The 72,089-nt window shown below is 41.9% G+C and overlaps 4 protein-coding genes and 1 long non-coding RNA gene across 5 annotated transcripts in view; 3 read left to right on the top strand and 2 right to left on the bottom strand.

Moving 5' to 3' along the window:
• Positions 1 to 571, top strand: part of LOC103457329 (beta-1,4-galactosyltransferase 1-like) — a 2,965-nt gene extending 2,394 nt beyond the window's left edge. Inside the window, exon 2 of the mRNA XM_008397369.3 lies at positions 1 to 571. This exon is cut by the window's left edge and continues 231 nt beyond it. Within this exon, the coding sequence (XP_008395591.2) occupies positions 1 to 438 (438 nt within the window). The 3' untranslated portion in view covers positions 439 to 571.
• A 21,904-nt stretch (positions 572 to 22,475) lies between these two features.
• On the bottom strand, positions 22,476 to 31,224 carry LOC103457330 (4-galactosyl-N-acetylglucosaminide 3-alpha-L-fucosyltransferase 9-like). Its single transcript, XM_008397370.2, has 3 exons — positions 31,129 to 31,224; positions 24,395 to 24,570; positions 22,476 to 24,205 (listed from the first exon to the last, which is right to left on the bottom strand). Exons 2-3 carry the CDS (start codon positions 24,405 to 24,407, stop codon positions 23,127 to 23,129), a joined length of 1,092 nt encoding a protein of 363 aa, XP_008395592.2. The 5' UTR covers positions 24,408 to 24,570; positions 31,129 to 31,224; the 3' UTR covers positions 22,476 to 23,126.
• Positions 24,578 to 28,495, bottom strand: LOC145554647 (4-galactosyl-N-acetylglucosaminide 3-alpha-L-fucosyltransferase 9-like). Its single transcript, XM_081614826.1, has one exon. The coding sequence runs from the start codon at positions 28,406 to 28,408 to the stop codon at positions 27,521 to 27,523; it is 888 nt and encodes a 295-aa protein (XP_081470952.1). The 5' UTR covers positions 28,409 to 28,495; the 3' UTR covers positions 24,578 to 27,520.
• An 8,192-nt stretch (positions 31,225 to 39,416) lies between the features above and the next one.
• Positions 39,417 to 49,653, top strand: LOC103457332 (uncharacterized). Its single transcript, XR_014090625.1, has 3 exons — positions 39,417 to 39,686; positions 41,371 to 41,448; positions 49,115 to 49,653. It is a non-coding gene; the product is annotated as an uncharacterized LOC103457332 (long non-coding RNA).
• Positions 49,654 to 51,429: 1,776 nt separating this feature from the next.
• On the top strand, positions 51,430 to 53,010 carry LOC145547549 (uncharacterized). The gene has a single exon (XM_081614827.1). It carries the CDS (start codon positions 51,436 to 51,438, stop codon positions 52,213 to 52,215), a length of 780 nt encoding a protein of 259 aa, XP_081470953.1. The 5' UTR covers positions 51,430 to 51,435; the 3' UTR covers positions 52,216 to 53,010.
• Positions 53,011 to 72,089: the final 19,079 nt, after the last annotated feature.

The following is a 72,089-nucleotide window of genomic DNA, read 5'->3' as shown; positions in this document are numbered from 1 at the left end:
GATGATAGGAACCTCTACAGATGTTCTGACCATCCCAGACATTTGTCCATTGCTGTGGACAAGTTTGACTTCATCCTGCCCTACGCCACCCTCTTCGGCGGAGTCTCAGCGTTGTCCAAACAGCAGTTCCTTAAAGTCAACGGCTTTTCAAACGCGTTCTGGGGCTGGGGGGGTGAAGACGACGACATGTCGCAGCGGCTCTCTTACAGAGGGATGGTCATCTCCAGACCAGACTCTGTCACTGGAAGGTACAAGATGATCAAACATAGGAGAGATTCTCACAACGATCCAAACCCAAAAAATGTTCAGAAACTGACAGAAACGCACCTTAATATGGACACAGATGGGATTAATTCTCTGAATTATTCCGTCAGGGAGATTAGGAAGGATTTATTGTACACTTTTTTTACAGTGGATGTTGGGGCTCCAGCAGGCTGATGTGGATCCAGATGTTTCTGTCTCAGGAATCCATCAAAGCAAAAGTCAACTTAAAACCAGGAGAACAAATAACTTAGTCCAACTGGTCAGTCCTGCAGTACAAACATTTTATAACGCTCAACTCAGTCCAAACTGAAAACGATGCAGCAAGCATGTGGCGACAGTGGACAGAACAACCTGCATTAAACGGGTTGAAGCCTCCAGCAGAACCGGCAGGTGGATCAGAAAGACGGATCCACTTTATGAGCCGACAGAACTGGATCTACAACCAAACATTCTTCATGTTCAGACCAAAGTAAAACTGTTTTTATTTGATTCTCCTAAATTCAGCCACGTTGTTTGATTTATGTCTGATTGAGACTTTGATCATTAAAACCTGGTTTTTAATCTAAATCATTCAGATTTTTATATCCTGTAAACAGGGGAATAACTTTACTAAATAAACAATGAGGGGTGATATGTAATGAAATGATTCATAATTATAAAGTCTTATAAAATGACTTTGGTTACTAAGGTTATTTATCATGTAAAAATAAATCTTATGGAAGGAAAAACCTCATAAACATGATTTGAGTCTTTATTCTCATCTAGTCTCAAATGTTTTCAGTCAAATTATTTGAATATCTTTGGTAGTTTCTGTAGTTTCCTCATGAAGTGGAGAACAGAGGAAGTGAGCTGGACTGTTGTAACTTTAAAAATAAAATTTATTCTCCTAAACAAAACGCTGTTGGCCTCGTCCAGAACGTGACGACTCCGTCTGTTAGAGAGGCAGCGCTGAATGAAACCACAGGCTGTCTGGGATGTTATAAACTTATTTAAAGATATTATTAATGTAGAGAATATCTTGTCTGCTAAAAATGTGCAAAGATAATTAAATTAAACAATCTGGTCAGAAAACGTTATAATTAAAGCTAAATTGGACTTAAAATCATAATATTTCAATAGTAAGGCGTAGAGATAGAAACATGTTCAGAGGAACATGTGCAGATCAGCAGTTTCCTGGATCATGTGAACAAGGATCAGTTCATTCCACCTGGAAGTAAAATCCTGGTTTAGAACAATGTGAGGAATTTGAATGAATGATCATGAAGAGACTTTTCACCGTCAGGCGGACTGAAGGTCCAGACGAGTCTGTCAGAGTAAAGGAGAGGCTGGTTGGACCCGGAGAAATGTTGAGGTTCTGATCTGACAACTAACTGAAAATAACTGAACCTGAACCGCCTCTTCATGTCAGTGGAAAAACCCGGTGGAGTTGGTTCTGTTAAGCACTGAGTCAGCAGGAAGTTTTCCAGAACTGGGTCGTCCAGACCGGTTAACAGAAACCAGTAGGTCCAGTAAACGGCGACGCTGCTGTCAGGGAAATAAACATCGGGCTGATTTATATCTGGGTCTGAAATGAGCAGGAAGAACTTTAAGACACTTCAGTCACTTCTTAAAGGCAACGAATCCAGAATTAAAATTAGTTCCTACTTTTCATTTTGACCTGTTTTGTAATTTTCTTACTTTTATGAAAATAAATTATTTTGTCTTTGAAATACTAAACTCTCCACAACTTTGTGTGACATTTAGAAATATTAAATCGGACATTCTGATCAGTTACTCAGCACGAGAAGCATTTTTACCAAATATTTTTAAAGACTTATTAATGCCCTGGATTACTTATGGAAGTAGATCTACTCTCCACCTCTGATCCTATAAGGTGTTTTTCAAAGCATTGTGTGTTTTAAATGTTGACCTTGATTGTATTTTTATTCTGAATGTGTCCAAACCCAATGAATTCAAACTGATCCTCTGAACCAGTTATATTTTCTAATTAAATTTCTATTAGATTAATAATCTAATTTAATTTCTGCTTCTTAAATATGTTTAAAGTTGTACTTTTTTTGAAAAAGTACAACTTTTCCAGTTCATATGTTCAAACGGGAAACGATGGCATCCAGTCGTGGACTTTGCAGAGAGCATGTGGCGACAGTGGGCAGGGCCCACCTCCTTCAAACAGGCTGAAGCAGAACCGCTTCGGTGGTTCTGGTGGATCAGAAAGGCGGATCCACTTCATGAGAACTGGATCTTCCATCAAACTCTCTTCATGTTCAGACCAACGTAGGTCCGTTTTATTTGATTCGCCAACATTCAAGTGAACCACAATAAGGTGATGGATTTTGAAGAATTAAATAAATTCTTAAAAATGTATTTAATTTTAAAATAAACAATAAATATGATGGAAAAAAGGAGATTTCAGTAATTTAATATTTTTCATTATCTTATGTTTCTAAGGATGTTTTTTCTGTGTAATCTGACACTTAATTTTGGTTGCAGCAATTTCCCCAAAAAACTCAAATTTAGTACCTTTGTAAACAATGTCTAAAAACATATTCTGTCTGGTTTTTAAAACAAATGTGTAAGAAAAAGTAATTAAAGTGTTTATTATGAAAGTCATTTGTTAAAATAAACCCTATTCAGGAACTTGCAGCTCAAACCAGCAGTTTCTTCATGTAATTTGGTTTATGTGACCTTTGACCCCTCTGGTGGAAACTGAAGAATAAAAAAACATTTTTTTTCCTGTTTATCGCCGAGTAAAATATTTGATTATTCTTGACGTTAGAAGTTTTGAACTTGAGATGTTAAATGTGGTCCAGATTCTGTAGTAAGATGTAAAAAATCTAATGTTTTTGATTCCTGGAGAACATTTTCAGTTCGTGTCCCATGACATTAAAGTCCCAGAGAGGACTGATGGACAAATTTGGACAGAGATGCAGGATTTCCAAATCTGTTGTTCTTCATAAATAAGCAATAATTCACACATTAAACTTAAAATTAGATTGTATTTTTGTCTTCTGACCATCTGGATGTGGAAATGACACAATGAAAATATTCATTTAGACAAAGATGATTTATGTTTTTCTTTTCCCAGAGTTCATTAACAGAGGAGCCAGAAAGAAGATGAATTCATCATTTTTAAAATAATTCAAAGAAGAAATTCATATTCATCTGGATTCACTTATTGGACTTTCAAAGGAAAACAGAAATGCCTAAAAGCAAATACAAACATGGAAACAGGTTCTCATGGTTCTGTTGCTGCAACCAGACAGCAAGACTGAGACACATAATGATGCTTATGATACACATTAAAACTAAATTCCTCAAACTTGTTTGGATAGAGAATCATCTTCTCAGTCAGAAATAAACTGACTTGGTGCTGCTCTTGTTTTCACCAACATGAAGGAGGAAGACTTCCAGCCTGGAAGGAAAAACAGGAAATATAGCAGAAACATTAGGATAATAAATAAATATTTTAAAGAGAAGTGTGAACAAAACTAATCAGACTCACCTGTGTGTGTGTGTGTGTGTGTGTGTGTGTGTGTGTGTGTGTGTGTCGCCGTCATATTCATTCACATTACTCTGCCCACCTGGTTTACAAGACAAAGCATAAAAAAGTCAGAAATAATTACTAAAGAAATGAGTCAGCTTATAGAAACATTTTGAACAGCATTAAAAGTCGTGCCAACCTGTCTGAAGAAATGTGTTGAAGTCTTTATAACAGGCTTCAGTCACCAACACGACACACTGACAAAGAAAAAACATTTTGGCAGTTTTTAGATGAGCCACAGGTTAAAACACCAGTCAAATGGCCTCATTGTGTAGATTTGTTCTCCAGAGTCCAGCTAATCACCTAATTATTGCATTCAGGTGGTGCAGCAGCGGCACGTCTAACTGTTACAGGACAGACAGTTTCCCTCCAGGACTGGAGTTTGACACCTGTGGCTTAGATCAAATTCAAAGCATATTACCGTAGTGCGTAGAAATGCTCTAGCTAGTTTGCCATTTGTTGCCAAGTGACTGATGATGACGTTGGTGACTAGCTTTACCCAGAATGCACCTGGAGGAAATAAGGACGATTCATTTGTAGTTTTGTGTGTCATAAAGTTAAATATAAGAGTGAAAATAAAGCCAGTCATGTGGCACAACATTTTATTCAATATTTTACACCCACTATGTCACTAAAATCAGTCAGTTTGGTAAGGTTTTAAGCCACCATGAGTCAACAATGGGAATTTGCTGTGTAGCCAGTAGGTTAACACACTGCATTCCTATCCCTGACAGAAGTGGAACGTAATAAAGTGAATTAATTAATCTGGAGCATTATTGTATGTTTTGAAATGAGTCAAGAAAGGGCCCCCATGTTTTTTCAAATTTACTGGTTGAGCGTTGAGAGCATCTGATTCTTTCCCGTTTCAAAGGCGACATAAGGTCATGTGACCACTGCCTGAGTCGGAGGAGCAGCGCCTTCCACCTGGTCAGAACCGCGCGCCTCGCTAACAGAGAACAAAATGCCAGTGCTGCCGGCCGGTAAAGGCAACAGAGCCAACAGAGGGCTGGGTGTTACTGCCAGCCTGGACATCGTACGGAAAACATCTGTCCAGAACTGACCCAGAGCGGGGCAGGACCAGTACATAGGAACCAGTGTGGCCACAGCAGTTTTGCATTTGTCGCAGTTTGGGGTGATTTCTGGATAGAAACGAGATAGTTTGCTTTTTAGAGATGGACTCTATGTGCTATTTGAACTGAATGAGACAATGGCGTGCACACAGAGATTCACCGGTTTGAGTATAGAGGCCCATGTCTCATCCAGTACAGCCATATTCAAGTCCTCTTCCCATGAGGTTCTAGGTTTAGATGAGGTCTCTTTCATAGTCAACATTTTATTACAAAGCCATGAAATCAGCCCTTTACGAGTCGGGTTCAATAATAGGATGGTTTTCAACAGTGAGAAACTGAGCCTGAAAGGTGAGACTGAAGAAAGTTTCTGGCCTGCAAATACATAAAAAATGGGATTCAGGTAAACTATATTTATTACCAAGTTCCTCAAAGGATGCCAAATGAGTAAGCCCCTCCGGTGCCACGCTAGGGACACCCCATCCTGAACAGATGGTTTAAAAAGGTGGTTAAGGACTTAAGAGAGAAAAATCGTGGAGTTTAAAGCATTTCCTAAACTGACCCCATATTTTCAGTGAGTGTTTCACTACAGGGTTTAAAACAGGCTTAGCTGAAGCGAGCGAGAGGGGAGCAAAGCTCAGCCGGGATGATATGTTGTTACCACTGCGTAGCTCCACAGCCGCCAGGGCAGGGCAGCCACCCAGGCTATGGTAAAAATACCAGAACACTAAGCATCCAAGGTTGGTGGCCCAATAATAAAGCCGGAAATTGGGAAAGGCAAACCCCCTCTGCTGTTTAGGTTTTTGGAGTTGTAATTTATTAAGCCTTGGGCGTTTACCCTGCCAAATGAAGGATGAGAAAATCGAGTCCAGTTCATTAAAGTATTAGGAATAAAGATAGGTAATGCCTGGAAGAGGTATAGAAATTTGGGTAGTATATTCATTTTAATTGAATTGATACGTCCCACAAGGGACGTGGAAAAGGGCGTCCACTTTGTGAGGGATCCCTTCACTTGGTCCAACAGTTGGATCAAATTCTCTTTGAACAGGTTTTTATGTTTTTTAGTCACTGTGATACCAAGGTATGTGAATTTTTGTATTTCAATCTGGAAAGACTCAGGCAGACAAAAAGGGGAACAATTAAAAGATTTAATGACAGGAATGAATAACAGTTCTTTGGCGCTCGGACCCCGGCAGCTAATTTGAGCTGAGATTTGATGTGAACTCGATGAACATCCCGATAACTGATTAGGGATGCTCTCCCCCGGGGCCCGACACTGGTGGTGGTGGTCGGGAAAGGGTGCCATCCTAGAGCCGAAGGATGTGGGTGGAGAAGGGGAGGTGGTGGGTTGAACGCAGCTGGGAAGCGGCTGACGGCTTGGGTGTGGATCCTTTATGCAGAGCCTGATTGATGATTGAACGTGCCGGGTGAAGACCAACGCTGAGGTCGGACATGAGCATGACTTCGATGGGCGAACGGAGGGGGCGGAGTCTTCCAGTCTGAACTTCCGCTTTAGCTCCATTTCAATTCTGAGTGGCAAGTTAGCAAAATCTGACAAATTAGCTTTATTGCCTATGGGGAAAAGCTCACTTCTGGTAAGGTTTAACTTATATCCAGAAATCTGACCGAATTGGCTAAATATATTGAGAGCAAAAGGCAGTGAGGTTGATGGTTTGGAAATAAAAAGTAAAAAGTCATGTGCATAAAGCGACACTTTATGTTCCATGTCATTCCTCCAGATGCCGGATATCTCTTTACTGGTCTAGAGTGCATGGCGAGGGGCTCTATGGTCAGATCAAACAGCAGGGGGCCAAGAGGACAGCCCTGACGGGTGCCTCTTTGTAGTTTAAATGGTTTTGAAGTCTGAAAATTGCTACGAACCGTGGCAGATGGTTTCTGGTATAATAATTTAATCCATGAAATGAAGTTTCCTCCAAAGCCAAATCAACCAATGACTGCAAAAAGATAGTCAAATTCAACCCGGTCAAAGGCTTTTTCAGCGTCCAAAGAGACAATGAACCTTTTCCCCCCTAAACCGCACCCCTGCTCACGTTGCACAGACAGGCAGGAAGAAAAAAAATTCTGTGGAAAAAAAAATTCTCCTTGGGCTGCCACCTTATCGTGGTGGAGGGGTTTGAGTGTCCCAATGATCCTAGGAGCTATGCTGTCTGGGGCTTTATGCCCCAGGTAGGGTCACCCAAGGCAGACAGGTCCTAGGTGAGGAACCAGACAAAGCGCAACCCAAAGACCCCTTATGATGAGTAATAACTTTCCCTCGCACCGACGCGGGTCACCGGGGCCCCACTCTGGAGCCAGGCCTGGAGGAGGGGCATGATGGCGAGCGCCTGGTGGCCTGGCTTTTACCCACGGAGCCTGGCCGGGCTCAGCCCAAAGAGGAGACGTGGGTCCCCCTTCCAATGGGCTCACCACCTGTCGGAGGGGCCAAAGGGGTCGGGTGCATTGTGTAACGGGCGGCAGCCAAGGGAGGGGACCCTGGCGGTCTGATCCTCGGCTGCAGAAGCTCTTGGGACGTGGAACGTCACCTCTCTGGTGGGGAAGGAACCGGAGCTAGTGTGCAAAGCTGAGAGATTCTGGCTAGAAATAGTCGGCCTCACCTCGACACATGGCTCTGGTTCTGGAACCAGTCTCCTTGAGAGGGGCTGGATGTACTTGCACTCTGGAGTTTCCCACAGTGAGAGGCGCAGAGGAGTGGGCAACAAGTATGCCCACTCCTCCAAGTCACTTAAATCATACTAATTGAATCAGCGCCTCCTACGTACAATTTATAAAGTGAGAATAGAAAACACAAAAAAGTTGGAGGCATTGCTTCAATATTTAAGAATACAATAAACTGTAGTAAAATCTCTTTGGGTAATTTTTTGTCTTTTGAGTATCTTGGAATCGAGGTAAAAGGCAAAAAACGAACTTTGACACTAACTCTATACAAAACACCAACATATGTGGAAAATTTATTTTCAGACTTGAATGAGCTTCTATCTTTCAAATGCATTGATTATGATTGTTTGATAATTGTCGGTGATTTCAACATTCATGTTGACAACCTGAAGACCTGCTGGCAAAAAAGCTCTTTAATATATTAGAGAGTTTTGGTTTAACACAACATGTCAAACAAGCAACACACACTCAGGGACACACACTGGACCTGGTTATCAGTAAGGGTGTGAATATTTCCAATGTCTCTGTAACTGATGTCGCCCTGTCGGACCATTTTGCTGTTTTCTTTGACAGTTTTTATCCGTTAACCCACTTGGACAAACAGCTACTATCACAAAACATTCTCTCACAGAAAACACAGTAGAAACATTTAATCAAATCTACTCTTCTTCCTCACTCTTAAGTTATAGTGACGTAAATAAGTTGGTGGATGATTTTCAGTGCAAACTTTCAGATATCATTGATTACATTGCCCCCACTAAAGTAAAGGTTGTGACTGGTAGGAAGAAATCTCCATGGAGAAATGCATAAGCTGTTCAATCTGCAAAACAACTCTGCCGCAGGGCCGAACAGAAATGGCATAAAGCTCAACTGCACGTTTATTATGACATCTACAAAGAAAGACTACGTAACTATCACACAACACTAAAACATGCCAGAGAGGCTTTCTTTGCAGATCTCATAAACAAAACCATTAACAATGCTCGAGCTTTATTTGCCACTGTTGACAGGCTCACAAATCCTCCAATGACGTTACCACCTGAACTTCAATCTAATGCTGCCTGCAACAAGTTTTCAAGTTTCTTTTCAGAGAAAATTCAAAAGATCAGAGGATTAATCTGCACATCCACTCCAAAGACAGTACCAATGCTGTGCCCAAACAAAACAAATGCAGGAAAAATGACCCAATTTCTACTACTAAATTATAAAACCATAGAAGAAATTATAAGTCAATTCAGCTCCAGTTCCTGCTGTCTGGATGTCCGACCCACACATTTCTTTAAGAAAGTCCTGCCTGTCTAATGATCTGATCCAGATAGTAACTCATCGCTCTCATCAGGTGTTTTCCCCCAGGCTTTGAAAACAGCAGTTATCAAACCACTGATATAAAAGAACAATCTGGACAAATCACTACTGCAGAATTACAGGCCGACCTCTGACCTCTGACCTCCCATTCATCAGCGAAATTATTGAAAAAGCAGTTTTTAAACAATTAAATAACTTCCTAACAATAATGAATCATTTTGACTCCTTCCAGTCTGGTTTTCGTGCTCACCACAGCATGGAGACGGCCTAGTCAAAGTGTTCACTGACATCCATATAAATACAGACTGTGGGAGAACCACAGTGCTGGTTCTGTTGGACCTCAGTGTTGACCACGACATTTTACTGAATCGACTGGAGAGTCGGGTCGGACTCTCCGGTCCAGTGCTCAACTGGTTTGAATCTTACATAAAGAACAGGGATTTCTTTGTTTCAGTTGGAAACTTCTCATCAGAGAGGTCAAAGGTCACATGTGGGGTACCCCAAGGTTCAATCCTAGGACCCCTTTTCTTCAATATCTATATGCTCCCACTGGCTCAGGTTATAACAGGAAATAAGATCAGCTACCATAACTATGCGGATGATACACAGCTCTACATCACGATGTCACCAGGTGACCTTTGACTCCATCCAATCACTGAATAGATGCTTAGAACAGATCAATGTGTGGATGAGCCAAAACTTTCTCCAGCTGAACAGAAACAAAACTGAAGTTATTATCTTTGGACCTAAAGAGGAGCGAACTAGAATCAATGCACAGCTTCAGTTATTACAACTAAAAACCAGCGATCAGCCCGAAACCTGGGAGTAGTGATGACCTCTGACCTGAACCTTCAGAGCCACATTAAGACAGTCACAAAGTCGGCCTTCTATCACCTGAAGAACATCTCCAGGATTAGAGGACTGATGTCTCAGATCTAGAGAAACTCATCCATGTGTTTATCTTTAGCCGCATTGATTCCTGCAACAGCGTCTTCACAGGTCTGACTAATAAATCAATCAAACAGCTGCAGCTGATCCAGAAGCTGCTGCTGCTGTTCTGACTAAAACCAGGAAGATAGAGACATAACACCAGTTTTAAAGTCCCTCCTCTGGCTCCCTGTAGCTCAGAGAATAGACTTTAAAATTAAAGATTACATTAAAGATCTGTTATTGTTGTACCAACCGTCTGGACCCCTCAGGTTCTGGTTCTGCTCTGCATCCAGAACCAGAACCAAACAAGGAGAAGCAGCATTCAGTTTCTATGCACCACAGATTTGGAACAAACTTCCAGAAAACTGTAAAACAGCTGAAACACTGAGAGCCTTTAAATCACAACTTAAAACCAGCTGGTTAGATTTGATTATGGCTAAATTAGGGTTAGAGTGGGTTTTGATGTCTTTGATGTTTTTATCTTTACTTTTCATCTATTTATTAATGTCGCATACTGTTTTTATTTTTTTCTTTAATTATGTAAAGCACTTTGAAATGCCTTGCTGCTGAAATGTGCTATACAAATAAAATTTGATTGATTGATTGATTGATTGATTGATTGATTGATTGATTGATTGATTGCCCCCCATCTCGGCACCTGTACGTTGGGGTTTACCCCGGTGAACGAGAGGGTAGCCTCCCTCCGCCTACGGGTGGGGGGACGGGTTCTGACTGTTGTTTGTGCTTACGGGCCGAACAGCAGTTCAGATTACCCACCCTTCTTGGAGTCCTTAGAGGGGGTACTGGAGAGTGCCCCTCCTGGGGACTCACTTGTTCTACTGGGGGACTTCAACGCTCACGTGGGCAATGACAGTGAGACCTGGAGAGGCGTGGTTGGGAGGAACGGCCCCCCGATCTGAACCCAAGCGGTGTTCTGTTGTTGGACTTCTGTGCTCGTCACGGATTGTCCATCACGAACACCATGTTCAGGCATAAGGGCGTCCATATGTTCACTTGGCACCGGGACACCCTAGGCCGCAGTTTGATGATCGATTTTGTCATCGTTTCATCGGATCTGCGACCGTATGTCTTGGACACTCGGGTGAAGAGAGGTGCGGAGCTGTCCACTGACCACTACCTGGTGGTGAGTTGGCTCCGGTGGTGGGGGAGGAAGCCGGTCAGACCTGGCAGGCCCAAATGTGTAGTGAGGGTCTGCTGGGAACGTCTGGCGGAGTCCCCTGTGAGACGGAGCTTCAACTCTCATCTCCGGCAGAACTTCGATCTGCGGCAACCCTCGAACCCGTTGGTGGACACCTTTGCTGAGGGATGCTGTCAAGCCGAAGAAGGAGTCCTATCTGGCCTTTTTGGCCTGTGGGACTCCAGAAGCAGCCAATGGGTACCGCTGTGCAAAGCGGCATGTGGCTTGGGTGGTTGCTGAGGCAAAAACTCGGGCGTGGGAGGAGCTTGGAGAGGCCATGGAGACAGACTTCCGTACGGCTTCGAGGCGATTCTGGTCCACCATCCAGCGTCTCAGGAGGGGGAAGCAGTGCAGCACCAACACTGTTTATAGTGGGGATGGTGCGCTGCTGACCTCAACTCGGGACGTTGTGGGCCGGTGGGCGGAATACTTCGAAGACCTCCTCAATCCCACCAACATGCCTTCTGTTGAGGAAGCTGAGCCTGGGGAGTCTGGGCCAGCCTCTTCAATCTCTGGGGACGAGGTAGCCGAGGTGGTCAAAAAGCTCCTCGGTGGCAGGGCCCCGGGGGTGGATGAGATCCGCCCGGAGTTCCTTAAGGCTCTGGATGTTGTAGGGTTGTGTTGGCTCACGCGACTCTGCAATATCGCATGGATATTGGGGGCAGTTCCCCTGGATTGGCAGACTGGGGTGGTGGTCCCCTTTTTGAACAGGGGGACCGGAGGGTGTGCTCCAATTACAGGGGGATCACACTCTTAAGCCTCCCTGGTAAGGTCTATTCAGGGGTCCTGGAGAGGAGGGTCTGTCGGATAGTTGAACCTCGGATTCAGGAAGAGCAGTGTGGTTTTCATCCTGGTCGTGGAACACTGGACCAGCTCTACACCCTCAGCGGGGTCTTGGAGGGTTCTGGGAGTTCGCCCAACCAGTCTACATGTGTTTTGTGGACTTGGAAAAGGCGTTCGACCGTGTCCCTCGGGGGGCCCTTTGATACGGGCTGTCAGGTCCCTGTATGACCGGTGTCAGAGTCTGGTCCGCATTGCCGGCAGTAAGTTGGGCTCGTTTCCGGTGAGAGTTGGACTCACTGCCCTTTGTCACCGATTCTGTTCATTACCTTCATGGACAGAATCTCTGACCAGCCGAGGTGTTGAGGAGATCCGTTTTGGTGGCCTTAGCATCACATCTCTGTTTTTTGCGGATGATGTGGTCCTGTTGGCTTCATCAGATCGTGATCTGCAGCTCTCACTGGAGCGGTTCGCAACCGAGTGTGAAGCAGCCGGGATGAGGCTCAGTGCCTCCAAATCCGAGGCCATGGTCTTGAGCTGGAAAAGGGTAGAGTGCCTTCTCCGGGTCAGGGGGGTCGTCCTGCCTCAAGTGGAGGAGTTTAAGTATCTGGGGATCTTGTTCACAAATGAGGGAAGAAGGGAGCGGGAGATCGACAGGCGGATTGGGGCAGCGTCTGCCGTGAAGCAGGCGCTGTACCGGCCTATCGTGGTGAAGAGAGAGCTGAGTCAAAAAGCAAAGCTCTCGATTTACCGGTCGATCTACGTTCCCACCCTCATCTATGGTCATGAGCTTTGGGTCATGACCGAAAGAACGAGATCACGGGTACAAGCGGCCGAAATGGGTTTCCTCCTCCGCAGGGTGGCTGGGCTCTCCCTTAGAGAGAGAAGCTCGGTCATCCGGGAGGGACTCAGGGTAGAGCCGCTGCTCCTCCACGTCGAGAGGAGCCAGTTGAGGCCTTGGGGTTCCTGGAGGAGCTGGAAGAAGTGGCTGGGGAGAGGGAAGTCTGGGCCTCTCTTCTGAAGCTGCTACCCCTGCGACCCGACCCCGGATAAGATGAAGGAAATGGATGCATGGATGGATGGAAAAAAAATCAATTTCTTGGAAGGATGACTCCATGCAGAAGTATTGACAACCCTTCCAACCTGAAGACATTCTTGTGTGTTGGTCGAATGCACACAATGAATGAAGTAACCAGAGCATCTACGACTTTCTATTTCTGCTAGCTATATTGCCAGAAGTTGCAACAGGCTTTTTAAGTACAAGGTGCTGCTTACAGTAAGTCGTCTTGTTAGGTCCTATAAAGTAGTGTTAGGAGACAGTTGCGTAAAAAAGTATTTTGAAGAGATTTTTTATGTTACTTAGCATAAACAATATAATGTCTTGATTTACAGTCATGGCCAAAGGCTTTGAGAATGATTCAAATGTTTATATTTACAACGTCTATTGCTTCAGTTTTTATAATGGCAATTTGCATAAACTCCAGAATGTTATAAAGAGTGATCATCTTAACAGCAATTAATTGCAAAGTCAATATTTGCCTAGAAAATGAACTTTATCCACCAAAACACATTTCAACTTCATTGCAGCCTTAAAGGACCAGCTAACATGGTTTCAGCTCCATTAACACAGGTGTGGGTGTTGATGAGGACAGGGCTGGAGATCAGTCTGTCATGATTAAGTAAGAATGACACCACTGGACCCTTTAAAGAGGCTGGTGGTGGCATCATGGTTTCTCTCTGTGAACCATGGTTACCTCTAAAGAAACATCATCATTGCACTGCACAAAAATGGCCTAACAGGAAAGAGCAGCTGGAAAGATTCCCCTCAGTCAACAATCTATGGCATCATCAAGAACTTCAAGGAGAGAGGTTCCATTTGTGGTGGGATGGTGTTCCACCCTCCCCCACTCCGTGCACCGGGCACCGTTGATTGGTGGGCGGGGCGAATGCCTTTATAGTTGGGCGGGCTGCTGCAGGGTGCGTGTGTCTTTGTTTCTCCCACTGTTGCTACAGTCGGCGGCTACATGTTGGCTTGTGGGTTTGATCGACTCGTCTGCGATCGTAAGTGGCACTTTTGCTATCTGTGGCTGAGATCATGGTTGGTTTTTGGGTGCTACACCTGTCGTGCGTTTCTGCAGTGTTGCTCTGATGGCGTTGCCGGCTGCAGCTGGGGGTTGCTGTGGCGTGCGGCTTCCATCTGGTCCTCACCTGCTGACCCGCTTCCTCGCGGGTTAGGCTGTGTTTCCACCCCTGGGTTAGCTACCTGCTATTCAGCTTTTGATTTCTTTTATCTGGATCCACTGTTAATGGGTTTTTTGTTTCAGGCAACTGACTGTTTGGAGCTGCAGCGCTTTGGACGCTCTGCTGTCTTGTCTTCCTGTTGTTTGTTTGGGCCGTTCTCAACTAAACCTGTTGCGGATTGGGCCGGTTGTGTGGGCGGGGCATTACTCCTCTGGCCCCATAGAAGGGCATTTGGAACTTAATGACGACAACGATTTGTTCTATTGTTTGAAGTATTTTCTTTTACCGTTTTATTGTTGAAGTACTAATTTGTTTTCTTTTTGTTTGATTTACTCATTTCTTTTGCATTGCATGTTTTGTTTTATTTCTTTTGGAGTAATTGAACTTGTCTGTCCTTTTTCCTTTTGTTCCAGGGACCGAGTAGTAGGCCTGAAGCCTCGTTTTTAAAAAGAAGAAATGTTTTAAAGAATTGTTTAATAAAATATTGTGCACTGATAAGTCTGTGTTCGGGTGCATCTAGTCACTTTTAAAAAGATCTCCACCTGCTGGTCACACAGTGTTGCCAAAAAGGCTCCAGGGCGCCCAAGAAAGACCAGCAAGCACCAGGACCGTCTCTTAAAAGTGTTTCAGCTGCGGGATGGATCGGGCTACCAGCAGTGCAGAGCTTGCTCAGAAATGGCGGCAGGCAGGTGTGAGTGCATCTGCACGCACTGTGAGGCGGAGACTCTTGGAGGAAGGCCTGGTCTCAAGGAGGGCAGCAAAGAAGCCACTTCTCTCCAGGAAAAACATGAGGGACAGACTGATACTCTGCAAAAGGTACAGGGAGTGGACTGCTGAGGACTGGGGTGAAGTCATTTTCTCTGATGGATCCTCTTTCCGATTGTTTGGGACATCTGGAAAACAGCTTGTTGGGAGAAGACGAGGTGAGCGCCACCACCAGTCTGGTCTCATGCCAGCTGTAAAACATCCTGAAACCATTCATGTTGCTTCTCAGCCCAGGGAGTCGGCTCTCTCACAGTCTGGCCTAAAAACACAGCCATGAATAAAGAATGGTACCAGAATGTCCTCCGAGAGAGAGAAACTTCTCCAAACCGTCTGTAACAGTCGTAATTGTGTAGTATCTCTTTAAGACAGTCTAGTATCTCTGATAACGTCACATGCATGCGCTGCTGCTTGTCTGTAGAGAGCTTGGGAGAAACGTGCTACAGTTGGATACCTGGACTGGACTGAGACGGACATGTAGCTCTTTTAAGTTTGGTGACGTTACGGGTTGTTTTGGACTCTCCTTATTTCATGTGTGAATGTATAGTGTTGTTGCGCAACACCTCCCCCCCCTTCTCTCTCTCTCTACTTCCCCTTCTCAGAGGAGGGAGATGTGCAGCCAGCTCTCCATCTAACGGGTAAATTGAGTTTTCTAAATCTGATGGGATTTTACCCTGTTCAGAACTGAGTAAACTCTGTTTAAGCATCGAGAAAGACTAGCCTGGTTTCTAACGACCTCCCCCTCCAGATGTCCCACCTTCTTCACCCTGTGAATTAGCCAGATTGAGCAGCCTGCAACCAGCTAGCTTCACAGAGCTTCACCTGTTAACGGTCGCTCTTTCTCTTTTTTACAACTTGCACTTGTTACTGAACCAGGTTGGTTTTAGTGACTCGTGCGAGTCCCAAGGGTGTTTTAGTTTTGGCTAAAAGCAACCTATAAAACATTTCTACTTTTTCCTCCCAGAATCAAACTTCATAGCTATTTTACAACCATCAAAGAACTTTAAGGCGACTCATTAATTGAATGTCCACAACATCTTTTAGATTTTCTTAAATGCTAATTATGTTATTAGTAAGGCAATTTTGCAAGAGTCAGTACAGCTTAATTCAGTAGCAGAAAAATTCAGATAAGTAAAATCAATAATCTAGCCTATCTTTCCCTAATGCTGACACTGAGAACTAAAAAAGGGAAACTTTGAGAGAGACGGACAGAGTTTGGCATTTTGAACCCCAGAACTGGCCTGATGATGAAGAAGGTGTTGCAGCAGCAGGAGGTTCCCAGTACAGGAAGAGTACTGACTTAGAGCGGCAGGTCTCGGGCCTCAGGGTGACTTCCTCATGCGCGTAGCGGTCCTCAGCTTCTTGTCTTGCAGCTCTGTAGCTCCCTTCTCCTCGTCTCACGATCTTCCTGGTCTCACGGAAGGAACACACCAGTTCTTCCTCTTTGCCTTTGTTCTTTGCCTTTGTCTTTATCTTCATCTTTGCCTTGGTCTTTGTCTTTGGGGGTCTAAACCCAGCTGATGAGAGAAGTGCGATTTGAAGCCACATGTTGCGGGGCTAACGGGTTGGTCCCCATGTGCAGAACAGTCTTCGGCTCTGTGGCCCCGGCTCTTCTTCAGCTGCAGAGTTCTTTGTCCATCTCCATCTTGGCTCGAAGCTGCCTGAAGGATCCAACCAAAGATTCCTCTTTTGCACCCACCTTATAAAGGGTTTATCCACCTTTTGGTGCGTTTACATTGGCTAGCTTTGTTGCTGTGCCTCTCATTGGCTGACTGCTTGGACAGATGATCTCATATCCGTCACCCTGGAGACATTATGACCGGATCTCTGTTCCAATGATCCCAGAGTTGCTCAACAGTTCCTCCTACCTCTGTTTCCTGCCCAACCTTTTCTTAGGCAAGTTGAAGTTTAGCAATAAGGCCTTGGTCACCTCCGCTCTCCCATCAGCTCCTCTTACCCCCTGACCTTTCACCTTTCACCTCCCATCTACCTTCAACAACATCAGTGACCTTTAATTACAGTTACACATTTTACACCATTTCAAGTTCAATGCCAAAATCACATTTATAACCTTTTTGTTTCTCTGATTTAACATTCACTTATAATGTTATAATAACCATAACTTATTAGTTATTCTTATTATAATCATAATGTTAGTTATTACAGACATTTCTGAAAAGAAACCAATAATAATCCATTATTCTAATTATCTGATATCATGTTACAGTTACTTGTTTCACCTTTAAGTACTTCCACAAGTGTAAGATTAAGTGTAAATATTGTTATAATCAAACCAACATCAACCACTGGTTAAACCGATATTAGTTATTGGCATAATTACAAGTCATTATTATTAATGTAAGTATTTTACTCTGGGTTTTATCCAATCTCTCAAAATGTTTAGATTTTATTCTTTAAAAACCTTTAATGCTTTAAAATAAGGAATGGTCTGAATTATTTTTAGACTGATGCAAGAAAGAAACTTCCCCTTTTCTTCAGGAAACCAGCTCTTCCTGTTTCATGACTCTCTTTCTGCCTGAATATGATTTTTTATGATTAAATAGAAAAAAGTAGAATTAAAGCAAAGTTTGCAGGACACAATAATAACAAACACAGATTAATTTTATTACCGTCTGACTCTATTGTTGGGTCTTGATGTCACCTGTGTAATTAGTTTTAAAGGTAACTTTATTTATTGTTACTATTAAACTAAAATCTCCAGCATGGGGAAGTGGGATGAGTTCGACTTTTCTCGACACCCCCTCCTCGAGGTCAGACCTTTCACATGCTGGGAACCCAACACCCTCCTGCAGGTCTGCGTCCCCATCTCCTGGAAAAAGAAGATGGTCGTCTGGGATGTGAAGATCCTCCGTCGTCACCAAGGACTCAGCAGTCTTCAAAACTCCACTGCTCTTTGTAAGAGTGCCGTTCAACCGGGCTTGTAAGGTTGGTGAGGAGCGTTTTATTAAAGGACAACACTGTGGAATTCTCAGTACCAGTGTGGTTGTGAGTTTTTGACTGTCCTGATGAGTCTATCGTCTCCTCTCCTCCCTTAAACACAACCCAAGCGTTACCCGTCCAGAGCAGTTTGGTGATGAACAAAGCCTTTTCCAGCATGATGGAGCACCTGGCCATAAAGCAAAGGTGATAACCAACTGGCTCAGGGAACAAAACAGAGATTTTGGGTCCATGGCCTGGAAACTCCCCAGATCTTAATCCCATTGAAAACTTGTGGTCAATCATCAAGAGACGGGTGGACAAACAAAAACCTTCTGACAAAATGCATTGATTGTGCAAGAATGGACGTCTATCAGTCAGGATTTGGTCCAGAAGGTGATGGACAGCAGGCCAGGGAGAATCGCAGAGGTCCTGAAGAAGAAGAGGGGTCAACACTGCAAATACTGACTTGCTGCATTAACTCATTCTAACTGTCAATAAAAGCTTTTGTTACTCAGAATATGATTGTATTTCTGTATGTGATGAAAACATCTGACATGAAAACCAGAGGGCAGCAGATCATGTGAAAAAATAATACCTGTGTCATTCTTTTGGCCATAACTGTATTCTTATTTTTGTGTGCATGTTTTGCTACCCTTTGGGACCTTAGAGTTCAACTTCATAACATTTCCTATTATTAATCTAAAATACTAGCAATATCAAGGCTTTAGGCCTGCTCTGTGTGAAATAGCTCAACCTGGTCTTGGTGTCTGTGAGGGAACAAGATGGCGACTATGTCAACAAGAGCCGATGTCAACGCTTCAGATGACGCATGCGAGATTGTTTAGTCATCTTCTCTCAGTCGACCTGTTCTGCCTCCTCTCACTGCTGCACCTGGTTCCTGTCTATTGTCAAGTAATTTACCATTTACCTTTACACTATCCTTCTCACCTCTTCAGCTTCGTATTTCTGTCCTTAACAAACAACTCTAATTAGATAGATAGATAGATAAATCTTTATTGTCATTGTCACAAGAACAACGAAATTTAAAAATTGCCGTAAGTCAGTGCATATGCTAAAAAAAAAGAAAACTTGTGTCACACTTTACATATACTGTAAGAAATACATAACAAGTAGGTGATAAAATAAAACTAATAAATAATAAGAATAACCACATTCTCACACACATCATTCATTATGATTAATGGTTATTTGATTGCATTTAGTTTTGTTATTGCTGTAGGATAAAAACTGTCTCTGAATCGGTTGGTTCTGGTTCTGATTGCTCTGCATCGTCTGCCTGAAGGCATCAGTGTAAACAGAGAATATCCGGGGTGAGAAGTGTCCTTTGTGATGAGTTGTGCCTTTTTTAGACAGCGGTCACTGTGCAAGTCCTCCAGTGAGGGGAGAGAACAGCCAATGATTTTTTGGGCTGTATTCACAACCCTTTGTAGAGCTTTCCTTTGAGCCGCAGTGCTGTTGTTATACCATAAGTCAGTATGCTCTCTATGGAGCACCTGTAAAAGGACACCAGCAGTTTCTCCTTGATGTTGTTCTTCCTGAGAACCCTCAGGAAGTAAAGTCTTTGCTGGGCCTTTTTTATCAGCTCGAAGGTGTTCACGGTCCATGTGAGGCCCTGCTCAATGTGGACCCCCAGAAAACGAAAGTCAGCTACCCTTTCACACATTTTCCCCCAATGTGTAGTGGTTTGATGTCCGTTCTTTTCCTCCTGTAATCTATTATGAGTTCTTTTGTCTTTGTGCTGTTGAGGAGCAGATTGTTCTCCCTGCACCACACTGACAGCCGCTCCACCTCATCTCTATAGGCTGACTCATCACCGCCTGAGATGAGCCCCACTACTGTGGTGTCATCAGCAAACTTGATGATGGTGTTGCTGTGGTGGGCAGAGGTGCAGTCATATGTGTACAGACAATAGAGCAGGGGGCTCAGCACACAGCCCTGGGGAGAGCCAGTACTAAGGCTAAGGGCAGTGGATGTGTGTTGTCCCACCCTGACTCTCTGCTGTCGGTCGGTCAGGAAGCTCGTAATCCACATGCGGGTTGGGTGAGGGAGGCCCAATTCCCCCAATTTGTACACCAGTCTGTGAGGGAGGATGGTATTGAAAGCAGAGCTGTAGTCCACAAAGAGCATCCGCACATAGTTCCCCTGCCGCTCCAGATGTGACAGAGCAGCATGGAGGGCTGTGGTCACAGCATCCTCTGTGGATCTGTTGGTTCTGTAGGCGAATTGGTGGGGGTCAAAGCCAGGAGGGAGAAGTGCTGCGATATGACCCCGGACTAGTTTTTCAAAACACTTCATCACCACAGGGGTTAACGCCACTGGCCGGTAGTCGTTGAGGCAAGAGATGTGAGATTTCTTGAGTATTGGGACTATGGTTGAAGATTTCAGGCAGGATGGGACTGTAGACAGGGCTAGGGACTGGTTGAAGATCCTGGTGAAGACTCCAGCCAGTTGATCAGCGCAGTCTTTCAGGACGCGTCCAGGGACGCCATCAGGCCCAGCAGCCTTCCTTGGGTTGACGGCCCTCAGTGTGCGCCTCACCTCGTGCTCCTCTACGACGAGGAGTGTGGTGTTGTGGGTCACTTGATGTAGTGTGGCTGCCTCTGTTGGCTTCACATCGAAGCGGGCAAAGAAGAGGTTCAGCTCCTCTGCCAGCGCGGCGTCGCCTTCCGCAGCTGCGAAGTTGGCCCTGTGGTTGGTGAAATGCTGGATTCCCTGCCACACCTGCCTGCTGTTGTTGCTTTCAAGATAGTCCTCTATCCTCCTCCTGTAGTCGGACTTAGCCATTCTGATGCCTCTCTTCAAGTTAGCTCGGGCTGTACTATAGACGGTCCTGTCCCCAGACCTGAAGGCAGTATTCCTGGTCTTTAGCAGTCGCTGGACCTCCTGAGTCATCCAGGGCTTCCGGTTTGGGAAGATACGAATGCGTTTATCCACAGCTACAGTGTCAATACAGTTCTTGATATAACAAAGTACAGTGTCTGTAAAAACCTCCAGATCCTGATGTTGAAAAACATCCCAATTTGTCCTGTCGAAACAGTCCTGCAACTGCTTTGTCGCATCCTCGGGCCAGGATTTAATGGCTTTGATAATGGTTGGGACATTTTTCCTGTGTGGGGTGTAGGCTGGAATTAAATGCAGGGACAGGTGATCGGACTGACCCAGGTGCGGAAGTGGTCTAGCCCTGTAGCCTGACTTGATGTTGGAGTAGACTTTGTCCAGAGTGTTAGCCTTTCTTGTAGCACACTTTACATGCTGGTGTAATTTGGGGAGCGCCGTCTTCAAGTCTGCATGGTTGAAGTCCCCCGCTATAATGTGCACAGCATTTGGATAGATGCTCTGCAAATGGCCACTGCTGCCATGCAGAAGTGCAATAGCTGTTTTAGCATTAGCATCCGGTGGTATGTAAACAGCGGTTATCATTACTACGGTGAACTCTCTGGGGAGGTATATGGGTCTGCATCTAACAGTCACATACTCCAGGTCTGCGGAGCAGTGGCTGGTGACAATTGCTGTGTTAGTACACCAGGTGTTGTTCACGTACACACAGAGCCCCCCTCCTCTGCTTTTACCAGAGTCTTTTGTTCTGTCGTGTCGCAGTACTGTGTAGCCTGTTAGCTCGATGACAGAGTCGGCTACGTCTGGATACAGCCAGGTCTCCGTGATTAGAAGAATACAGCAGTCCTTCACTGCACTATGAGATGCAGCCTGTAGTCTCAGTTCATCCATCTTGTTCACCAGGGATCTGGCGTTCGAGAGAAACAGGCTAGGTAGCGGTGGTTTGTGTCGTTGCCTCCGTAGCCTAGCTAACAAGCCGGCCCTGCAGCCCCGCTTCTGCCTTCTCTCCCTTCGCCGCCGGCGTTTCCTCCCTGCTAAGATGGTAACCCACGGCGCGCCGGGGCTCCTCGCAATGTCCCCCGGAATGTTGAACAAGCGTTGAAAAACAGCTGTAACATCTTGTTCGTAGCGGGCACCGATCGTCAAAAGATCGTCCCGACTGTATGTCGTCCAGCATGATGAGTACGGAACACAAAACAACACGCACACTAGCAGCCAAACATAGCACCGACCGAAAGAGCAATGAGCCGCTGCAACTACGTGCGCCGCCATCCGTGTCTTTGTGCTGTTCACAATCAAGACAGCTTATTACAATATCATTCGATACAGTTGGCCTCACGTTTCTGTATACAAACAAAATCAGTTTGGTTAAGACTGTAGACATTTGTTGTGTTTCTGCACTACACAAATAAACTCAATTGAACTGAACTGTCTTGTGCATGTAAAACTCTGGTTTCAACTCAGTTTTCCACACAAATGTTTGCTGTAAAAAGACCAGACTCTTCATTTATTCTAGTTTGCTCTTTTACCCGTACCTTTATTCACTTCATTTTTCCATTCACACACGTATCCACAGTTAGAGCACATCGAGAAAAAATACAAAACCCATAAAAAGTAGAAAAAGGTATTTCCCTTGAATTTCCAAATACACTGACACTTTGCTTTTATACAGGAAAAACTGTTAAAAAAAAGTTTGCTGGACCGGCCAAAATCTGTGGCTCATTTTGGCCCAACTTCCTCAATAAGGTAATGAAAGCAGACTGCCATCTGCTACAAATTTAATATAAAAATACCTCATGCTCTGGCGCTACTAGCATTGCTTGTAGTCTGTTGTCCTGCTTAAGTGCCTCTCAGTTTTTACCTAAAACCTCTTAATTGCATAAAGCGTCACCAACAAAGTTACATCACAGCTCCATTTGCTTTCCACACTCTTACAATAAGATTTTAATATTAAAAATATATACAGCACAATTTATTTATTAAAAAATCCAGTTGTAACTTTGTCACACTGGATAGGACCAGACCCTTGCAGAAAACAAGTGAAAAGTAAGGAAGTAAAGTAAAGAAGTGCATCTTTTAACCGAACAACGATATTGCGTTAACAACAACTTCCACCCACTGCTGGGATCTCCACTTTCAATTGAGGTAAATATTACAAAAAGCAACAACTTTCATATATGAGGAAACAAATTTGAGCAAATAATGAGATTAACTAGAGACTATGTAAACCAAATCCCATTCACTGACCATTGATTGAGTGATCAGTTAACAATCCAGCTCTCCTTATCACACCCATGTGCACAATTATGAAACTGACTTCAATATTTCTTCACACAAAGATATATCTCCTGCATTAGACATGAAAATCCAACATAAAAACATGTAAGAATAACATATGAAGTACAAACATTGTTCCCAAAAATAATAAACCACCTTCACGTTTAACTTTACATTCTTTTTCATGTTTGCTTACTCGCATTCTTCATGTAAATATTCCATTAAATTATCAGTTTGACTTTTCTCTGAGTACAACGTTATGAAGAGGTGATGAGTGCTGCGCAGTCCATCAGCCCCAGAACCACTTGTTAAGGTTTTTAAATGCCCTGTATTCATTTTTCCATCTCAGGTAATTACAGGCCTTACATGTGTTCTCTGCAACGGAATTGATTGATGCTCTGAAGTGCCGTCTCCATCTGAAGTACTCAAGGTACAGTTCTTGGTTCTTGTCCAGAAGAAGCAGGTAGTCAGCCAGCTCTTTGGGTGACTTAAAATCATCCACGTGGATAAAAGCGTCTCTCGGAACAAAGTTCTCGTAGTTTTCTCTGGTCGTGCCAAGAACCACCGGCACTGTGCCCACAGAGAGGGGGATGTAGAGTTTTTCAGTGATGTAGTCCTTGTGGACTGAGTTCTCAAAGGACAAATAAAACTTACAACTCGACATAGTATTGAGGTAATCATTTTTAGAGAGAGATTTCTGAAAGGCACGTCCGTATGTTTGAATTTTAATATGGTTCTTCAACTCGTCATAATATTTTGACCTCGTAAAATCGGGACTCCAGTTGCTGACGATCCAGCAGACTAGTTTGTTTTTGCTTGGTGGCACAAAGTCCTCCACAGTATCTGCTGCTACGATAGACCCATAAGCCACATGGATGTCGGAATCTCGACGGTAACCGAGAGTCAGATTGAACAAGTTATTAATCCCAGGAATCTGCTCTGAATTTGACGGCGACTCAAAGTTCATCCAGATCCATTTCTGGAACGGAGGTCTCTGTGATTTCGGCAAGTTGGACAGGTCCCCAGCAATTTCTCTGTGATGGATGACGACACCGTCCGATTTGCTGTAGAAGTTTCTGTCTGCTGTAATGAAGCAGCCCTCGATGTTGAAGATGGAGCTGCAGACGTTCGCTTCATATTTTGTTCCAAAGGGCCACAGCCAGATGAGGACTATAGTCATGTTTTTGTCATTGGTTGCGGTATAAACATTCTGGATGTTCTTTGTGGAATCTGATGATCGATGGTTTAACCAGGTAGTGGGTGGTTTATAGTACATCAAAAAGATAGTCATAAAAAGTTCAAGAATAAAAACACTGAAGAGAACCAGTCTGAGCATTTTGTGGAAAGATCCAGATGGTTTGCTCTGTCCTAAGAAGGGCACCAAAACAAAAAAAAACATGAAACTTATTAATCAATTTATTCCTGATTACTGCAGGTTCTTACAGAGAATAATGTGTTTTTAACATAACTTTAAAAAACCCAGCTGCATTCAATATGTACCCTGTTTTCACATAAATTCAGAAAAGAAAAGCTTTTTTAATCACTTTGCTTACAGACCTGTTGGCTCCATGGTTAGATCCAAACAAACTCTTTATGAATTGGTGCTATTCGAACAAATCTGTTGGCCAGCACTCAGAGACGCTCCAGTGGTTTTAACATCAAGAAAATGTGTCCTTGATGATCTGCGGAGGTTTTGTTGAATTTAAATCTGCAGGTCTTCTTAACGATGCCACCTTCAGGTGAGCATGGAAACAGAGAACAAGAAATAACACATTTAGCACATTTTACTTAATATGGATACAGAGATACAGCTCTGGTTTGACGTTTACTTACACATCATTAGTGTAAATATATCACTTTTCTGCCCTTTTATGACGCATTTGAGTCAACATATCTCAAGGTCAAAATTTGACATACAGTCTCAGATACGATACAATATTAGGTCAGTTTCTTCTGGCCTGTTTATGGTCTTGAATATTAGGGTGCACAGGTTAGGAACTTCAAGGCCTCATTGTTTTTCTTTTTTTTTCCAGTGATGAAAAAAGAGGTGGATAGATTTTTATTACTAGATTTTATTACTAGATTTTTATTACTTTTTTTTTCCAGTGAGTGTGAAGCAGTCAGTCTGCTCCCCTCAATCTGACAATATGGCTCTCACAGCACGACGGTGTTAAACTACCATACAATGCGACTTCTATACTCTGCAAAGCTGACATCATGTATATATATTTTTTTCTTCTGCGCCTGATTTAAATATTATCACTTTAGTTCCTCAGTATCAAGTTTGGACAAGATTGCTTTCTAACCGTTTTCACATTCTGTGAGATGTTTTGATTTACTCAAGTGGTTTCTGCACCATGAAAACATGATGTTTAGTGTACAGAGAGTTATGCATCCCTGAGCATACAGGCCTGCGCTTGCACTTTAGCAAATGCTGTCATCCTGACAAAATTAGATTTATTTTTTTACTGATCATTAACTGACAAACACGTTAAGGTTTTAAAAGTTTATTGAAATATTTCTGAGTTGATCGCTTGACTATTGTAATAAGACTAGGATTTTATAAAAATCCTGTCTTCTCCATTTCTTATATTTATAAACCTACCAAGGCTTTTTCTTTGACACTAACATTTAAACTTAGTTTTCGGGTCACATCTTTGATGCTAAAAGCTTCTGTTTGTCTCTCACCAACAAACAGTTGAAACCAGAAGTTTACATACACCTAACAAAGACACATAGGACTTTTTTCCTTCACTGTCTAAAGTAAGATAAGACCAAACGTATCTTGCTTTAAGTTAGATGGATCTACTAAATGCCACAAGAATGAGATAAGGGATATATCAGAGCTTTTATTAATTAATGTCTTCGAAATCAGAGATTTTGACACATTTCCTTTGTATTTGTTAGCAATGTCTTTGAGTTGTAAGACTTGGGGCAAATGTTTTGGATTTCCTTCCTGTAGCTTCTTACAATTGTCTGCTGGATTTGGAGCATATTCCTCCTAACAGAACTGGAATACTGAGCCAGGTTGGTAGGTCTCCTCGTTGTCAGACACATTTTCTAAAACATTGACTTTGTTTCCTTTGGCTGTATGTAGAGTAATTGCTGATTTGTCCCATTTGCGTACCTTTCCTATCATCTGGGTGACACTGCTCTTTTCTGATTACCACTGTGATGGTCTGACATTATCATCATGTCCATACTTGCACAAAATTGTTTGAGCATGGCGCTTACTGACATCTTAATGATACCAGTAAGATATCAGCCAAGCCAACTATGAGTAACACAGTTTTCTTGTGTTACGCAAGAAAACTGTGTTTGAGGCCCATCCCCAAATACTTCAAAGGTGTCGGTTTACCATGGAAAGTATGTAAGGATGGGCGGATCCACAGGGTAGCATGCCAAAATCAATAAAGCTGGGTTTAAATTATGAAAACTATGTTTCTGGTATTTATCTAAAACTGCTGCTTAATTAAGAAGTCATACAAAATTCACACGCACTGCCTAACTGGTTGAACTGCGGTAGTTTAAAATGGTAGATCCATCTTATGTTTTTATTCCTAGTTACTTGTTAGTTGCATATTGTCTTAATCTAATTTAGACTTCATTGCTCATTGATTAAAATGTTACATCTATTCATATTCCAAGGACAGTTTGCACAATAATGTGCCATATCATTTGTTACACTAATAAAAAGCTATTATTGTTATTATTATTTTGTTGTTGGTGGAGATACCCAGCAACATCTGTAAAAGGTGCAAATGCACTTCCTGTCTGTTTTACAAAAACAGAAGAAAGAACCAGGTCTGCAGTGAATATTTATCTTACCTTCTTTACCTCTTTTAAGTGCAATAACATAAAAACAAACTTTTTTAAGGAACAATAAGATGAAAAGTTACGTTTACTTGTATATGCTTAACTTGGTCAGTTTCCATTCTGCAGCCAGGACATGGCAAAACATTCTCTGGTGATTTGCGCTTCACAATTTGTGTTTTGACAAATTAAAATTATTAATATGCTGTCAAAATATTTTTTTATCATCGAACTCACTGGCCTGTTCCCTCAACTAAACTAGACCAATAAATACTAATAATCTACCAAAAGCAATACAATAAAAAGAACAAAGAATTAAAGCCCATAGCCAACAAAATGATGCAATGCTGTCACATGAACTGCGAGTGTAAAAATTATAGCTATTTTTTAAAGGAATTTAGAGTGAGACCAAAATTTGTTTTCAACTAATTAAACTTAATTTGCACAAAAATATTTTATGAAATACTGACACAAAATACATAAAACATGTAACCCTAACCCCAGAAGGAAAGATGGTGAAAAGGATTCAGGACATCAAGTATAAATAATTTGAAGACAGAAATGAAAAGAACGAAGACTGGAAGGACGAAACTTTTAAACAATGGATCAGGCACATATTTCATCACAAAATAGAAGGACGATCTGTCGGATCCTCAGTTCTAATGTAAACTTAAAACAACATGCTTAACGACTTCTACAGATGTGCACAACAGCTTTAAATTACTTTGCTTGATTTCATTACAATGACAAGAGATGTTTTCTTTGCCATGCTTCAAATGGCTCAGGTCGTCCAAAAAATAATCACGTTTTGATTACTGAGTGCTGATTTACGAAGAGGTGGTGAGCTCAGGCTAGCCCATCTCAACATCATCAGCCCCAGTACCACTTGTTGAGGTTTTTGAAAGCCCTATATTCTTTGTATCGCTTCAAATAATCACAAGCATGGCGCTCTGTCCAGGAATCGATTATGTACACTCTGAAGTGCCGTCTCCATCTGAAGTACTCAAGGTACAGTTCTTGGTTCTTGTCCAGAAGAAGCAGGTAGTCAGCCAGCTCTTTGGGTGACTTAAAATCATCCACGTGGATAAAAGCGTCTCTCGGAACAAAGTTCTCGTAGTTTTCTCTGGTCGTGCCAAGAACCACCGGCACTGTGCCCACAGAGAGGGGGATGTAGAGTTTTTCAGTGATGTAGTCCTTGTGGACTGAGTTCTCAAAGGACAAATAAAACTTACAACTCGACATAGTATTGAGGTAATCATTTTTAGAGAGAGATTTCTGAAAGGCACGTCCGTATGTTTGAATTTTAATATGGTTCTTCAACTCGTCATAATATTTTGACCTCGTAAAATCGGGACTCCAGTTGCTGACGATCCAGCAGACTAGTTTGTTTTTGCTTGGTGGCACAAAGTCCTCCACAGTATCTGCTGCTACGATAGACCCATAGGCCACATGGATGTCGGAATCTCGACGGTAACCGAGAGTCAGATTGAACAAGTTATTAATCCCAGGAATCTGCTCTGAATTTGACGGCGACTCAAAGTTCATCCAGATCCATTTCTGGAACGGAGGTCTCTGTGATTTCGGCAAGTTGGACAGGTCCCCAGCAATTTCTCTGTGATGGATGACGACACCGTCCGATTTGCTGTAGAAGTTTCTGTCTGCTGTAACGAAGCAGCCCTCGATGTTGAAGATGGAGCTGCAGACGTTTGTTTCATAGCCTTTTCTAAAGGGCCACAACCAGACAAGAACTACGGTCATGTTTTTGTCATTGGTCAGGTCTTTACTCTTTGCGCTAAAGAGATACTGGATGTATTTTTGCCTAATGGGATGACTTTAAAGGATCATTTATCCAGCCGGTGGATGACTTATGATGTATCAGAAAGGCCTTCACAAAACATCTGAGGATAAAAATACTGAGTAGTAGCCGTCTGAGGATTTTGTGAAAAGCTCCATATGGCTTGCTCTGTCCTGAGAAGAGCGTAGAAACAGGAAAAGCCATGATGAATGAGCTGAGTCAGCTAACTGTAACTGCAATGACTGATTGTTGTTTTTCTTTTGTCTCTTAGGCCAACTGTAAAACACATTCTCTGAATGTGCATCCTACCAAGGACACCAACCCTAATATTTCAGATTCATTTTGACCCTTCCTCGTTGACTTTGCTTTACAGACCTGTTGGTGGCATGCTGAGATCCACGCAAAACCCCTTATGAATCAACGTAACACAAACAAATATGCTGATCCACACTTAGAGATGCTGCTTTGCTCTTAAAGACAATTCAATTTTGTGTCTTGATGAACCAGTGAGGTTTGGTCGATCTTGAATTAGCAGGTCTTCCTCAGATTGGCTCCAACACTTGAGCATGTCTTAAGAAAATAAATTTAACATATGCTAGTTTTAAAACTTAACACGTCTTGATTGAAATAGCCTAATTATAGTTTTAAAATTAATAACTTATTCTGGCCTATTGACCTTTATTTTACTTGTAGTTACAGCAGATCGTTTGCTAAGATCTTTGATCTGCCCTTTGTGTGTCTGGGAAACAATCAGAAGTGTTGGTGCTCTGAGGTTTCTGAAGTTTTCTGATGTGCTTTTCTGGTGATAGTCTGCATCTGTCTTGAATAAATGCTGATTATTGTGACGCTGTCATCTCTGTGTGGACAAGAGAATATAACGAGCCAGAAGTTGATGATTTTATTCTCTTAACACATGCAACATAAACAAATGAGACGGACAAACTTTAAACACCAAACGTCTAAAGATTTTATATAAAACGTGAAGAAACATGTACATACTGCTTATTATAAACATTGATGTTATGTTTTTTTCTGAGCTCTTAAAACTGCAGCGTGTAACTTTTACAAAAACTATTTATTATACATTTGTTAAACCTCACTATGTCATAATAGAGACAAATGGAGACAAATAATCAGTAGGTGTAGGTCAGATTACAATTTACACATCTGACCATGTGGTGGAGACAGACATTTTCAACTTCAAGCACAGAACACAACATGGAGGTAGATCAATCAATCAATCAATCAATCAATCAATCAATCAATCAATCAATCAATCAATCAACCAAAATATTCCAATCGGAGCCTCATCTCTGCCCTGGTCTCATGCGTCTCGCTATCTGGGAGTCGACAGCATGTCGAAGAGATGTTTAGAAAACCACTGGTGCAAAAAGAGCGCATGATGCAAGACTTGTTCCTGCTGAAACGAGGAGCTTGAGGGATCCGGAAACTCCTTCAAAGGGTCTTGTCGACTTTCGAGCACTTCATCTGGAGAAACGTTACTTGATTTTAAAACTTTGGCTGAAGTGGAGCTCGTAATTCCTTTCTTCTGTGTGGCAGGCAGCAGAGCACACGGACTCACCTTCAGAACAACAGGGAATGTTTTCCCATTAAAACATGGGAATGTTTTATTGGGAATGTGGAGTTATCTGTCTGAGGCAAAAGTCCCAAACCTCATGACGACTGACTTTACAGCAACGCCATCGAGATTTGAGAGAACCTTTTAGGTCCATGCAGGCCAGGAGGAAGATGTGAGAAAAGCAAGAGAACTCTGGCTAATTTAAGAGCAACTGGTTAATGTCTAGTCAGAAACAGACAGTCGCCCTCTTGTTCACTCCCCCTTTCTGTCTGCTTCACTACGGTTGGTTTGTCATCACAGAGCCTGGCACGAATACTCAGGCTAGTTAGCATGACCACCGATAATGGCAGACAAACTGTATTCCTGGAATGGTAAATGGTAAATTGTTTCTCCACCATTGAGAAGGGATAATCAGACCCTCCTCCTGACACCAAGCTTTAATACATAAATATATTTTTAATTAATGTTACATACTGCAGCTTTAAACCCAAGCCCAGATGTTTAAACGATCAAGTTAAACCCCAGACATTATATTGATAATCTATTCTGTTTTGTATATATTTTTCCTCTGGCATTGATCCAAAATGATTTGTTTAACCAAATCAAAAAGGACCCACAGCAACTGTTTAAACAGGTTTAACTGGACTGACGTTACCGTGTATGCAGCTCATTTAAAAACTGTTGCGCTGTGTTAACCTTCGTAAATATGACTTTTGTACTTTTACCGATCTATGATAGACACTAAATCCAAAACAGCTAAGTGCCTTTTTTTCACTTTTATTAAGGTAAGGTAATTTTATTTATATAGCACATTTTCAGCAACAAGGCAGTTCAAAGTACGAGTATTAAGTAAACCCATATACTTGTTAACGTTTCAGCATTAACGATTTGACATTGTCAAGATAGTCAAATCATTTACCACAGAAAGCAAGTTATACACAACAGACACATAAATATTGATGTCCTTTGCAGTTATGTATGATGGAGATGCCAACAGCATCAAGCTCAGAAAAAACATAAGCAGTTCTGCTGCATTTTAGGAAATAAGAAAAGAAGACACAAATCTTTTGTAGGATTCTGAAGTTGCGCCACTTTTTGTCTTACCTTTGACGGCAGTGAAGGAAGATCAAGGTAGCTCCTCAGAGAGTTGTCTGGACTTATGATGATGCACCAAACTTCCCAGGAACAGGAATGACATTTGTTTGATTTCTGCCAAACATCCTCCTCACAGTCCACTCCCAAGACTAGAAGGGTGGAGCTAACAATTTATTTGAAGGGGGTGAATAAAACTGACATGTCAGTGTCATAAACATCAATAAGTCTTCATGAATATTTATGACTGTAGTCATAAAGTGTCATTCGGTAAATCATGACACTTTTAATACAAAGCTGACATTATTCAAAATGTCTTTGTTATGACAACTTTACATTAACCAAGACATCATAATCTGACATAAATTTGTTATACAAGTATTACCAATTAAACTTTAAAAATTAGCTTTAAGTAGTAATATTATATAGCTCTGCCATTTTGTTTAGTCTTAATTTTCTTAATTTAATCGATCCTAAAGTTTTACAGCAAGATGTCTACAAAGCACTTATGAACTTAACATTTGAAACTTTATTTAAGGCTGTTTTAACCCTTGTGTGTGCGAGGACTGAGGCAAATGTGGCTATTTGGTCCACTTTAGTTGATGTAAAAACATTGTTTATGAGTCTGTTATTAAATCATTTGACAGTGTAATAAAGCTTTAATGAAATCTATTGCTTGTCCTACTTGTTTTGCTTTATTTCAGGGAGTGGAAATATTAATAATGTTGTGATCCATAGTTTTCTGTGTTTATCTTTGAGTTTCTTTGTGTTCATTGTGATCCTGTTCCCTGTGAGTCTGTGTCTCTGACTCTTCCCGTTTCATTGATCCCAGCTGTGTCTCGTTCCTGTGATTTACCCTCCCAGTGTATTTAGTCCCACCTGACGTCTGTGTTTCATGTCAGGTCCTTGTCTAACCTTGTCTAGCGTCAAACATACATCTTTGTTAGTGTCTATGATAGTTCGTTCCCTTGAAATATATCTATTGGACAGCAGCTATTAGTCGCTATAGCTAATAACCTGCACCTGCTATGATTACACATTGAGTCGTGTCCCATGCTGTTCTGATGTGGGATGTACATGCATTTGACTTGTTGCGAAGCCTAGTTAAAGTCAGAAGTTGTATTCAGGTGATATGTATATTCGTAATGTGTTTCTAACAAATACAGGGAACAGAAATAGCTGACACATTTTAGAAATCAACAGTTTTCTCATCAGTTCTTTATGAGGAGGAGCAATTTAACTGCTACCAACACTTTAGTTTGATCACATAAGTAGGAGCGGTGTTTGACAGAAAAGGTGTAGTTATTTCAGGCTTATTGCAAAAGCAGAGTGGATGCAGTACGGAATATAAAAATGACTGTGAAAACAGTTTTAGGAAATTTCTATGCAGTTTTAAAAGACTTTGCCGTTTTCAATTTGAAAAAAGCAGCTAGCTGCAAAACAAGATGGATTTATGAAACGTTTACCAGTGAAGTTCAACTCCTCTGCCACTGTATTAGTTAGAACTTATTTAATGAATATTCAAGTTTCAGCAAAAAAAAAAAAGCTCAACCGAAGCAATCAGAATATCTCTAACAGCATTTGAAGCTGTTTCCATGGCGTTGGGCTTTCTGGGTCAGTGTCATACTCACACCTAATTAGAACAGACAATTCTTGGGTTCAGCCCTGGGTCGTTCACTACAAAATCCTCTATTGCAGGCCAGTGCCACATCAGAAAAACATATTTTATCATTGAAGATGTAAATATAGGGAAAACTAGTCTGGACTTCAGGCTAAAGGAAGATGAGATATATGTACGGATTTACCAAAGTGCATTCTGTTTAAGTGGAAGTGCTCCCAGCCATGTCAGTCAGTGTTGGTTATAATTACTTGCTCCAAAATTTGCCTTTGATTTCAACACTCATGTACAGCACAGTTGAAAAACAACAAAAGAAATCCCACCCCAGGCCCCTGGAGCTTTTTACAGCAAGGCTATGAACTGCAGGTATACACTTGTATGTCCAATTCTTATGCTTCAGTAACAATAATCTGCATTTCAAAAGAATACAGGAGCAGTCCTCTGTGCTATCATTTATAAATGAAATGGTATGCTGAGCCAATTCTGAAAGAAATAAGTAATACATTTGCAATCTACTTTGTCATGTTATTGTTATATTTTTCTAAAAACCAAAACAAAACAAAAAAACATTTCTGCTAAGAACCAAGAAGTCACATATTCATCCAGTAAAGTCATAACTGCGTGCTACTGTAAATGTTCCCATTAAAGAAACTATTACCAGAATTTCTTCTTGACCCAATGTGGACATGGCTTTTATGGAAGTCTTTGGTGAACAAAAAGTCTCTCAGCACAGGAGGAACAACTTCATTAATAAGATTGGACCTTAATTAATATTTATAGTCTAAAAATGGACTATAGACTCAAAAATGTCTGGCGTGTGAATGAGCCACTTACCGAATGTGGCAGGAAGAAGATGGAGGAGGCACCTGCTGGCGGGGTGATTGCAAGTGAGCAGAAGGTGAGGAATTGGGAGGTGGAGGGTTAATTATTATCTAAGAATCATTTTATTGTGAGGATCATCTCAAAGTCCCAGATGTCAGATTTTCCTCTTTCTGGCTCCATTTCAGACAATCAAGTTTATTTGTGTAGCACATTTCAGCAACATTGTGTGGCCTGTGTGGTTCTGGTGGCTTCTATTGGTGTAGCAATGAATGACAAGGAGCTGCTCAAGTTGGCATCAGCGGTTTCTTTAATTCTCCATCTGCATTTCACAGAACGGGCCTGGAGGTAAAGTCAGTCTCTGGCATAAAACAAGCTCCTGCCAGGAGGAGCCATAATGTTACCGCGTGGGAAATTCCCACTGCACTTTCCCACGAACTAAACATTCTCAAACATGACAAAAACGACATAATAACAGAACTAGCGTGACTCAAACCGAACATATTTCAACAATATGCAAAAACGAAAACCATAAACACATTGCACAAAATGCATAAATAATATTTCTTTATGACATGGCAGAGACACGTTACCTCGTCGGGATCCTCATGGCTCTGAGGATTACCCATAATACCCCGCTCTTTCTAGGTGAAGGCAATACAACTTTTTACCAGCAGATGGTGCATTTTGGCAGGATTTAACCCGAACCATTTTAACTATGTTACAAATGCAGTTCAAAGAGATTTACATCATAAAATCACAAAAATATAAAGTCATAAAAACAACAACATGATCTACAATTGAGGAAACCAGGAACAGACATTACATTTTGATGATCATCATCAATACACATCAATTATGTCGGTCAATGTTCATTTTATTTTGGCCACTGAAGACAAATATCCTCCTGATGCGAGACCAAAAGGTCAACAACCCATGATGCAGCGCGGCTCATCGCGCTTTTATTTTGAAAACCGACATGCAAAATGAAGCAGTCACGTGACCCAGGTGATGCGAGGCCTCGTTAAAACAGCTTCACAGTTAATGCCAACATCAACTGATTCTATGACATTAATGACTATTTTTTTCTACTTCTAACATAAACAGGCAAAGACGACACCCAGAAATGTTTTTCCACCCCAGGCATCTGGTCCCAATCATCATCAGTTCTGATGATGTCACATACATGGCGAGTCCACAACGTCTTAAAATTGTAAGTATTATTTTTTTATTTGCCATTTTTCTGTTCTCTTTAAATACAAATACTTTCTCTGTTTAATTGCTCTATTGTTCTTTTTTGTAGGTTCCTGTAAGGTGCAGTGAACCGGAATGTTCTGTTGATCCTCACTTTATGTTTTAGTCACACTTCATGTTCATGTTCATGTGTTCACTTTTGATGTGTAAACTGATGATTTATGTAAAGTTAATAAAGTTGTGAGTAAAATTGGACAATTTTAAAATGTTGGTAATAAAACAAAATATTTGAATTACCTTGAACATCTTGTGTAATTAATCTAATTTACAGTTTTACCAAGTTGCTCAAAGTCTTAACTGGTATTGTTGTGCATTTAAGGTGTAAAGTTTACCTTCGACTAAACGCCCCCCAAAGACATCCCAACACCCCCCTTTTGTAAAAATGTCCGCCAGCGCCCCCTGCCGTCCTCTGAACGCCCCCTGGGGGGCGGTAGAAATGGGGAGATTCCTTTATATAAGGCAAAAGCAAATTATGCTGAATTATTGGGTAAGTTTGCAGGGACATAAGGAGGAAAATAATACAGCAGTAAGAATGCAGACCGTGCTGGGAGAGTGAAAAAGCTAAAATAGACTGTTTTGTCTGGACAGCAGATAAATATATTAGAGAAATAGGTATACAGGGAAAGACATACTATGCTGCAGTGCCTTATCCAATTACACCTTATTGGCTATTTCCATATGTGAATGTAGATTTAGAAGTTTACAAAGAAATGCAGATAAATTAAGATAATAATTGAGAAAATCCTCTCCTTGGGCTGCCACCTTATCGTGGTGGAGGGGTTTGAGTGTCCCAATGATCCTAGGAGCTATGCTGTCTGGGGCTTTATGCCCCAGGTAGGGTCACCCAAGGCAGACAGGTCCTAGGTGAGGAACCAGACAAAGCGCAGCCCGAAGACCCCTTATGATGCACAACAACCTTGGATTTAGCGTTCCCTTGCCCTTACTTGCACTCTGGAGTTTCCCACAGTGAGAGGCGCCGAGGAGTGGGCATACTTGTTGCCCCCCATCTTGGCGCCTGTACGTTGGGGTTTACCCCGGTGAATGAGAGGGTAGCCTCTGTAATAGAAAATTTTGTTTTCAGTCTTAATTCATTCTTGAAGGAACTGATGATACTTTTTTTACCATTTATTTACTGATTATATCTGCTTTGTTTTTGTATTTCTGCAAGATGTGTTTGTCCATTAAATAAGTTTGCAAATAATGTTAAGATGTTTCTACAGCTGTGATAGCAGAAGAGACCTGAAGACATCTTGGGTAAAATGCTTGATCTGATAGTTGTCTTAAAGGTCTGATGTGTGGAATGTAGTTTGTACCCTGTTTGACCTGAACCCATGAACTAACAAAGAAGTGTTAGAAGTTCCTCCTGAAATCCTTATCAGCTCTTTCCTGCCATAAAATCATCTCCTCCAAGAGGTGAGAGATAGTTCATGAGGAGGCGGTCAGGGTGTCTCTGTGGCCATCTTGCAGTAGAGATAACATCAGACTTTGGGAGGGTCTTTGTCTTGCTGTGACTATATAACGATGTGATGTGTGTTGCTCAGGGCTCTTCTACTGACTGCGCTCAGTGAGAAGGGTCTTCGAACGCTTTTGCCTTCGAATAAAGAAACTTAAAGACAAAGATTAATCTTTCTCTTATTATTGAAACAGATTCTCATTCCTTGATAATTAAATTTCCATAACACCTCCGCCTAAGGGTGGGCGGACGGGTTCTGACTGTTTGTGCTTACGGGCCGAACAGCAGTTCAGATTACCCACCCTTTTTGGAGTCCTTAGAGGGGGTACTGGAGAGTGCCCCTCCTGAGGACTCCCTTGTTCTACTGAGGGACTTCAACGCTCACGTGGGCAATGACAGTGAGACCTGGAGGGGCATGGTTGGAAGGAACGCCCCCCCCGATCTGAACCCAAGTGGTGTTCTGTTGTTGGACTTCTGTGCTCGTCACGGATTGTCCATCATGAACACCATGTTCAGGCATAAGGGTGTCCATATGTTCACTTGGCACCAGGACGCCCTAGGCCGCAGTTTTGTCATCGTTTCATCGGATCTGTGGCCGTATGTCTTGGACACTCGGGTGAAGAGAGGTGCGGAGCTGTCCACTGACCACTACCTGGTGGTGAGTTGGCTCCGGTGGTGGGGGAGGAAGCCGGTCAGACCTGGCAGGCCCAAATGTGTAGTGAGGGTCTGCTGGGAACAGACCCTCACCACAATCCCACCAACATGCCTTCTGTTGAGGAAGCTGAGCCTGGGGACTCTGGGTTTGGGCTCTCCAGTCTCTGGGGACGAGGTCGCCGAGGTGGTCAAAAAGCTCCTCGGTGGCAGGGCCCCGGGGGTGGATGAGATCCGCCCGGAGTTCCTTAAGGCTCTGGATGTTGTAGGGTTGTGTTGGCTCACGCGACTCTGCAATATCGCATGGACATCGGGGGCAGTTCCCCTGGATTGGCAGACTGGGGTGGTGGTCCCCCTGTTTAAAAAGGGGGACCGGAGGGTGTGCTCCAATTACAGGGGGGTCACACTCTTAAGCCTCCCTGGTAAGGTCTATTCAGGGGTCCTGGAGAGGAGGGTCCGTCGGATAGTCGAACCTCGGATTCAGGAAGAGCAGTGTGGTTCTGGTTCTGGAACACTGGACCAGCTCTACACCCTCAGCAGGGTCCTGGAGGGTTCTGGGAGTTCGCCCAACCAGTCTACATGTGTTTTGTGGACTTGGAGAAGGCGTTCGACCGTGTCCCTCGGGGGGCCTGTGGGGGGTACTCTGGGAGTATGGGGTACCGGGCCCTTTGATACGGGCTGTCAGGTCCCTGTATGACCGGTGTCATACAGGGACCTGTCTCTTCTTTTTGTGGATGATGTGGTCCTGTTGGCTTCATCAGATCGTGATCTGCAGCTCTCACTGGAGCGGTTCGCAGCCGAGTGTGAGGCGGCCGGGATGAGGCTCAGTGCCTCCAAATCCGAGGCCATGGTCTTGAGCTGGAAAAGGGTAGAGTGCCTTCTCTGGGTCAGGGGGGTCGTCCTGCCTCAAGTGGAGGAGTTTAAGTATCTGGGGATCTTGTTCACGAATGAGGGAAGAAGGGAGCGGGAGATCGACAGGCGGATTGGGGCAGCGTCTGCCGTGAAGCGGGCGCTGTACCGGTCCGTCGTGGTGAAGAGAGAGCTGAGTCAAAAAGCGAAGCTCTCGATTTACCGGTCGATCTACGTTTCCACCCTCATCTACGGTCATGAGCTTTGGGTCATGACCGAAAGAACGAGATCACGGATACAAGCGGCCGAAATGGGTTTCCTCCGCAGGGTGGCTGGGCTCTCCCTTTGAGAGAGAAGCTCGGTCATCCGGGAGGGACTCAGAGTAGAGCCGCTGCTCCTCCACGTCGAGAGGAGCCAGTTGAGGCTCGGGCATCTGGTCAGGACGCCTCCTGGACGCCTCCCTGGTGAGGAGTTCAGGTCCCACCGGGAGGAGGGGAGACCCAGGACACGCTGGAGGGACGATGTCTCTCTATGGCCTGGGAACGCCTTGGGGTTCCTGGAGGAGCTGGAAGTGGCTGGGGATGGAAGTCTGGGCCTTCTGAAGCTGCTGCCCCCACGACCCGACCCCGGATAAGGGGAAGAAAATGGATGGATGGATGGAATTGGGAAAATTTTGTGAATAACAGAATTAGGAATATGTATAAATCCTTTACAGTTATATATACAGATGGCTCAAAAGATTTAGTTTCAAATAAAACAGGATTTGCTTATGTTATTCCTGAATTGGGTATATTAAAGAAGCAAAGAACATCTGATTTTCTATCTGTTTATACTGTGGAAATGTTTGCAATACTGATGGCCTTACAGTGGATAGAACAAAATAGAATTGAAAATGTTCTTATATGTTCAGATTCATTATCATTATTAATGTCCATTTTAAATAGTTCATCTGAAAGTCGTATGGAATTGGTATATGAAATTTATGAAATAATATTTAGAATGACACAAATTCAAATAAAGATTAGGTTTATGTGGGTACCTGCTCATAAAGACATAGAAGGGAATGATATGGTAGATAATTTAGCTAAAGAGACTTTAAAACAAAATGAAATTATGGAAATAGCGTATTGTAAATCTGAAATAAAATCAGTTATTAAGAGAAAAATTAAGTCTGAATGGCAACAATTATGGGTGGAAGGAACTAAAGGTTGTCATTTATTTAATATACAAAAGAAAGTAGGAAATATGGAAATAATTGGAGAAAACTGAAAAGAACAAGTAGTAATGACAAGATTAAGGATTGGACATACCGGATTAAATAAAACATTACATTTGATAGGTAAACATCCAACGGGTAGTTGTGAGTGTGGTATGGATATGGAGACAGTAGAACATGTAATAATTCATTGTGAAAAGTATGCAGCAAGTAGAGAGAAGCTAAAACAAGAAACTATTAAATATGATATAGAGACATTAAAATTAAATAAGATATTAAATAAACATAAAATAAATAAAGCACTTATTACATTTTTGAAGGAAACAGGATTATTTATGAGAATTTAGATCAAAGGGTTATACTCTGGTCCAAACTCCAGCCCAGTAGATGGCGATAATACATCTTAACGTTAGATGTCACCCGCCAATAAAATCAGAAGAAGAAGAAGGCACTTCCTGTATTTCCGCCCCGGAAGAATGTTAGCTAACTTGTTAGCGCTAGCAGCATGAGTTCTACGCTGGGAAACGGAGGGACTGCTTCGGTTCGGTTCGGTTTGGTTCTGTTTGCTTGGTAGTTGTTAGAGGAGGACTTGGACGGACTGGATTCAACAGAGATGTGGACCCGGCGGGTCAAACAACGTTCGGATGCAGCAGCGGAGCAGAGGCACGAAAGTCTGGATCCGTCTTTCGAACCTCGGCTGCACCGACCGGGTTTGTTTATATTTACTAGAAGGGGTGGTGGGGTTCGGTCCATTTCCACGGCCCGGTACCAACACCCGCACTGATTTGGTCAAAACCAACCAAACGAACAAAAAACCTTGAAATGTACGAACATTCAATTGAGCCGTCTTAAAGGTAATTCCTCCTGCTATTATAGACATGATCACAAATTCAGCTGTTAGTCAAAAAGAACCATCTGATTATGAAGAGCTGTGACTAGAGACAAAAATTACAAGTTGATAACACTGAGAGGAAACATTTGTTTAAAAATCATAAAATCTCTAAAGAAAATAAGAACTAACAAATAGATACATTTTTTGACTCCACAAAAAAAATAATTTCAAAATTATGTACGAAATTTACCCTGTAATGAATTTCTGCAAATAAAATTCTATATAAATATCAATTCCTGTTCGTTTTGTGACCGAGATATTGAGGCAACAAACTTTTTTCAATTGCAACTTCATTAATGTTTTTACAAAGATTTCAAAACTGGATCTTGTACAATACATTTATTCCGCTTTCAAGTTTCAGTGTAATACAATTCAGTCTTTTAACTAAATCTCTGAGGTTTTGAGTACCTTGTTAAACAGCGTGTTGACTAAAACTGAGGTTTAAGCCCAGTTTAACTGGAGCCCTAAAAGGGGTTTTAATGTTTTTATCTTTAAATCTCTTTCTCACTGTTCATTCAATGTCACATGCTGTTTTTATTTTAATCATTTAAGCACTTTGAAATGCCTTGCTGCTGAAATGTGCTATACAAATAAAATTTGATTGATTGATTGATTCTAACACAGGAAAATACTGTTTCCTAAAAAAATCATCTTCATCTTTAACTTTTTTTGTGAAATAATTTTATGTAAGGAAGTGCTTAAATGTTGTAACACAAAAGCCCAAATTTTATACCAATATGTTAATGGCTTAATTTAGGATTTGAAATTCCTCTTGGGTTTGTGACATTTTCTGTTTTACTTTTCCCATAGTTAGTGCAACTGTTGTTTTTTATTTTTTTTCTGCTCAGTTTATGGCATTAAACTGTTTTGTTATTGATGTGTGCTTTGTCAGACCATTTTTAAAAATTTCTAATAAAGATAAAAAACATTGCCATATTTCCGGCTTTTAATTCAAAACATCCCATGCAGTGATGAATTGTAGGGAATACATTTTATCTGGATGTGGACTCGGCGTAAAGGTGGAAGTAGAACCCAAAAGGGGCGGGGCAAAGGCTGGATATGGAGAATCACACTATATACTCAAACCCTTCAGCATGAACGCACATCTGAAGGACACAACGGAACAAGGTTGGAAGTGCGAGTACTGGGACCAGGCCAATGACTTTTTTTGTAAAGTGCTTTGGGTGGGGGGTCTGGGAGGGGTACTATTCTGTGCGGTTTAGATGAATCCCCTCCTGACGACTGGCCCAAATACAGCAGGCTGACCCTGGTCCTACATGTTGCTGCTGTTTCAGACAGTGTGTTAGCCTAGCCAAGTTTAGGTTAGCACCCTCTGACCTGTCAGCAGATCCTGAAATGAGCTTCAGGACAGTAGCTGTATGTGTTGACCCATTTGTATCTGGAGAAACAAGCCATGTGTGTTTTCAGGTGATTTCTTATGAGGACATCATAGTTTTACTACTATAACTCTGTTAAAGCAACATTTCACTGCTGCCTTGCAGAAACTCTGGTTGGAACCAAATATCTGTTGCTGTCAGGAAAAACTGATGAGAGCGACTGCAGCCTCTGGAACATCATTGGTGAGTTAAACTGGGAACCAGAACATTAATAATCTAGATCAACGTTTCCCATCCCTGGTCCTTCAGTCACACTGAACTGCAGGTTTCAGATGTTTTCCTGTTTTAACACACTGGATTCAGAGGGTTGCAGTTCAGCAAAAGCTTCTTAATCAGCCATCAACTGAAGTCTTGAGCTGTAACAGGGAAATGCCTAAAGCATACAGGGTAGTGTGCCTTGAGGACCAGGGTTGAAAAACACTGATGTAGATCATGTAATTGTGATGAAATTGAATGTATTATTTCATTTCATGACATTAATTTTAATGTAGTATCAGACAGGGACTCTGTGACAGAAATGCTTACTTGGAGATTTTATTTGCATGTTGGTCTGGATTGTAAGGAGTTTGATAAGTTCAGATGGGAATTAAGGAGTAAATAAACCCCAAGTCAACCTTTTGTTCCTTTATAAACTGCATAAATTGGTCCTTATAGGTGCCATCTTTTGTTACTCTTCAAACGGTCATTACTGTATAATATCTGGCCTAATACCATCTGAGTACCACCCTCGGATTGAACAGTGGAGTTGCAGTTAAGTTTTCCTGTTGGTTCCACCGGTCCAGCTTTACGTCACAGCCCCGTTTCAGAGTATAAAACCATCTCATGACACACCCCCTGGTGGTGAGTCAGGAGGTGGAATATTGAACTTGGTGAGCATTTCTCAGCTTTGCTCATATGTGATTCATTAGCACCATGAACACAGAGTGGAACGGGTCTGCTCTGCTCTGACTGTAGGTGGTTTGCCGCAGAGTTGCCTCTTCACATATTATTGCCTGAGTCTTCAATATTGAGGTCTAGAATAACTTTTTGCTCTGTCAATAACTTTTTTCCTAAATGCACCCAAATCTTTGACCATATTGCATTATTATTACACGACTTTTTTTTTTTTTTAATTGATGCCAAATCATGGCAATATTGAATGGTGAGTGATTAATTGAAGGGGCGGTATTATGTATTTTCCATTATGATTTTATCAGGGTTTATGGATAGATATAACTATAAGTGTGCCAATCGTTCGGCCACCGATCATAATCAGCTGATTTCTGTGAAAGTGTATGACTTGTTACTAATCACACAAACCGATCACCTGTATCTCACTCTGCAGCCTGCCTGTGCAGCTCATCTCTTTCCTTCACACTGTGCAGGCACGCAGCAACTAGTCCTAAGCAATGTGGTGAGGAACTTCAATGCCCAGAGTGAATGGAGAAGTTTGCATGTTACGTCGCACAAATACCTGAAGCACGTCATAATGCATCAACACAACTAATCTAACATGACATTTAAAAAACAAACACTTGACTTCCGGGTGGGCAAGCAAGATGGCGACAGCTTAACCAGGTGGCTCCCCGACAAAATTTAAAAAGCCGAGGTTATTTACAAATGTAGGATATAAGATAAACTTAAAAGTGAGCCGGAATGTCCAAATCCAAATCAAGGAGCTCTCTGTTGTCCCAAAAATCGATGTTAAGAGAAGAACAAACGAACAAAGAAGGTATGGCTAGCCTCTCGGACTCAGAAGCATCATTAGCGGCTAACGACTCAGCTAACGAGACGGCTAATCTACAAACTATTCTCATAGAGCTAAGAGAATCACGTCTAGAAAATGGTGATGGCTTCCGAGAGGTTAGAGGAGATAAAGAATGTAAACAGAAGACTGGACGAGGCAGAGACACGCATCTTAGAAGCGGAGAACAGAATTCAGCAGCTCGATGAGGAGGAGCTATGAAGCTCAGTGAAGAGCAGGATGAGTTCAAGGCTAAGCTGGTGGAACTCGAGGGGAGGTCGAGAAGGGACAACCTGAGGCTCCATGGCATTGTGGAGGGCTCTGAGGATGGCTCACCGTCCATCACAGCCTTCGTAGGTAATCTACTCCGGGACAAACTGGACATTCCGACATCACTCGACCTGAACATCGAGTGAGCTCACCGCTCTCTGGGACCCAGAGCTCCACCTGAAGCCCCCTGCGTTCCATAATAGTCAAGTTCAGCACATCTAAGGTAAAAGACTAAATGCTAAAATGAGCCTGGCAAAAGAAAGGCTTCACGGTGGCAGGGAGAAAAGTTATAGTGGACCACGATTATTCTCCAGACGTGTTAAAACGGCGACGCGAGTACATTGAAGTGAAGCGGGTCCTCAAGGAAAAAAGGATCAAATTCCAAACCCCGTTCCCGGCCAAGTTGAGAGTATTCTACGAGAACAACACACGTGTCTACAACTCTGCAGCTGAAGCAACTAAAGACATGGCGAATCGAGGTTTCCAGATCACCGTTATTCAGCCATCAACGACGTTGGTTGACAAGATCAAGAGCACGATGTGGACCAAGTCGGGAAAGAACGATAAAGATCATCGACCGAACGGAACACGGGAGGGAAACAAGAAGAAACTGGACGAGTGTAGAAGAGAATAAGCACAACCACAGGAGCGGACAGATCAAACATATACAGGGATTATCATTATTATTATTTTTACTACTTATCTTTTGATGTTAATTGGAGTCGGGGACCGCGCTTTCTAGAAAAGGGAACGCTACAACCAGGTAACGCCACCAGAGGGCCCCTCGCAGCCACAGAGCCGCCTGGTTTTCCCTCAAAATCGCTCACAAACTATAATGGTCGTTAATAAGACCAGAGGAAAGGAGGTCTTTAAATGGACGTGTGTTTGCTTGTTTTACAAAGCTAAGATGTTTGGATTGTTCAGTTGTTCTTTGTTTGGGTAGTTTAGGGTAATTTATTTTACTCGTTCTGAATATCCAGCAATATGCAAACCATGACTTCATTATCACCTCTTAGAATCACAACTTATAATGTAAAAGGAGTTCATAATCCAATAAAAAGGGCGAAAATATTAGAAAAAAAGAAAAAGCAGAAGTAGTATTCCTCCAGGAAACTCATCTCTCAGAGGTAGAGCATAGTAAACTTAAAAGATTGGGCTTTAATCAGGTATTTAGTGCATCACATAAATCAGGTCGTAGAAGGGGGTGGCAACCTTAATATCCCAAAGGGTCACATTTGAAATGAGCCAAGAACATAAAGATATAGTGGTGGGCAGACTAGAGGGACAAGACATTACCTGTTCTGGTGAACTGCTAGGTAACCACTCCCCTCTGTCTCCCCTGCAACTTTCTGCAGCTCCTTTCTGCCTGTCGGTGAGGAGAACCAGGTGGACTCAATCTTCAATCTCCTAGCAATCAGAGTGCAGCTACTTTTGGTGTGACTGACTTGTCAGTCCTGGTTTGAGAGCATGAGATGCAAACAGTGCTGGAACATTTAAGCTCAGAACTGTGAAAGTTTCAACAAGCTGTGAGAGACGGCTGGTGAGGCTCAATGCTGCTGCTCATGCTGAATTGTTTGTTGTATTAAGTTGTTTAGTCTAGTTGAGGTCAAGTTACTAGGTTGAAAAGAAAAAAATATAAAGAAGGTAAATACACTTGGTGTTTATTGGTTAAAGTAGAAAGAAAAAGGAAATGTTGGTTGTAATGTTTGTGAGGGTATTTAACAAATATTGATAAAAATGCTAATTTATTTATTGCTGCTGAATTTACTATAAAATATTTTCTATTTATTATTCTTTTGATATAATTGGTTTGAAAGGGTAGAAGTTTGATTTCACAATGTATTTACCTTGTTAAATTCAGAATGTAATAGATGTGTTTCTGTTTCTTTTGAGGTTTTTCACCTATGGGCTATAGAGCTATTGAGATTTGAGCTATGTGGACCATCATGAAAATAAAGATGAGTCAATGAAATTAAAGTCTCTGAGTGAAATCCAGTTCAAAGATCACAGTGGAAACGATCCCTTTCAAGTGGGGATCTCACAGTAAACCAAACCGGAAAAAAAAAAAAAAAAAACTTGACATTATCTTTATCAATGTGTATGCCCCGCCAGGTTCAGAGTGGACATTTTATAAACATATCTTTGATATGATGATAACTAAAGCACAAGGCATAGTAATCTGTGGTGGAACTTATGAAAGTCTAAATCCTTCAGAAGAGACCTCTAAACAACCCAGAGTTAACTGCAGCACAGGTAGGAAGATCAGGAAGATGATCAAACAGCTGAGGACAAGTGACGTTTGGCGCGAATTTAACCTCAGAAAAAGGGACTATACATTCTACTCTGCAGCTCATCACTCATATTCAAGAATTGATTATTTTTTATGTACAACAAGGACTTAGACAGAGTAGAACATGTAATATTGGGCTGATGGACCTCTCAGATTATTGCCCACTTCAAGTAGAAGTAAATGTTAACCAAACAAAAAAACCGTTTCTATGGAGACTTAACTCAAGGGCAAAATTAAAGAAGAGTTAAGGCAAGAAATTCAAACATATGCAGGACAATGACAATGGAGAGGTCTCCCCTGTAATACTATGGGACGCCTGTAAAGCTGTCTTGAGAGGAAAAATAATTGCAAAATCATCTCTTAAAAAAAACTAAGCAAGAAAAATTAAACAATTTGGAACAAGAGTTGGCCGAACTGGAAAAAATGAATAAAAACAAAGTAGATCTTAAAACTCTAGGGAAAATAAAACAAACCAGAGATTAAATTAATCAAGAATTACAGTCCAATTTACAGAAGAAACTCTTATTCCTAAGACAGTTACTATGAAACGAGCCCAAAATCATCAAAATTTCTAGCATACAGACTTAAAAAACAACAGGAGGAAAGAACTATATACAAAATTAAAGAACCAACAACTAATAAAGTTACCTATAAAAATATAGAAATAAGAAAAAGCTTTGAAAAACACTACCAAAAACTGTATGCCCTAAAAGAAGAAGGAATGGAGGAAACCAATGTACCACTGAATGAATTGCTGCTGCCTACGGTATCGAATGAACAAAATGAAATTCTGACCAAAAACATAACAATTCAAGAAATTGAAAAAGCAGTAAATAAATCGAAACTTAACAAACCACCAGGACCAGATGGATTTAATCCTGATTGGTATAAAATCTATTTAAAAGATCAGTCTCCCGTCCTTCTGAGAACCTTCAACTGGGTTCTAAATGGGGACAAATTCCTCCCTCCTGGAAGGAAACAATGATAACAGTTATTCCAAAAGAAGGTAAAACTGTTCAAATTAATTTTATAGTCTACTTAATCAAGACTATAAAATCTTTACTTCCATATTAGCCAAAAGATTGGAGCTCATCCTCCCAGATATAATAAATTTAGACCATACAGGGTTCATAAAGATCAGATGAACAAGAGACAATATTAGAAGAACCCTAGATGTGATGAACCACATTAAGAAGACAGACAAACAAGCAATTATATTGGGTTTAGACGCACAAAAAGCATTAGATACTGTGGACTGGTCATTCTTATTCAGAGTCTTGTCAAAATTCAACTTCTCCAGCAAATTTATAAAGATAATTAAGGAATTGTACAATAAGCCTACAGGTAAGATTCGGATCAATAGGGGGCTATCAGAAGAAATAAAAATTGAACAAGGGTGCAGACAAGGATGTTCCATATCCCCATTATTATTCGCCATATTTATTGAACCTTTAGCACAATGGATTAGGCAAAACGCCAAAATACACGGTATAACAATAAACCATAATGAACAAAAATTAGCACTATTTGCAGATGATATATTAATCTACCTGGCGAGACCCCGGGAATCCCTCCCAGAATTACACAAAATCTTGTTGAAGTATGGGAAATTTTCATGTTACAAACTGAATTCCCACAAATCTCAGGTCTTGACATTCAAATATTCACCAGACAATATTGACAAAGAAAACTTCAAAATAAATTGGGACATGGACTCAATTATATACCTGGGAGTGACCATTCCTATCCCCATCTGCTCCATCTGCTCTAGTGAGGTAGCACTGACATGCTACCTCACTAGAAAAACGAGAGTCTGATGTGCTTTGACAAAAGAGCAGGAACCCTGTAAGGTGACAAAGGAGAAGAGGATCTATAGGTCGGCCTCTCAGCTGGTAGGAACCAAATGCTTGAAGATTCTGTTGGTCAGGAGGCCGAAGTCAGAGGTTGAGCCCTGAGGATGTTTTTCAACCAGATTGAAGCTTGAGATCTGGAGAAAGCAACCCATGATGAGGCGCTGGGGACTGAGTTGGGTTGTCCTCGACCCAATCGGAGACAGAAGACGGGAGCGGCACCGGCTCTATCCATACCGGTGCAGCTGGAGATCAGGAGCCAGTAGTGACCAGTTCTGCAGCAGCGAGCTGACAAACTGAGGGCGCAGCTACAGCAGACTGAGAGGTTGTGGGTGAAAACAGGGAATCTACTGCTAGAAAACTGGTGTGGAGAACCAGCTTTAATGTTCGGAGTCATGGAGGGTCAAAGGCTGGCAGTCCCAGCTTAGGTGAAGGAGGCTTACCAGAGATTTCTGGCAGAGCTGCTGATCCCACTCCACCTCCCCCAACAATTCAAGCCCAGGGAAGGGAGGTGATGGTTCTAGTGCACAGTTCATGGACACAAAAGCTACTCCAGGCCGAGCAGAGTCCAGCCACTGTGTCCACTTAGGTTTGAATGTTTACTTTAAGCAATAAAAATCCGTGGAAAAATGTAGGTCTGCTGGGTCCGGTTGACTGGTTCATTTTGTCATGTTGCACCCAAATGCACTAACATAGAGGCAGCAAGTGATTCTGAATATTTAATGAAAAATGATGAGGAAAAACAAACTTACAAAAACATGGGAAACCAGTTGAACAAAATAATCCCACACAAAAAATCAGCCAGGAGACATGAGGGGAATGCAGGGAAACCAGGGAAGTAACAGAGAAACCAGTGAGGAGTGACTGAGAAAGAGGTGAGATTAAGTACTGGAACAATGGAGCCGAGCTGATTGGCTAACTGACTGCAGGTGTGAGGGGAGAGAGAGTGGCACAGAAAACTACAAAATAAATCTAGCAGAAAAGCAAAGTAAACATAATAAAACTAGAGTAAATAAGAATTAGAAACGAACATAAACTAGGATTCCAGAGAAAGGAGTGTATTAAAGAAAAACAGGAACAAGACTTATTTAACCAAAATAAGAAACTAACACAAAATAGTAATGAAACTTGAATCAAATCAAACTACAAAATAACCAAAGCTCCAAGCAGAATGAGCTCACTGAGCAGCCAATGCCTGAGTGACCTGGATTCATATGCAGTGACACTCAGAGTAACTCTGGCCAAAATATGAGTTTGGGTCAGTGCAATGGATGGGTGTGGCAGAGAAATGTTTTTTGTTTTAAGATTTTATTGTAATCGATTGTGTTCTCACCATGTATGCAGCAGAGTCTTCAGCAGCAGCTGTGGTATTTACAGCAGACTTTTGTAATTGTACAGATAACAGGAATGGGCTGAGAATTATTGTTCATCTTTAGTGTCTGACAATCAATATGTACAAATGCTGCAGTGGGACAGACCTATGAGGACTTCCCAAGAGTTTACACTTGAGTTTTTGTGTATGAAATATCAAGGCCAGAAAGAACTTTGTTCTTGTTCTTGACATCTCTAGTACTGTTCACATAAAGTAAGTATTGAGATTTACTTCATCATCTTGTCTGACCTTTCCTGTTCAGTCACATTTTTTATGTTTAAGTTATTTCAGATCTCATACATGAAGTATTAAAAAGAAAACAATGTGTCCACTTTGTGTTTCAGAGGTTCCTGCAGATGTTCACCAGAGAATTCTAATTAAAAAAGAAGCTCCAGAAGAAAATAATCTAGCTGTTACCCACCCGTCTTCCCTCATCAAGGAAGAACTGGAAGAACTCGGGATTGGTCTGGAGGAAGAAAAGCTCAAAGGGAAGGTCAAAGTCACTGCAGTTCTCATTAAGAGTGAAGATGAAGAGGAGACTCCTCTTCAACATCAACAAATTGTGGACAGAGACATTCCAAGCAGCAGCACAGCAGACCAGATGAAAGCTGAAACTGATGAAAGTGTCCATGGAGGAGCAGAGTTCTGCAGGACCCTTAAGGGAAACACTTCTGTAGAGACTTCCTCCTCTTCAGAGACTGAAGTCGGTAATGAAGATGAAGAGGATGACTGGAACCGTGTGCAGAAACCATTTTTTTGTGATTTTTGTGCAAAACAATTTAAACTAAGGACAGATTTAAACCGACACATAAGAGTTCACACAGGAGAGAAACCTTTTTGCTGTGATGTTTGTGGACAGAACTTTCGGTTAAAAATACATCTCGACACCAGTGGTGGGAAGTAACGAAGTACAAGTACTTCGTTACTGTACTTAAGTACAATTTTCGTGTATCTGTACTTTACTTAAGTAGATTTAATAATGGGGACTTTCTACTTTTACTCCACTACATTTTACAGTAAGTATCTGTACTTTCTACTTCACTACATTTCTACAAAGTGTCGCGTTACTCGTTACATCCAAGTCGCGTTGAGCTTTTTTTCCGTTAAAATGTGAAGTTCAGGGATTTAAGGTGGCGCCGTAAAATCCGAGCAATAACGTGACTTAGTGTCTGTTGTCACCCATCGGCTCCACCTTTACTCGCACGCGGAGCTCTAACACATGCGCAGTGGTTTCCTCTGAGCGTCAGTAATATAATAGCGCTGCATAAGTCATAAGATATAGCGACATGTAAAATCAGCAGCGCTTCGCTTTCACAGACGGTGGGACTTCGTCCAATTTTTAACGTCACTTGGAAGGAAAGCTTAAAGAAAGGTAAGCTCCGTGGACGTGATGCTAGCAAAGCTAGCTGTATTTACTGAAACACATGTTGCATCTGCGATGAAAAAAAGTTGTCACTCATGCGCTAAATTATTGTGTGGAGGTGTTGGCTGAGGTGTTGCATATATGGGACAACGCTGTGACCAAAGTGCAATATAGAAATATGACATTCAGGAACGATCCGATTCTTCTGGACGGATCTTGACCAAGTCCTATAGTGCTGAAGCCTCACTGAGAGCCGTTCTTTGTTCTTGTAATGCTCTGTGTACACTGCAGTAGCTATTTTATTTCATTAAAATATCTTTATATTTAATTGGCGAATAAATAAAACAAGAACTTAAGAACACAGAGCATGCTCATTGCTCTTTGTTTTCGTCACCTGTCATGGTGGCAGACGTTGCAGCAGGAGGGAGGATGAGAACAGTCACGGTGCTCCTCCTGCTTGGTTACTTGTTGCTTATTGGGCCTTGGACAGTGTTCATAGTTGAGCGTTGTTAATTGCTATGTTTAATGGTGCAATTTCTGACATTGGCAATATGGGCAACCACCCAGGGTGTTATTTTTTTAGGGATGGCAGGAGACCTCTGTGTATTGTGGCACAGAGATGAAAGCAAAACAGAATGAAGAAGAGTTTGAATTGTCACTGGTTAAATTTATTTCAGCTCTAAGTATTTAATATCTAGGTGTTTTTATGGGAAAGTGAATCTTTCAGATCAATTTGAGAAGCAATTTTGATAGGTGCACTTAATTTTATTGTCATGTAGCACGGGGTGCTGGTTTTGATTTGGTCTTGGGTTCGGTGGTCTAGACTACAACTCTGCTATGTGGCTCCTTGGTTCCAGGTCCTCCTCTGCCAGTTGGATTTCTTTCAAAATAAATGTGTGGCAAAAAAGTGAAGTTCATGCTATGTTAGGACAGGAGATGTTTCCATCCCTGAAATTATGATGCATAGAATCACATATCTAAGTCTAAACTATGTTACAGAGTAAACTCAATAAAAACATGCTTTATCTGTGGCATTGTTCATTAAAATGGCACATTACTGATGTATTAAAATTAAATACGATTGGTACACTTAATGATATTAGTGATTAGGCAATGCATTCAGCAAGTACTTTTACTTTTAATACTTAAGTATTTTTAAAAGCCAGTACTTTTTTACTTTTACTTAAGTAAAATGTTAATGTGGTACTTTGACTTTTACTTAAGTACATTTTTGACTGTGTATTTGTACTTTTACTTAAGTAAATTTTTTGAGTACTTTCTCCACCACTGCTCGACACACACATGACGATTCACACGGGGGAGAAGCCATTTGGCTGTGATATCTGTGGTCAGGTATTTAGTCGGAAGTCGCATGTAAGCACACACATGAGAATCCACACTGGTGAGAAACCGTTTGGATGTGACGTCTGTGGACAGACTTTTAGCCACAAGACCAACCTAAACACACACATGAAAACTCACACAGGAGACAAACCGTTCAGGTGTCATGTTTGTGCTCAAAGATTTAGTCAAAAGATCAATTTGAACACGCACATGAGAATCCATGCAGGTGAGAAACCTTTTGGTTGTGATGTTTGTGGACAAAAGTTCAGCCGAAAGGCACATTTAAATACACACCGGAGAACACATACAGGAGACAAACCGTTCGGGTGTGATGTCTGTGGACAAACATTTAGCCATAAGACCAACTTAAACACACATCGCCGAATCCATACAGGAGAGAAACCATTTGGGTGTGATGTCTGTGGACAGAGATTCAGCCAAAAGATTAATTTAAATACACACATGAGAATCCACACAGGAGAGAAACCGTTTGGCTGTGATGTCTGTGGACAGACATTTAATCATAAAACAACTTTAAACACACACATGAGAGTCCATACTGGTGAGAAACCATACGAGTGTGATACCTGTGCACAAACATTTAGCCATAAGAGCAGCTTAAAAACACACCAGAGAGTCCACACAGCGGACAACAAATGTCAAAGACTTAATGAAAAGACACACTTAAATAGCCACACTAAGACCACTGTACAAGAAACATCTCAGTTTGCCAATTAAAGTCAAAGTATAATCCGTTTTTATGATTTTTTTTTTTATTTTACTGTTAACTTTTGTTTTCATATTAAATGGTTTTTGTTCAAAAGTTCACATAAAATCAGGAAAGGATCTGTTTAAGCACTTTTTCAATGTTTTAATGTCAAATGTCTTTCTATGGTACATTAAATGTAGAGTAGACCAAAGTGCTTCCCAAATTCACCATTAATAAAATAGCAAATAAAATACAATTCTAGTGAGGTAGCACTGACATGCAGGACCTTAAACTCTAAGTTCCTGACCTCAACACTTCCTGTTCAAAACAATTGAGGCAAATGAAGTGGAAGTGTTGTTATGCAGTGTTTTGATCGCTTTGTCTACAGGCCAAAAATCCGCTCCTAAACAAGACATCGTTCTTTCTGGTGTCTCAAGCTACTTGTGACTCACAGCTCATCATGAACTGATTCGCAGGAATCCCCAAATGGGTGGGTCTTGTAGTTATTCTGAAGGATTTAAAATGAGACTGAATATCCACCCAAACTAGGGTTTTGGAAAGGTCAATGTGCTTTTACATAAGTTCAAAATAATGAGATATAGTTAGAGAGTCTGAACTTGAGTCGTTGTGTGCATGGATTCAAGATCATGAGAGTCTGAGTTTAGATAGTCTGAGTGATTGTGTGTTTTTTAAACTTTTTGTGAGTCTGAGTTCATCTGTGCTCATCTGCTCTAAAGCTGGAGACGTAGTGAGCCGGAGGAGGAGCAGACTGAAGGCTAAAATAGTGGAAATGATTGTTTTTTAATAAAAATCTTTGAATGGTACTCAGTCTCTTATATGAATCACTACCATGACATCATATCATAAAGTTATAATTTCACAGTAATAAAATGAAAAAAATAATTTGAGGAATATTTACAGTCCAACAGAAAAAGCTGTCACTATTAAGAGGTCATGTTTATTGTAACATCCTCCTTTCGATTTTATATAAACTACAAAAACAGGTTTTGTTTGAGAACATGAGCTTAATGAAAGTGGTATGAAGGAATCAGGTTAGTGAGTTAAATGAAGTTGTCAATTTTATTCACGTCAACTGTAGTACATTGGAACAATGATGTTGAAAATGATGTTGTAGATGTTGCTATTTTTTCAGTTTACCAGGCGGTTCGATACAATAGACCAGGGGTCCCCAAACTTTTTCCTGTGAGGGCCACATAACTTTTCCCTTCTCTGCTGGGGCCCGGAGTCAGTTTGTAACAGAAAAAGTGTGACGATTGCTGGACTGCCTAAATGTAAAAATATATTGTTTTCCAGAAAGCACAACCAAAATAACCCTCTCTGGGTTCTTCACCAGGAAGGATTATAGTCCGTATTTTCCAAACTATGAGCCGCACTGGACTATAAGCCACAACCCCAAAGTTTTTGTTTACAAACATATAAGCCTCAGATTTCTCTGCAGCTCCAGCTCCTTCTGCTGCTGCTGCTTCTTCTTCTTTAGATTTCAACAGCAGCTTGCATCCATTATTGTTGCACTACTGCCATCTACTGGATCCTAATATCTATACCTCAAATTCTCATAATGATCCCAGTATTATTTAATGAAACAAAAAATGTTCTTTTTCCCCTCAATGCTATTTAACTGATCAGCAACATTCTCAAATTTCAATTCCCTATTAAAACCTAACTCTGTTTTAATGGGCACTTTCTTCTTTTATTTCCAGTTTTGACTTCCAATGATTCACTTCCTGCTAAAGAGCCCCCTGGTGGTGGAAGAAAAATCCACATACAAGCGCCTTATAGTCCGGAAAATACGGTATACATAAAAAAAAATCTGAATGCTCTCTGGTATTGTTCAGGGGGCTGTCGAGAAAAGTCGAGCTCATCCCACTTCCCCATGCTGGAGATTTTAGTTTAATAGTAATAATAAATAAAATTACCGTAAAATTAATGACATAGGTGACATCAAGACCCAACAATAGAGTCAGACTGTAATAAAATGAATCTGGTTGTGTGTGTTGTTATTGTGTCCTGCAAACTTTGCTTTAATTCTACTTTTTTCTATTTAATCATAAAAAATCATAGTCAGGCAGAAAGAAAGTCATGAAACAGGAAAAGCTGATTTCCTTAATAAAGGGGAAGTTTCTGTCTTGCATCAGGCTAAAAATAGTTCAGACCATTCCTTATTTTAAAGCATTAAAGGTTTTTAAAGAATAAAATCTAAACGTTTTGAGAACTTGGATAAAACCCAGAGTAAAATACTTAAAATAATGACTTATAATTATGCCAATAATTAATATTGGTTTAACCAGTGGTTGATGTTGGTTTGATTATAAGAATATTTACACTTACTCTCACACTTGTGGAAGTACTTAAAGGTGAAACAAGTAACTGTAATTTGGTATCAGATAATTACAATAATGGATTATTATTGGGTTCTTTTCAGAAATGTCTGTAATAACTCACATTATGATTGTAATAAGAGTAACTAATAAGTTATGGTTATTATAACATTATAAATGAATGTTGAATCAGATAAACTAAAAGGTTATAAATGTGATTTTGACATTGAACTTGAAAAGGTGTAAAATGTTGTAACTGTAATTAAAGGTCACTGATGTTGTGTTGAAGGTAGATGGTAGGTGAAAGGTCAGGGGAAAAGAGGAACTGATAGGAGAACGGAGAAGATAAAGCCTTATTGCTAAACTTCAACTTGCCTAAGAAAAGGTTGGGCAGGAAACAGAGGTAGGAGGAACTGTTGAGCAACTTGGGGACATTAGAACAGAGATCCGGTCATAAGGTCTCCAGGGTGATGGAGATGAGATCATCTGTCCAAGCAGTCAGCCAATGAGACAGGCACAGCAACAAAGCTAGCCAATGCAAACGCACCAAAAGGTGGATAAACCCTTTATAAGGTGGGTGCAACAGAGGAATCGTTGGTTGGATCCTTCAGGCAGCTTCGAGCCAAGACGGAGATGGACAAAGAACTCTGCAGCTGAAGAAGAGCCGGGGCCACAGAACCGAAGACTGTTCTGCACATGGGGACCAACCCGTTAGCCCCGCAACATGTGGCTTCAAATCGCACTTCTCTCAACAGCTGGGTTTAGACCCCCAAAGACAAAGACCAAGGCAAAGATGAAGATAAAGACAAAGGCAAAGAACAAAGGCAAAGAGGAAGAACTGGTGTGTTCCTTCCGTGGGACCAGGAAGATCGTGAGACGAGGAGAAGGGAGCTACAGAGCTGCAGGACAAGAAGCTGAGGACCGCTACGCGCATGAGGAAGTCACCCTGAGGCCCGAGACCTGCCGCTCTAAGTCAGTACTCTTCCTGTACTGGGAACCTCCTGCTGCTGCAACACCTTCTTCATCATCAGGCCAGTTCTGGGGTTCAAAATGCCAAACTCTGTCCGTCTCTCTCAAAGTTTCCCTTTTTTAGTTCTCAGTGTCAGCATTAGGGAAAGATAGGCTAGATTATTGATTTTACTTATTTGATTATTTCTGCTAGTGAATTAAGCTGTACTGACTCTTGCAAAAATTGCCTTACTAATAAAATAATTAGCATTTAAGAAAATCTAAAAGATGTTGTGGACATTCAATTAATGAGTCACCTTAAAGTTCTTTGATGGTTGTGAAATAGCTATGAAGTTTGATTCTGGGAGGAAAAAGTAGAAATGTTTTATAGGTTGCTTTTAGCCAAAACTAAAATAATGACCTTGGGACTTAACTCTAAGTCACTAAATTTAATCTAGCCGTTAACAAGTGCCGTTATTTTAGGAGAGGAGCTACCGTTAACAGGAGTGGTTGTAGGGGTTATGTCGCTGTGAGGGCTACTCAGCGGATTGCCCCCCAACTGTAAAAGGTCATAACTTCTGGATCGAAGGTAGTCAGAGCTAGACGAGTCCTTTCCGACCCCAGTTTAAACAGATAATTCTCCACAAACTATCTCTAGGGTAAGACTCGAGTTTCTGGGGGTTTTCCGGACCTGTTAGACAGAGAACTGGGCCGTAGTGAGTCCGAAGAGTTGTGAGGAGTGGGCGGGACTTACTATTGGGTAGTAACAGACAGGGCCGGACCAAATGTGGAGGTGGGCCAGATCCGGCCTGCGGGCCGTAGTTTGGGGACCCCTGCAACAGGCCATTTTTGTAGGAACAGTCTCAAAGTGATTCAGGGAGCCTCGGTTTCATCATCACTAATACATAAACAGATGCAAACGTGATAGCCTGTGCAAACCAGATCTTCAAACAACAGGAATGTATCAGCAGACTGAGAATAGCAAATGCAATCAATTTAGCATGTCTGCCTTCATGAATATGCAAAATATGCCAATTATCAGAGTGCAGAAGATGAGGTTATGCTAATGTATTGGCTTACCATCTGCAATGCAGTTTAAGCTGAACCAGATCAATCAATCAATCAAATTTTATTTGTATAGCACATTTCAGCAGCAAGGCATTTCAAGGTGCTTTACATCATTAAAGAAAAAAATAAAAACAGTATGCGACATTAATAAATAGATGAAAAGTAAAGATAAAAACATCAAAGACATCAAAACCCACTCTAACCCTAATTTAGCCATAATCAAATCTAACCAGCTGGTTTTAAGTTGAGATTTAAAGGCTCTCAGTGTTTCAGCTGTTTTACAGTTTTCTGGAAGTTTGTTCCAAATCTGTGGTGCATAGAAGCTGAATGCTGCTTCTCCTTGTTTGGTTCTGGTTCTGGATGCAGAGCAGAACCAGAACCAGAAGATCTGAGGGGTCCAGACGGTTGGTACAAAAATAACAGATCTTTAATGTATTGTGGTGCTAAACCGTTCAGTGATTTATAAACTAACATCAGTATTTTAAAGTCTATTCTCTGAGCTACAGGGAGCCAGAGGAGGGACTTTAAAACTGGTGTTATGTCTCCATCTTCCTGGTTTTAGTCAGAACAGCAGCAGCAGCTTCTGGATCAGCTGCAGCTGTTTGATTGATTTATTAGTCAGACCTGTGAAGACGCTGCTGCAGGAATCAATGCGGCTAAAGATAAACGCATGGATGAGTTTCTCTAGATCTGAGACATCAGTCCTCTAATCCTAGAGATGTTCTTCAGGTGATAGAAGGCCGACTTTGTGACTGTCTTAATGTGGCTCTGAAGGTTCAGGTCAGAGGTCATCACTACTCCCAGGTTTCGGGCTGATCGCTGGTTTTTAGTTGTAATAACTGAAGCTGTGCATTGATTCTGGTTCGCTCCTCTTTAGGTCCAAAGATAATAACTTCAGTTTTGTTTCTGTTCAGCTTTAGAAAGTTTTGGCTCATCCACACATTGATCTGTTCTAAGCATCTATTCAGTGATTGGATGGGGTCAAAGGTCTCTCCAGTCGATTCAGTAAAATGTCGTGGTCAACACTGAGGTCCAACAGAACCAGCACTGTGGTTCTCCCAGTCTGTATGTATATGGTGTGATGGACCGAGTTAAAAAACAGGAGGAGTCACAGGATATTAATTAGAAAAATAGGGTTTTTTATTTGAACCCAAAGATTATAAATGACAAAAGATGAACTGAGCTCATAAAAGAGGTCAAAGAAACAAAACTGAACTCAGGCAAAAATGTAAACAAACTGGCTGCACAAACAAACATAACTGACCTAACAAATAAACGACACACAGAGTTTATATACTGGCTGATCAGACCAATTAAGACACAATAGGGATAACTAAACAAAATACAATTACACTGCGACAGACTGGCGACCTGTCTAGGTGACCCCACCTCTCGCCTGGAACGTTAGCTGGAGAGGCAGCAGCTCCTCCCGACCCCACTGAGGAACCAGGGTGTAAAGAAAATGGATGGATGGGTGGAATACAATTACAAACACAAAAACAAATGGAGTCTTGACAATAGAGTCTTCCAGACTGAACTTGTCACACCTGCCTCATCAATCAGCGCCTCCCTCTCTGCAACCTTGCAACCTGGACCTATCAGTGCCGGTCCAAGCCTCGCTCCAGCCAATCATCGTTTGGGCTCCAGTTCAAAAGGACCTTCACCCATGGCCTCCTCTGCTGGAAGATGGACAGAGTGGGCGGAAGGAGAAGCGAGTGAAATGGCAAACAAACGAAGGCGGTAGGATTTGATTTGACAGATTGCATAAACTACATTGACTGTAACAACATGGCTTCTACATCAGAAGGGAATAGTGGAAATGAAATGGAATGGATGATATCAAGATCAGCAAGAATGAAAAGAGCACTTAGGAAGAGACAAGAAAGGGCAAGATGTTGGTCGGAAGAAAGTGAAGCAAGAGAAGAAGCTAACAAAAAGACAAAAACAAACGACAGGGCGAGGTCAGGAGAACAGAATGACTTTAATAGAGAAGTGGAATTTAAAATCATAGTGGAATTCAAGCAAGAAGGAGGATTTATCCATCCGATAAAGTTGACCAGAGCAATAGAGTTAGAAATACCATCCATCCATCCATCCATTTTCTTCCGCTTATCCGGGGTCGGGTCGCGGGGGCAGCAGCTTCAGAAGGGAGGCCCAGACTTCCCTCTCCCCAGCCACTTCTTCCAGCTCCTCCGAGGGAATCCCAAGGCGTTCCCAGGCCAGCCGAGAGACGTAATCCCTCCAGCGTGTCCTGGGTCTTCCCCGAGGCCTCCTCCCGGTGGGACGTGCCCGGAACACCTCACCAGGGAGGCGTCCAGGAGGCATCCTGACCAGATGCCCGAGCCTCAACTGGCTCCTCTCGACGTGGAGGAGCAGCGGCTCTACTCTGAGTCCCTCCCGGATGACCGAGCTTCTCACTCTATCTCTAAGGGAGAGCCCAGCCACCCTGCGGAGGAAACCCATTTCGGCCGCTTGTACCCGTGATCTCGTTCTTTCGGTCATGACCCAAAGCTCATGACCATAGATGAGGGTGGGAACGTAGATCGACCGGTAAATCGAGAGCTTCGCTTTTTGGCTCAGCTCTCTCTTCACCACGACGGACCGGTACAGCGCCTGCTTCACAGTAGACGCTACCCCAATCCGCCTGTCGATCTCCTGCTCCCTTCTTCCCTCATTCGTGAACAAGATCCCCAGATACTTAAACTCCTCCACTTGAGGCAGGACGACCCTCCTGACCCGGAGAAGGCACTCTACCCTTTTCCGGCTCAAGACCATGGCCTCGGATTTGGAGGCACTGAGCCTCATCCCGGCCGCCTCACACTCGGCTGCGAACCGCTCCAGTGAGAGCTGCAGATCACGTTCCGATGAAGCCAACAGGACCACATCATCCGCAAAAAGCAGAGATGCGATCCTAAGGCCACCAAAACGGATCCCCTCAACACCTCGGCTGCGCCTAGAAATTCTGTCCATAAAAGTAATGAACAGAATCGGTGACAAAGGGCAGCCTTGGCGGAGTCCAACTCTCACCGGAAACGAGCCCGACTTACTGCCGGCAATGCGGACCAGACTCTGACACCGGTCATACAGGGACCTGACAGCTCGTATCAAAGGGCCCGGTACCCCATACTCCCGGAGAACCCCCACAGGGTCTCCCAAGGGACACGGTCGAACGCCTTCTCCAAGTCCACAAAACACATGTAGACTGGTTGGGCGAACTCCCAGAACCCTCCAGGACCCTGCTGAGGGTGTAGAGCTGGTCCAGTGTTCCACGACCAGGACGAAAACCACACTGCTCTTCCTGAATCCGAGGTTCGACTATCCGATGGACCCTCCTCTCCAGGACCCCTGAATAGACCTTACCAGGGAGGCTTAAGAGTGTGATCCCCCTGTAATTGGAGCACACCCTCCGGTCCCCCTTTTTAAACAGGGGGACCACCACCCCAGTCTGCCAGTCCAGGGGAACTGCCCCCGATTTCCATGCGATATTGCAGAGTCGCGTTAGCCAACACAACCCTGCAACATCCAGAGCCTTAAGGAACTCCGGGCGGATCTCATCCACCCCTGGGGCCCTGCCACCGAGGAGCTTTTTGACCACCTCGGCGACCTCATCCCCAGAGATTGGAGAGCCCAGCCCAGAGTCCCCATGCTCAGCTTCCTCAACAGAAGGCATGTTGGTGGGATTGAGGAGGTCTTCGAAGTATTCCGCCCACCGGCCCACAACGTCCCGAGTTGAGGTCAGCAGCGCACCATCCCCACTATAAACAGTGTTGGTGCTGCACTGCTTCCCCCTCCTGAGACGCCGGATGGTGGACCAGAATCGCCTCGAAGCCGTACGGAAGTCTGTCTCCATGGCCTCTCCAAACTCCTCCCACGCCTGAGTTTTTGCCTCAGCGACAACCCGAGCCGCATGCCATTTCGCCCGCCGGTACCCATCAGCTGCTTCTGGAGTCCCACAGGCCAAAAAGGCCCGATAGGACTCCTTCTTCAGCTTGACAGCATCCCTCACCGAAGGTGTCCACCAACGGGTTTGAGGGTTGCCGCCGCGACAGGCACCAACAACCTTGCGGCCGCAGCTCCGATAAGCCGCCTCGGCAATGGAGGTACGGAACATGGTCCACTCAGACTCAATGTCCCCCACCTCCCCCGGAACGTGTTCGAAGTTCTGCCGGAGATGAGAGTTGAAGCTCCGTCTCACAGGGTACTCCGCCAGACGTTCCCAACAGACCCTCACTACACGTTTGGACCTGCCAGGTCTGACCGGCTTCCTCCCCCACCACCGGAGCCAACTCGTCACCAGGTAGTGGTCAGTGGACAGCTCCGCACCTCTCTTCACCCGAGTGTCCAAGACATACGGTCGCAAATCCGATGAGACGATGACAAAGTCAATCATCGAACTGCGGCCTAGGGCGTCCTGGTGCCAAGTGAACATATGGACGCCCTTATGCCTGAACATGGTGTTCATGATGGACAATCCGTGACGAGCACAGAAGTCCAACAACAGAACACCGCTTGGGTTCAGATCGGGGGGGCCGTTCCTCCCAACCACGCCTCTCCAGGTCTCACTGTCATTGCCCACGTGAGCGTTGAAGTCTCCCAGTAGAACAAGGGAGTCCCCAGGAGGGGCACTCTCCAGTACCCCCTCTAAGGACTCCAAGAAGGGTGGGTAATCTGAACTGCCGTTCGGCCCGTAAGCACAAACAACAGTCAGAACCCGTCCCCCCACCCGTAGGCGGAGGGAGGCTACCCTCTCGTTCACCGGGGTGAACCCCAACGTACAGGCGCCCAAATGGGGGGCAACAAGTATGCCCACTCCAGCCTGGCGCCTCTCACCGTGGGCAACTCCAGAGTGGAAGTACGTCCAGCCCCTCTCAAGGAGACTGGTTCCAGAACCAGAGCCATGCGTTGAGGTGAGGCCAACTATTTCTAGCCGGAACCTCTCAGCCTCGCACACTAGCTCCGGCTCCTTCCCCACCAGAGAGGTGACGTTCCACGTCCCAAGAGCTTCTGCAGCCGAGGATCAGACCGCCAGGGTCCCCTCCCTCGGCTGCCGCCCGTAACACACTGCACCCGACCCCTTTGGCCCCTCGGACAGGTGGTGAGCCCATCGGAAGGGGGACCCACGTCAAAGAAACACAACTTGGAGTTCAAATCAAGGGCAGAATGATCAGAGACAAATCTTAGTACCAACAACAAATATACAAAAAGCATAAATGTAGAGTGGATGAAAATTCAATGGTGGTGAAAAAAGAAAACTTTGTAGCATTTATGTGCCATATTATCAATGTTACAGTTCAAATGAAGAAGAAAAGTGATAAAATAAAAGCAATCGTAACAGCAGCAGGAAGATTCTTAGATATGAAAGAAATCCAAGCAGATCAGATTCAAACCATTTTGAGTGAAACAACAGAGAATGCTCAGGATTCAAGCTTTTATAATGGTTCTACATATTATTCAATGGAATGCTAGAAGTTTAATAGCCAGTGGACAAGAACTTAAAAAGTTTATTTATGATTTAGAAATAATTACAGATATAATATGTATTCAAGAAACATGGTTGAAACTTAACCTAGAATTTAAAATCCCAGGATATAGAAAGACAGGATAGAAGTCATGGTAGTGGAGGTGGATGTGCCACTTTAATTAAGGATGGAATAGCTTATAAGAAAAACATAACGAATAAAGAATTAGAATGTGTTAATATAGAAATATCTAATTTAAGAAGATATGGAAATATAAAAATTATAAATTACTATAATCCTTGTAAAAGTCTTGATAGTGAAATGTTTAAAGAAGTAACAGGAAAAATACATAGAAGAGAATTATGGTGTGATTTTAATGCACTCAATAGTCTGTGGTAGCAAGAAGACGGATCATAATGTATCATAGTTGAAGAAATGATGGATGAAAGATCATTAGTTTGTCTTAATAATGGAAACGGTACAAGAGTAAATATACATAAAAATACAGTTTCATGTCTAGATGTTACATTAAAGGCCCAACCTCAAAGTATGCTGGGAAATACAGCTGGCATGTTTGTAGGTCAAGTCTGATTTTCCGTTTGGTTCTTCGTCGATCCCCAAATCATTTTAAAACTTGTTCTGAGCCACACAGTTTCAAAGAGAAGTTCATGCTGAATCCAACGGTATAAAGTTTTACAGGGTTTGCATCAAAACGGTCAAACTAGAAGCTAATTTAAAGTCCTTACCGCTAAGCATGATGGGTAAATGAAGCGGACATGTTTGTAGTCCAAATCTGATTGTGTAGTTCCAGCCCTCGGCAGAAGCTCAGAAGTGAAATTAAAAGCTGCATCAAGCTTCATATCAGGAAAAGGAGTTTGCAAACAAAGAATTAAAAGAGATTGGTGAAAAAGCGGAGTTTTAAAAACAGCACTCAGCCTTCAGAGGAGCAATCAAGTAACTGCAGTGCATTCTGGGTAAAACTTGTGGACATGTTTGTAGTTCTGATCTGATTGAACCGTTCCAGCGCTTGGCAGGGGTCACAAGTGAGAATAAAGACTGAATAAAACTTCATGTCAGAAAAACTGAGTTAGAAAATAAATAAATTAAAAAGGAAATAAAAGAATGTGATGAAAAAAGGACTCCACAATCAAAATGCCAATCTTCAGAATAGGAGACAAGCAATAATCCTGCATCCTGTGGAAGCTCAAGCGCAGACCTAAAGCTGAGCAGGGTGTGTGCATTTGATCTCAGGGTAGCCATGTTTGTGTTTGGTGATGTGTTTAATGTATTTATCTCCTTTAGCTCCACAGACAACGCTCTGAGGCCCAAAAGGTGGAGACGAAGCTGTGAGGGATACACAGACCTGAGCACTTTTCTCAAGTCTTTTAGGATAACCCTGAATGATGCGCCGCCTCGTAAAAAGAAGATGGAGGCCGGATTCCCCCCTGACAAAGAGCCTCTTTAACAAGTGGCAATTGATTCAGTTTAAGACGAGATGGGACCACCTTATCGAGTTTTTTTGTTTTCCTCCTCTTACTGACCCTACCTTACCAGGTTCTGATGCAGGGCACGTTATACTCAACTATATTCAATGGGTAGTTTCTGTCTCCTTGCCAAACGGAACCGGTAGAAGCCCATATTAGACAAGGTGGAGAGCTTCATTGCAAAGTCCAACTGAACTGGGAACTGTAACACTGCAGAGGAGATCCTGGAGATCTGCACAGTTCTATCCACTGCACCCCAAAAGCCAGCCAGGATTTTATGTGCCACGTCCAGGACCAGAGGTTAACGGGAAATGTCATTTCTGAGAGCAAGAAGACTGTCAGCAGAAGAGGTGGATGGATATCAAGTGCCGGTTCCTGGATCATGTTTTGGAAACTGACACTTCTGTAATTAAAATAATAATAAATTCATAAATAATTTTTTTTTCTTCCACATGACTCTTTGCAACCAGGACTTTCATAAAGGGGTCCATCACATGTGACTACCATGGAATATTCACTATTGCTGCCGAGGCTGGCGGCTTGTGGGATTCCTGAAGGTGGGACAAGATTCATACATTTACTTTTCCAAGTCTGGGGACTGTTAAGAAAATAATTTACATTATGCTAGTTTTAAAACTTAACATGTCTTGATTGAAATAGCCTAAATTTAGTTTTTGGACTTATCTTTATGTTACCTGTAGTTACAGCAGATTGTTTGCTAAGATCTTTTGATTTGCCTTTTGTCTGTGTGGGAAAAAAGCAGGAGAAGTTCCAGCTTCACACTGATGTGTGAAAAGCGGTAAAACAGCATGAGTTCAGGCCAGTGGAGGAGAAGCTCCGCTTCCACTTTGTTTAGATAAGGTGACAACTGGTGTTTGATCTTGAAAACAAATTGTAGGTTGGTGATTCACTCTGAGGCTTAACCCAAACCCAAACCCTCCCCACGAATGGTTCTCAGCCCCTTCAGGTACCTCAAAGGGTTTGCACTCTCACTCGAGATCAAGAACCACCTTGGGCAACAGGGACTTTCTTTCATGGTTGGTGTATGGTGCTTGTGGTGGGCCCCAGGGAGTTTCTAACTTTTAAGAGGGTCCGAGACAGCTCCTGGTTGGATGAACAAAGATACGCCTTATTTGAATAAATAAAAAAAAAGAATATACCTTTACTATAAAAATTTGTGCACGTGAGGAACAAAGCAGATTTGCTTTTGCAACTCTTCAAAGACGTCTTTGCTTTTTGTTTGTCGTTTCCATCTTTTGTCTTTTTCTCTCAGGTGGATTCATGTATTTGTGCTCTGAGTTTTCGGTTGTTTTGTGATGAGCTTTTCTGGTGATGGTCTGCATCTCTCTTGAATAAATGCTGATTATTGTGACTCTGTTATCTCTGTGTGATCTCAGTCTTTGTGCACATCATTTTCTGAATCCGGGCATAAGAGAGGATATAACAAGTCTAAAGGTTTTAAAAAGGGTTAATAAGCTTTAAAAATGTTCCTCTCATAATGGGACCAAGGACTCTCAGGTCCACCTGTGTGACCAGACATCCGCAGCTGGCCATATTTGGCTGACCGATAAACCTGCCAAAAACTGTCAAATGTCTGTTAGTGAAGTTCCCAGGCTTGGCAAACCCATTTCTCCTAGTAAAAACAACAAGAGACATCAAGCTGGGAGAGGAGATCTACATGGACCATGGGGTGAGGCAGCACTCATTTGGGCTTGGAAGGCCAGGGGATGATCTTAGCTGGATGGGTGAGGTTGGCTCACCTCCCCCAAGAGAAATAGTTTATTCTTATGTTGACGATGTTCTATTCAATTATCGGTTAAAATCTTTATTTTAATTTGTTTGACTGTGGTGCTATGATAAAAATTTCAGTGTTTGAAGTTTTAGTGTAATTGCTCTTTTTTCTGTACTCCAAAGTTCAGTATGACTTTAAATTGTGTTATTGCAATTAAAGTTTTTGTTTTGTCTTGTGCTGCTGATAATTTTTTCCCTCATTTTTTCCTTCTGGTCCTGGAGACAAGACGGTTGACCAATCATGGTACAGAATGTTTTCCTTTGCATTAGTTTTAAACTTTGAGCATGTGTGAAATGTTTGGTCAAAAGGCCAAGGCAGCTGACCTTCCTTGCAGTGGAGGACATTTTGTGAGTTCAACCCAAAAACAATCTTCGTTGGGCAGCTTGCTGTTCCTTTTATCGTCCACTAGATTGAGGCATTGCCATGTCAGGTGAAATCTGTATCGCTGTGACAGCTATTTTCAACTTTAGCATTGCTTCCTGTTGCATAAAGATGGCCCAAATGAAACACACTGAGGTTTGTGGGTTAGAGCTGAGAAAATGGAACATATTAAGAGGTCAGATTCCTTTTGCAAGATATTGTAAATGTCATGTTGGGTTCCAGTTTCTTTACCCACATACAGAACACCACCAGGAGAACAGATAATCAGATAAAGTTTATTTCAAAAATGATGAGAATGTGAGAATCTGAGTCTGGTCCTTGGGAGGGGCTACAGGGTCGTCTGTTTTCTGAAGAGTAGTGAGAGGAAAATGGTGAGTTTGAGGTCATCAGAAAGATGGAATCTTTGAAACAATCAGGAAGATCTTACTTGTTTTAGAAGGAGACTTTAACCTAAGAGGAGATACTGTGGGCTCCAGGGTTTGGTCTCTTTGTGGGCGTTCTTGAAGTGATTCAGGTTCCAGTGAGTTCTTGATAGAACGAGTTCTTTGTTGGATATGAGGAGGCTGCATGCAGTGGAGGTCGGACAGGTAAGTACAGGTAAGGAGGAGCGAGTCGACTGGCGTCAAGGTTTTGGCAGTCAGCTCCTCATATACTCCAGGATCATTAGCTGATAGATCACAGGTGCTCTGGCTGAGTCAGCAGGCATGCTCTCCACAGGTGAAGCCTCCAGTCGCCCTCTAGTGGCTGAAAAGGGGAAGCAGCAGTCAGACAGAAGCCCCCCCACAAAGAAACAAAAACCCTGGTTCCCAACATGCTGGAGTAATTATTTTATTTAAAAGTTTAATAGGACAGAATCCAAGACTGTTTAATTTTTATCCAACCAAACTTTAAATTTTTCCAATCTGTTTCTGCTCAACCTGTAAAAGCAACAAATAAATAAAAAATAAATTCTCATTGTTTCAGAGAAACATGTCAACTCCATATGTGATATTTTATTGGAACATCTTTATTCATAACTAACTGGAAAAAGATTTGGACTTTACCAAATATATGATAATTAATAAAGTAAAAGAATTGTATTATTGAAATGATTATTTACCCATCCAAAGTTTTTCTACAATGTTTTAACAATAACATGGATCACAGAAGATCCAATCCAACTTTATTTATAAAGCACTTTAAAACAACCACAGCTGATACAAAGAGCTGTACAGTAAAACACAACAATAAAAAAATAAATAAATAAAAGAACTAAAAAAAACCAACTAAAAAACTCTTACAGTTTAAAAACAAAAACATACAATTTAAAACTAGATCCCGCTGGTGTAGAAAGCCAAGTGAAATAAATGTGTTTTAGACGAACTTTAAAAGTGGACAGTGAAGGGGCCTCTCTGGCGTTCCATAACTTTGAGAAGATGTTTGATTTATTTTGGCCTTTTCTCTGTTCAATTTTGCAAAAGTATTTTCATTGTGATTCTATTGAACCGTATGTCTACATTTGGTTTGAACATGTTGTTTTGCTTCATTAACTATCCAGCAGAGCTGGAGATCATCACCAGCACCTCCTGACCCCACTAAGGGACAAGAGTGTTAATGGGATGGATGGATGGACTTTCCAACAGCTAATTTTTTAAAATATTAATCTTATATATTTAGCCAAATGACACATGCATAAATGCCGTTACACTAATAAAAATCACTTCTTTCCATTTTCACCCTAACCCAATGAAGTCAAACAATCTATCAAAACTATTGGACATTCCACCAATACTAAAGCTATTAAAATTTGCACTTTATGTTCTCTTTAATGTATTTATGTAATACTAGGCTGATGTACTGGCGGTCATTATGTCACTCTATGCTGTTTTTATAATATTATGTATTTTGTGTCTCAATCAAGATTATAAACAAACAGAAAAAGACAGATGCATCCTGGAAGGCTTTCCATGTTCATGCTGGAGGAGAGAGAGTGGAGGGGTGAGTGAAAGGGTTTTAAGTTACTCCCCCTGCTGGCAGCCCCATGCATAGCATCATAAAACAACATGGAGCTATACACTTTGAAAATATATACAAATACATGAAAACATAAATTAAAAATACTTTTACACATAGATGAGCTGTTATTGTCCTTACAGCGTATTACAATGACATGACTGAATATATATACATTGATATCTTGTTCACTTAATATCATGCAGTGTTGTAATTTAATAAAATTTGTAATTTGTTGTAAAATAAATGTCTTTTTTTATTAATATTTGTTAGTCTGTTTAATTTTATTAGGTTTTGATCTGGATTGTTTGGACAGCTCCATTTTCAATGACAGTCCTATGCTGCCACCTAGTGGAGGGTTCGGCATATAGGATGAAACCCACTTGCACATTAGAGCAAATAAAATAAACAAAAAAAATGGTGGGGGGACAATCTTGGCACAGAGAATATGTGGAAGCGGCCTCACATACTCTCCAAGTTTGGTCGGTGTGGCTCCTTCGCTTGACCCAGCTGCCATTGACCTCCATTCATTTGAAGAATTGCTCACTCAAAACAACTCCAAAAATATAAATGCTCTTTTTACCAAACTTGGTTTTCTATTCTCCCTCCACCCCTCTGCATCTGCCCACCACATTTGGTGGTCCGAGCTAAAGACTCCCATTCATTTTTCTCTCTAGTCAGTCTGGCTAGGAATATAGAGCTGGGTTTTAACCCTCAGTGGCCTCTTTTATATATATATATATTCTTGAATTTTCTCTTTTAGGACATAAAGTTACAAACATTCAACTTAACATTATAAACATCACATTCACTCACGCATTCACCATTCAAACCTGCATTTGTTTGATTGCAAAAAGACCCTTAAAATTGGAACAAAAAGATAAATTAACAAGACAGTATATAAATAAAAACTGTAAACAAGAAATCCATTCAAGACACCCATTATTAAGCTCCGTCTTCAGTCCCTATGATCCTCATTTATGGCTCCCACAAGTTCTCAAAGTCCCGCTGTTTACTCTTGGCGATGTATGTTAGTTTTTCCAGTCCGAGTGAGTTTGCAATTTCTTTCTTCCAGAGTCCCATGGAGGGCGCGTCCATGCTCCTCCAGCATAATGCAATAGATCTTCTGGCTTGAAGAAGTCCATAGTCTATCAATTTAGTTTTAATCTGTGATTGTTTAAATTCCACTGGGTTTATTCCCAGAACACAGATTTTAACCTCTAATGGGACTTTCACCCTAAACAATTCAGATAGACACCTTATAACATCCTTCCAAAATTCCTGAATTTCAAGACATTCCCACATACAATGGAGAAGGGTTCCTTTTTCAAATAAGCATTTAGTGCAAGTATCTGGAATGTCACTGGACATATGATGAAGCCTAACCCTCAGTGGCCTCTTACTTCAACTGAGCCAGATTTTATTCCATTTTTATTTGTTTTTTAACTGTTTTGGAAATAAATCACTCTTCACTTTTAAAATGTCATCTCTGAGCCTCTGTTGGATGAAGGATTTGCTGCTCTGAAGACTGGACTTTAGTTTTAAGCATCTACTCTTTTAACCATGTTTTATTTGATTTGATTTTTATTCAAACTCAGTTTTTAAGACAGAAATCACAGCACAGATTCAAATCTCATCTCTGAGCTTCTGCTGTTTGCCAAAAATGTGTGTAAATGCCATTCTGATCATCAGAAATGGCCTTTGAAATGTCTGTCAGCATTTCCCAGAATGCATTGCATAGTAGGGCTTCAAATTGTAGCTTGTAGTTCAACTGTTTTTGCTGCAAACCTTAACAAATCATATACTGTTGTGATCAGAATGAACTCAGCTGTTGAACTGGATGACTTAGAATGAACTTGGAAACATGTAGAAAATCGGCACCATGACTCAGAATGGGGTGCATTTTGTTGAACTGCTGCCTGCTGATCATAGATGACATCCCATGGTGGCAGCTTTGGGTAAGTTAATGTGGTCATTTACCCTTTTTGGATCACATAATACTGATCATTCTAGAGGTCTTGCGGTGTATGATGGCACTAGAATGACTCTTTACTCATACTGGGGTGATGAATCCCAGCAGGTACCTAGAGACCTGGAAGGCAGCAGCTTGCTGCAGCTGGTCCAGGTTCTCTTTCCTTGGGAGGATGACTGGATGGTAACACTTTGTTATGGCTGCTTTTGTTAATTTCTCTTGGTGGCACTGTAGCATGGGGAGCCGTAACAACATGGTGGAGATCTGCTGGTGCACAGTTCATGTTGACTAGCTTGGTGGCAAAGGTGAGTCAGTGCCCCACCAAGCAGACTGTCGGCACTCAACCCAGACCAAAAGAGAATCAACGGAGAACGCTTCTGCTTCCTGGGCATGCCAGTTCCACCTTGCGGTGTTAACGGATGGCGTGTTTTTGAAACCAGGGGCGCGGTACGTATCAGCCTTCCCAGGTTCCGCCTATAGGAACAGCACGTGGGAAAGGTGACTCTAGGACTCGGGAGTCTTAAATGCAGTCCAGTCTTCTATGAGGAATAGCCTCACACACACACAAACATGCACGCCAACTGGTATTCTGTCTTCAATCTTACAGCTCCACTCCCAACTGCAAAAGGAAACGATGTTAATTTCAGAAAATCTTCAGCTTAAAGGTCTGCTAAACAGCCTTAACCTCCTAAGAGCTGAGCTCTTGTAGTATTAAATCCTTTGATTTTTACAGTCATTGGATCCCAATCAGCCCAAATGTAAAATTTGTTTTACATGATGTAGTTGAGAAATTATGTCCACATATGAGGACACTCAATTTAAATTGCAGAAAACATTCTCACAATTAATGAAATCCAAAACCTTTCTTTAGTTTCTGTTCACATTAGCATTATTTCTGAGTTCAGAAACAAAATTATACAGTAGTTGTGACTTTCAGCAATGTTACCCATTCAAAGTACTACTAATGGGTATGGGAAGACATCGGTCCCTAAAGTTAAATCCCTCAAAGTAAATTGCATTGCTGCTGTTAACAGTTGATTTCAATTTCTGAATGTTATGACACTTGAAACTTTTAATTCAGTCTTGATCTACTTCAAACTATTTTCCTCTTATGGATTATAATTATCTGTAAACTGAGTGCAGTTTCATTTGCAAGGTGCTCTGCTTACAGGCAGATTGCAATTGTTACAAATCTATTTGTTCTGATGTACTTTTTGTTGGGATTTTAGTTTTTTGTTGGGTTTATTTCTCTAGTGAGTCTCCATGTTGTCCTGTCCTCCCCTTGATTGTTCCCAGTTGTCTCATTCCCTGATTATCCTCCCTCTTTATTTAAACTCACATGTTTTCTTTGTTCCTTGTCAGGTTCTTTAAGTTGTAGTTCCAGTCAGTCCATTTATCATGTTCCTTGTTAGCCAGTTCTACCAGTGTGAGCTTTACCGTCTGCTCAACTGTGTTGCCTGTGTTTTGGATCTATTATAGATGTTTTTTCATCCATCTCTCAACCTTGTCCTATGACGTGTTCCTCACCGTACCCCAATTCATGACACTTGTACTCTGCATTGCATTTTTCACATTTGCCACCTTTGGCATATGGGCATTAGCCGTTCCGTGGACTTGGACATGAAGCAATGCCTTCACTGGGTGCTTCTTCCATTGGAGTAAAATGTCTGGGTCAAATTCCCACTCTGAAAAGTCAGTTATTAAGCTAAGCCAAGATAATTTTGGCTACTTCCATGCAAAACTGCATGATGCTCTTTGTTTGTTACACACATCTTGGAGTTTTATATGTAGACAATAATTGGTTGTGAGCTGGTCACTCGTATCAGTTTGATATCTGTTAGGTGTCTTCTGGCTCTTGCATGAACAGTAGGTATCATTGGTAGTGGCACATTACAATACCATTTTACCATGTAAATATATCAATACTTGGTGTAACTTGTGTTGTGGAATCTCCCCCAACATTCATTGCTTTAGTTGGTAGCTTCATCAAACTGATTATTAGACTAATAACCTTCATCTAATTTATTGTAATGCATTCCTCATGTTTGGTAGATTTAAAGATCCAATCTCGGTAAACCTTTGCTGCAGAGTCTGAGACAGATGACCCATCACCAAGCCTTCCAAACCCATATTCTAGATCTTCAATCTTTGAAAAGCGATTGGGTTACTGGGATTAAATGGGAGAGATCATCAGACTAGCGCTCTAGAAAAATCTTTGTAGATTTATCTATGAATCATGCAATAGCTGTTGTACAAGAGTAGACTAATGAAACCATCCCACAATTTAATTCTCACATTTTGACATTTATAATACCACTACAAGACTAATTCTCAATGTTTGTAACTTTGGACATTATTGGAAAATTTAAATATGCTAGTTTTGATTCTAACCCTATCACCTTTATAAGTTGTTTAGCTAAAAGTTAGTCAAATCCATACGGTGGAACTGTTGACTGCTTTGCAGTGGT

This window comes from Poecilia reticulata, chromosome 13, assembly GCF_904066995.2.
Source record: "Poecilia reticulata chromosome 13, P_reticulata-male-v2, whole genome shotgun sequence".
In the NCBI taxonomy this organism is placed as follows: domain Eukaryota; kingdom Metazoa; phylum Chordata; class Actinopteri; order Cyprinodontiformes; family Poeciliidae; genus Poecilia; species Poecilia reticulata.
This window is presented reverse-complemented; position numbering and strand designations above follow the sequence as displayed.

Excerpts from the sequence above, each read along its gene's own strand:
- LOC145554647 (XM_081614826.1), bottom strand. The coding sequence starts at position 28,408 with ATGACCGTAGTTCTTGTCTGGTTGTGGCCCTTTAGAAAAGGCTATGAA.
- LOC145547549 (XM_081614827.1), top strand. The coding sequence starts at position 51,436 with ATGACGATTCACACGGGGGAGAAGCCATTTGGCTGTGATATCTGTGGT.